The sequence below is a fragment of the Dipodomys spectabilis genome, unplaced genomic scaffold (assembly GCF_019054845.1).
Source record: "Dipodomys spectabilis isolate Male_0828 unplaced genomic scaffold, ASM1905484v1 ptg000263l, whole genome shotgun sequence".
In the NCBI taxonomy this organism is placed as follows: Eukaryota; Metazoa; Chordata; class Mammalia; order Rodentia; family Heteromyidae; genus Dipodomys; species Dipodomys spectabilis.
In genome coordinates this window covers 1955180-2007147 of record NW_024870940.1, presented here as the reverse complement: position 1 = coordinate 2007147, position 51968 = coordinate 1955180, and the positions used below count along the sequence as shown (strand labels likewise).

The 51968-nt window shown below is 46.4% G+C and overlaps 5 protein-coding genes across 5 annotated transcripts; 1 reads left to right on the top strand and 4 right to left on the bottom strand.

Moving 5' to 3' along the window:
• Positions 1 to 639: 639 nt before the first annotated feature.
• Positions 640 to 3451, bottom strand: LOC122125290 (neutrophil defensin 3-like). Its single transcript, XM_042699890.1, has 3 exons — positions 3367 to 3451; positions 1914 to 2098; positions 640 to 865 (listed from the first exon to the last, which is right to left on the bottom strand). The coding sequence occupies exons 2-3, from the start codon at positions 2083 to 2085 to the stop codon at positions 756 to 758; spliced, it is 282 nt and encodes a 93-aa protein (XP_042555824.1). The 5' UTR covers positions 2086 to 2098; positions 3367 to 3451; the 3' UTR covers positions 640 to 755.
• Positions 3452 to 14944: 11493 nt separating this feature from the next.
• Positions 14945 to 16098, top strand: LOC122125283 (alpha-defensin 15-like). The gene is made up of 2 exons (XM_042699881.1): positions 14945 to 15113; positions 15986 to 16098. Exons 1-2 carry the CDS (start codon positions 14945 to 14947, stop codon positions 16096 to 16098), a joined length of 282 nt encoding a protein of 93 aa, XP_042555815.1.
• A 12733-nt stretch (positions 16099 to 28831) lies between these two features.
• Positions 28832 to 31342, bottom strand: LOC122125245 (beta-defensin 33-like). Its single transcript, XM_042699820.1, has 2 exons — positions 31285 to 31342; positions 28832 to 28962 (listed from the first exon to the last, which is right to left on the bottom strand). Exons 1-2 carry the CDS (start codon positions 31340 to 31342, stop codon positions 28832 to 28834), a joined length of 189 nt encoding a protein of 62 aa, XP_042555754.1.
• A 6776-nt stretch (positions 31343 to 38118) lies between these two features.
• LOC122125282 (beta-defensin 3-like) lies at positions 38119 to 40669 on the bottom strand. The gene is made up of 2 exons (XM_042699880.1): positions 40612 to 40669; positions 38119 to 38255 (listed from the first exon to the last, which is right to left on the bottom strand). Exons 1-2 carry the CDS (start codon positions 40667 to 40669, stop codon positions 38119 to 38121), a joined length of 195 nt encoding a protein of 64 aa, XP_042555814.1.
• Positions 40670 to 48623: 7954 nt separating this feature from the next.
• LOC122125281 (beta-defensin 103A-like) lies at positions 48624 to 49599 on the bottom strand. The gene is made up of 2 exons (XM_042699879.1): positions 49539 to 49599; positions 48624 to 48769 (listed from the first exon to the last, which is right to left on the bottom strand). Exons 1-2 carry the CDS (start codon positions 49594 to 49596, stop codon positions 48624 to 48626), a joined length of 204 nt encoding a protein of 67 aa, XP_042555813.1. The 5' UTR covers positions 49597 to 49599.
• Between the last annotated feature and the right edge of the window lie 2369 nt (positions 49600 to 51968).

The window sequence follows — 51968 nt, the reverse complement described above, 5'->3', positions numbered from 1 at the left end:
CTCAGTGTGGCCAGCATGGAGGGGGACGCAGTGCTACTCACACCTCTGACTCTGTTTCTCTGTGTGACCCTGGTGAATAGTTGTGGCTGTGTCTAACAGGCACAGTCAGAATCCCAACAGCTCAGACAGGCGTGGAGGGCAGTGAGGGAATTGTCCATAGTAGATTTTTGTTTCTGGACACCAGCTCTCCCTCTAGCAAACAGGGCTTCAGGAGAGGTTGGAAGATGGGACTCTCAGCTTTCCTCCTTCCTGACACTGTGTTCACTTCCTGACCTGACACGGAGCAGCCTGTGCAGGCTGGCAGGTGATCTGTGCTTTTCCGTTTCTCTCCCAAGCTTTGCCTAAGTAGATGTGATTTCCTAAGAGGAGGGATAGCTTTGTCACTGTTTGAATTAAAGTGCACAATGGCTGGCACTGCCTTTGCAGAGGTGAAGTGCACATGAGGGCAGGGCTCAGAGCAGGGGAGGGGGAGGGATGCGCAGAGCCATTCTGTGTTCTCACATGTGTGGAGACTGTGAGCTCCTCACGGAGGTCAGCGTGGGAGCCAGAGCTGGACTGCAGGAGTGTGATGGAGAGGCTGGGGCTTGGCTGCAGAGCTCAGAGCTCTGAGGACAGAGACACCAGCGAGGAAAGATCAAATGCGCTGCCCTTTCTGTGATGATTTATTTAGGGTGGGGAAAGCAATGGGGTACATGGGCTGGGAGACACCACCTTTCAGAGAAGATTACAATCTCATTTTCTGTTGCACACGAGGCTCAGCAGCAGAATCTGTAGATGCGGTTGCGGTAAATGCAGGTGCCCAAAGTGCGTTCCCCACCCTGGCAGGCTCCTATTCGGCAGTAACAGTTTCGTCCGGCCTGGACCCCTGGGGGCACAGAGAAAGCGTCAGTCAGCTGGGACCTTGGACCGCAGTGAGCACTGACAGTATTGACAAGGCAGCCAACAGGGGTTGCTTGTGTCCATGTGTCACAGAGCGCAGCATTAATAACCACAAGTCAGCACACACGCAAGAGTGAGTGACACACACACTCCAAACCCTTTCTCCTTTATTTTCACTTCTTCTTACTTAATGTGTGTGTTCCTAAGGCTTGAACTCAGGGCTCAGTGTTCTTGCCTGGCTTTGTCACTCAAAGCTAGTACTCTACAATTTGAACCACACTTCTACATATTTTTAGATAATTGGAGATCAGAATCTCGTAGGGTTTTCTTCCCTGCCTGGCTTTCAACCATAATCCTCAGCTCTCAGCTTCCTGAGGATCTAGGATTACAGCAGTGAGCACCAGGGCTCAGCTAACTTCACTCCTAGGTGTCCACTCTGCAGCCCACAAATATCCAAACACACCCACATTTCTCCATCTAGTACCCGACCCTCCTCACCATGCTGTGGATGGTGACCCATGCTGGCCACTCCCGTAGTCAGAAGGCCCAGAAAGCAAGAGTGTGAGGCCATGCTGGATGAAATAGCTAAGAGGTCACCTGCCTCACCAATAAGCTGAAAGGCTGGCTCAATGGAGCCACAGGGATGAGGATCACAGTCCAAAACCAGCCTCAAGCAAAAAGGAGAGGCTGTGAAATAGAACTGCAGGAAAAGGAGCTACAAATGTACTGCAAGGGACAGAGCTCATCATAAATGGAGGAGACGCTTGTCTAAGAGCAACCCTCCTCACTAACATCCAGAGACAGCTCGTCTCTTGCATTGAACATAGTGATGGTGACACATCTAGGTTGGATTCAGGCCTTGCAGAAAGGTCACCTTATCGTCACTAGGGTGTCACCATTCAGTAAGAAGAGGAAGGGACAGTCAAATGACAGTGTCTCCTGTCACTTGCTGTAGGACCTGCTGCAGACTGGATTGCTCAGTGAGTCTCCAGCTTCCTTCCAGCCCTGGTCTCTGTCTTGATGACCTCACTCACCTGAATCTTGAAGCACAGAACTTTCATCCTCAAACAGAGAGATGGACGGGACTTGGCCATCTCCCTCCAGGGGTTCCTGGGCTGCAGCAGCCTCAAATGTGACTCTGAGAGGCTCACCCTGGGCCTGCAGAGCCAGCAAGAAAAGGACGCCAAGGAGAGCCAGTGTCCTCATGGTCACGAGTCTCCTAGGGAAGGAAGGGCAGGAAGTGAGTGCACTGGAGACAGGGGTCCCCTGCAACGAAATATCTGTGGGGAAGGTTCAGAGATCCTCCCAGAAGACAATTGCCACCATCCCAAGGCTGCCATCCTTCCCCAAGTCATTGAAATGCCCGTCTTCCCTCCACGGTGCCATCCTGACACTGCTCTGTGTGTCTGGGGACTGCTCAACTCGATCACTGTGATGAGCTACCTCAGAGCTCTTTCTACGTCTTGCTCACATAACCAACTACTACCACTCTGCTCTTTACATTTCTAGTACTGTACACAAAACAGTAAATTTTTCATTCATGAACTTCAGGAGAATTGTGAGTGACTCTGCACTGTATTTAGGTGCAGTCTGGGCTCAGTCCTGTACCCAAATGAGCAGGCAATAGTACTGCTAATGTCAAGGGAATTATCCCCCTGATGAAGGTGTGGAGTCCATGCAGGATCCTGGTGGAGTTTGTATGGGATCCACTGGCACACAGTCTTCAGCTAGCGTTGATGGCGTGCCCTTTGATGTTAAGGAAAGAGTTGGAATACAATATTCAATTATTCATATTTCAAGGAGGAATGAGTGGCACTAAAATTGCATCTATCTACCTCAAACAACTGGAAATGTTGAGAAAATTTTCCTACTGTATCTTGATTTCAAATCAAGGGGATTAAAGTCTGAAACAAGACTTGAATTCAGAAAATTGTTAGAAGACAACATTGAGAGTAACTTCTTCACAGGCATCTGGGAAGTGATTTCTTAATCCTGAAAAACAAAGCTATGGCCAGAAAGCAAAAGTTAAACATGGATAATACCTGTCCACACAACGTCTGCACAACATACGAAAAGAAGCAATAAGAAAAGGCAGAGAATGTTTGCAAAGCATTCTTCTGATGAGGGATTATTTCTCAGGATACATACACAGGTAACATAATCCAACAGAAAAAATAAAAACAGATTTTTAACATAGATAAAAACCTCAAAACATTGTATTTCCAATGAAGAGAAGGTTTCCTGAGTCAATTAATTGTGAACCACACATGACAATTAGGACCTATTGGTTTCAGGCAAAGCTTTGAGCTTTCCAGTACCTGGGCCTGTAGAGATGCTCTTTGCAGCCCCTAGAGACCTGACAAGCTCCCAAAGAGCTCTGAAAGTGTGAGCTCTTACAAGGTGTTGCTCCTAGAGTGGACGGGGACAGGTTGTCTTCAATGCCCCAACCACAGCGTGGAAGGTCAAAAGGAGGTTCCCATTACTTACAGAGGCTTGAGCTGAGCAGAGAGCAGAGATGGGCAGAGAGAAGTTCTGCGTCAGGGCTCAGGATGAAACTCCAGCTGCACACTCCCTGGCAAAGACTCGCCCTATATATGGGACATCAGCGGTGTCTTCATTTCTGGAGGCTGGCTTCTGTTGCATGCATCAAAGAACTCTGGTGCAAGAGCATTTGAGCAATTTAGTGTTACGTGGGGTCCCACAGCACCCTGCCCCCTAAGGCCCCCACTTAGAGGGATTTCTTTTCTCTCATGCAGTCTTGGCCAGGTCTAGGTAGACACCAGTGGTTATTTCTCCATCAGTCTTCATTCAGTGGGGTCTCTTTTGTTGAAAGAGTCTCACGTGCAACACGAAAATAGGAAAAGACAGCAGCAGTTCCTGCCTTACCACCACATCTTCTGCCATGTTAGGGTGACTGGACTGTAGAACCGTGCACAGCTCAGTGCTGGAGGTAAGCACCAAGTGCTCTCGCTACTGTGTGAACACCACACATCCCAACCTCCTCCTAATACAAAAGTGGAATCATTGTAACTTAGACCAGATTTGTCTAGGGAGTTAAGGAGAGGGATGGAGCAAAGGGTGCAATATCACACTTAGATTGGAGGAATGAGTTCTGGTGAACTGTTTCACAACTGATAGAATGCAGTCAATACAAATATCTATTTCAAAATAGCTACAAGAGACAATGCTAATGTTTCAGCTCAGAGAAATGATAATATTTGAAGTAATTGATATATGGATAACTCCAATTTGACTGCTGAATAATATATACATGCATGCAAACACCACATTGCACAACATAAGTTTACACTGTTTGAATAGGTCAATTTTAAAAAGACACATTTTACATAAAGAATTGCACGGCCATGTTCAAAAGTGGGAAGGAAGAATGGAAGACACTATCGCAATGTGCTGAAGCATTTGCAATCGTGAGAATGGTTGGGAGAAGCTCTGGAAACTTAGGCAGGAGATTTGTTAAGGTCTAGGATTAGATGGTGAGAGGCACTGGGGAGGTTGTAGGGAGGTTGGTCAATGTGATTGTGCCACGCACATTTGGTAACTGGTGCTTGTTGAGGTTAGGCCACTAACCTCCACAAAAGAAGGAGCTATGTCCTTGGATCTCTGCATTTCAAGATAGTTATAGAAAGTCTCCTTCAGGGACAAGGCTCTCTCAGGCAGGTAGATTTATAGTCGGGAGCCCAGACCTGTGCATGATTCAGAACAGACCAGACCTGGAGAAATAAGGAAGGCAATTCTATGGGGGTCTTGGTGTGCCTATCATCATAGCCATCCTCTGTGTGTGATGACATGCTTTACACCATCGTATTCAAGAGAGCAGATGAGCCCATTGGGCACACGGGCTATATCTCTGCACACTGTGGTCTGTCTTTAATCTAAGATTTAAGGGGACATTCTATCATTAGTCTGACATGTAGAAACACCAGAGAGTGACCTGACATAGTTCATTTCCCAGAATGCTGTGGAATCACACAGGGAAGGCCTGTCCCAGGGTAAGCAGGTGTGCGCTGGCTGCTCCTGACCAGGGCATGGCCTGTGGTCATGGCAGAGGAACACCAAAGAGCTTTGGGCTCTAAGGGAGGGAACGCAGACTGCAAGACTCACATACGGAAGGCCTAATCTCTGAGGAGGTAAGAAGAAAACATTCCAGGGAAAGAGACAAGCAGCAGGTGGTGTGTGTCATGTGATGCAGTAGACTCAGCACAAGGAAAATGCCCCTTCTCCACAGACCTCAGTGCAGACCTGAGAATCCTCACCCATCCCCAGCCCTTCACACCTGCAGGGTGTGATGGTAGGATGTTGTCCAAGTCCCCTGGAGACTCCCAGCTGTGTGCAGGCTGTGACTACCTCATTGATCCAGGATTCCCCTCCACCCTAGATTGCATAGTTACTGACACATATACAGTAGGTACAGGGCAACTCAGTTTTGTGTGATTGAAACAGGCACTAGAGTGGTCATTCCTGTCATTTGTGAAGGACAGTTTTCTCTGGAATAGAACTTGTCTTGTGTAAGTGCAGATGGACCAGATACCACAGGCCGACTTGGGTACTTGAGGCTCTTGGCAGGCATTCTAGCTGTGGGAACAACCTTTGCTGTTGTTCATGGATGCAGTCTCCCTGCACCAGGCACAATCCCAGGGCCCGAGACACAGAGGATAGGTCTGGAGCTGCTCACTCACACATTTGGGAAACATGGCGGCTTCCCTGAGAAGCCAAGGGAATTTGGTTGTTTAAGCTCATTTCTTTTGCCCATGGACAAAGCCTTTGGATGTGAATCCAAATGACGTGTAGGCACAAAGAGGAGAGATCCTTAACCCTTTCAATCTGAACTGTTGGCCTTGAATTCCCCTCTAAATGGATCCAAAATTTTGTTTTAAGTCTTTAATCAAATAGTCTGTTACTTTAATCTGCAAAGGACTTGCTGGGGAACATGGAAGGGTAGGGGGAGAAGAGGGGACAATAGTCGGAAAAAACGAAGGAGTGGGTAACAATGTTCAACAAGAACTGTAATTGTTTCCTTACTTATGTAACTGAAACCACTGTGTATGGCAGCTTAACAACAAAATGAAATATAATTTAGAGAAAAGACTTAATGGAGAGACAGCACGACTCAAAGAATCACAAATACAGATCAGTTGCTTCAAAGAATGTATTTGCTATAGATAAAGACAATGGAGGCTAAGTACGGGATGAGGGTGCTCCCTCTGTGTCTCAGAGGAAGTGGGGTATTTGGTCTCTGTGCTAAGTGCTCAGCGGCAGCAGAACACGTATGTCTTCCCGCCTTGGATGCAGTATCCAGACACCTTTTCTCCAGGTCGGCAGCAGCAGTGATGACAACGACACATGCGTGGGCCTGCAGACACAGAGACAGAGGAGGCAGCATGGAAAGACAAACTAGGCTCAGGATGGTGGAGAAGGGCAGCATGGGAAGACACAGGAGGCTCAGGATGGTGGAGAAGTTCAGCATGGAAGACACATGAGGCTCAGGGTGGTGGAGAAGGGCAGCATGGGAAGACACGGGAGGCTCAGGATGGTGGAGAAGGGCAGCATGGGAAGACACGGGAGGCTCAGGATGGTGGAGAATTTCAGCATGGGAAGACACGGGAGGCTCAGGATGGTGGAGAAGGGCAGCATGGGAGACACAGTAGGGTCAGGATGGTGGAGAAGGGCAGCATGGGAAGACACGGGAGGCTCAGGATGGTGGAGAAGTTCAGCATGGGAAGACACGGGAGGCTCAGGATGGTGGAGAAGGGCAGCATGGGAAGACACGGGAGGCTCAGGGTGGTGGAGAAGGGCAGCATGGGAAGACACAGGAGGCTCAGGGCAGGTTGCCATGTGGACAACCTCACAGCCAACATGCTCAGTGCTGCTTAGGCCCATTGCCCCAGACCCCCACTCTCCTCTAACCCCATGTATCTGCCTCCCTATCCCCTCTGACACACTAAGAACTCTCCCGCACAAGCTCCAGCACCCCTCATCTTTTCTCTCAGGACAGGCAGGATGGTCTCCCGATAGATATATCAATCCATTTCGCTCTATAATGAGCTTCTATGCTTGCTATTCCCTAGTGACTTCCAAAGACACATTTTGGAGCCCAAAGTCTGTATTGGAAGGGTCTCAGGCTGGTGACTCTCACTGTCACTTCTACAAATGAGCACAGCAAGGACAGAGAGGAGCAGCAAGGTCACCTGGGTGGGCCTGGTGGTTCTGGACCAGGCTCCTGAGCCTGACTCCAGAGCCAGCTCCCTCCTTCCTCTCCAGGCCCCACCACACTGTCTGCCCTCTCTCACCTGCCTTCTGGAGAGCAGACCTCTCAGGTCCAGTGAAGGACACGGCCATGGTGACCCCTTCCCCAGGCTGCTCCTGCAATGCATCTTCCTCCACATTTTCAGGGAGAGACTGGGCCTGAGCCTGCAGAGTCAGCAGGAAAAGGACAGCAAGAGAGGGAGCGTCCTCATGGCTGGCAGTGACCCGGAGGTGCAGAGCGGGAGCTGAGGGGAGGAGAGCATCGCTGTATTTATGGTCGGCCCAGAGCCGCTCCCTGCACGTGACAGGGAGCGATGGGGCGCAGCGCTCAAGGCCCCCTTGATGCTCCTCCATGTGCAGTGCTGCCTCCCAGGACTGGTCTGTGTGTCCAGTGGCGGTCCTCTGATCAAGCTGGTAACGCTGAGGATAAAGTCATCACAGTCTTTCCCGCTTTTCCATCTGCCTTTATTTACATTTTGTGTTTCTAGAAGGAAAGGAAATAATGCTTCATTCACTGAGCTCAGGAGACACAGGCCCATGTTTGGCTGACCATGGAGTCTGGTGCTGGCTGGAATTGTGTGACATGGAGTGACCTAGTCTTTGGTGCCCAGGGTTCAGAGGCCTCAGTCACTGCCCTGGGCATGGAGGGCTGGGCGAGTCTCTTCTCTGGGTCAGACTTCACCTGACCTGAGCTTAGCAGAACACCAGTCTTGGGTTCGTTGGACTGAAGCCACAGCCACCTGAGCTTTCCACACCTGGGGGCCATGAGCCGACCATGATTACCCTCCACCTGTCTGAGATATTCTTTGTCTGCCTCAAATACATCCTGTGTCACAAGTACTCTGCACACAGTTTTCATGGTTACCCTGTGGTGTATCAAGATTCTTTGGGATGGAAGAACCAGAATCTGAAAGAAAAAAATCCTTTAAACAAAATCTTGGCTCCATTTAAACGGATGCCTCCACCAAGGATGAGCGGAGGCCTCAGACACAATGTGGAAAGAAAACTTAGGATGCTGCTGGTCTGGCTACCAACCTCTTCCCACTGTGTCTGTGACTTCATGTAGATCAGACTCACTCACAAAATTAGCCAGGTCTGCCTTAGTAAAGGGCACGCTCACGCTCTCTCCAAAGATATGAATAGGTACACATGCATGCATGCTTATGTATATATTTATATGAATGACATGCACATACACAGTCCTCACTGATTTCATGCCCAGTGGATTAGTTTTTAGAAAGCACTGGTTTTAGAAGGCAAAGGGTTCATCATCATCTGATTTACCATGCTAGAGGTGATCATTTGGTGAAGATGAAGAGCAGGTGGATGCACAGTCCATTCATGAGGATGAAGAGCAGGTGGACGCACTGTTCCGTGGTGTCAAGGTGAGGTTTTGGTCACTTCACCCACACCTGGATTTGATGCTACCTGAGGAACCTTTCTTCATTTTTGAAGTCACTGTTAGTTGGACTTTATTTATTTATTTTTTGAGTAGCTGAAGGTTGTCTGAAACACGTCCTGGGAAATTCCCTTCATCTTTTCCAATCTGATAGGGATTTCCACTTCATTTCTTATGAATGCTGTTTTCCCCCCAGTGGTGTTTTAAGCCATTCATTCTTCTTTCATTGATTTGCAAGAGCTCTTTATTAATCCAGAGCATTAGTAGCTTGTGACACATCTAAGAAAACCTTTAAGGGTTGTCATTTCTCTATCATTTTAAATGTCCAAACCAGCTTACCTAACATTAAAATTCCTTCCACGACTTCTCCACCTGGGTTCTCTGTCCACAGTGTTTTCATGTGTAAAGCTCAGTCCTGGGAGTGTGGCTCCCGCCACGCTCTGTATTGGAGTCAGAGTTGACTGCCTCACTGTTCTCTGCCAAGAGGCTCCATCTGCCCTACACGGTCCGGGGTCCTGAGCCTTCTGACATGAATGGCACATGCAGATGCCTCGCAGTACATAGGAATCAAGGTTAGGGATGGAAATGTGGGGACGTGGCTTTGGGGAAACAAAGCTGCTCTCTGTGGTTCATTCCTGCCTCCTCTGCCCCTGAACCTCAGTTCTTCTCAAAACTAAAGCAAATCCACAGACATGTGTGTGAAGGCACAGAAGTCCATCTCCAATGGCTGACCACCTCTGATCTCACACCTGACTGATTTGTCTCCTCCTTCCTCACAGATGTTCAGAGCCGCTGCCCTGCAAGGGTGCTGAGTCCCAGGTGAGTCACAGCCCTGACTCTCCACACTTCTTCTCACCACTGCCTGCATCCTGGAGTCTCTGATGTGGACTGTGGTCTGGGTCAGTGTGTGGAAGACCCATTGTTTCTAAGGACAACGATACATCTCCATCCAGTGTGCTACAGTATGTGGGTTATGAGTGGTGATATGTGGTAATGAGTTTTTGCTGAACTATTTGTAGAGCCTGGAAAACAATCAGGTTGTTCACGATGCATCCTATCGACTCCCAAATGAAGGAATTTGCAAAGTCATATGAAAGAGAACCTGTGCATCCCATCTAGAAGCACTAGCAGGTGTCAGGGTCTGAGCTCAGAACCGAAGTCATACTAGCAAGGGAAGGTAGCCAGACCTCGAAGGTGCAGAACAAGTCAGAGACAAGAAAAAGAAGTGGTAAAGGGTACTGGACTTGTCACCTGTGCTGTTGCTTAGTCTACAGTGCCTGAGTTAGACAACTAGCTTCCCTAGCATTCACTGTCTAGCTACACTTGCACAGAAAACTCACTTATGGAAGTAGCGTAATGCAGATGCCTTGAGATGAGGGTGGGAAGAGTCCTGTCCCCAATTTACCAATGCTAAAAGCGCGATAGCAGTGACCAAAATGCAGTGTCAGCACAGTTAGAGGAAGCACAGAGGGCATCCTGCCCTGCCCTGCCCCGGTCCCACCTTAGACCTTCACAGCCTTCATTAAGGGATGAGCTGGTCCTTTTCTGGTCATTGTTATCCCTGGGGTCCGAATTTTGGTTCCCAGCCCAGCATACCTAAGAGCCTGGAACCCTGGATGCAAGTCCTGGATCCTGGGACCCTCAGTGAGGCACCAGCCACCCCTGCGTCCGATGGGAGGCCGCGGACACAGAAGGTCCACTCTTCTCCCGGGGGTCTTGCTGTACTGTTCTTGTCGATGGTCACACTGCTCTCTGGGTTCATTGCTGTGTTTTAGAAAAGGTGATGAATAATCCTGCAGGAAAATGGTCTACTTCGTTGCAAACTATATACATTATTGTGTGTTTGGTTTTCCTTATTCCAGGAGACAGATATAACCAAACTGGAGCATCCAATTTCCTGCAAATGACACCATTTCTTTTTAAAATGTCTAAAATATAGTCTGCTGCACATATACACTACATTTTCCTCACCTAGTCATTGGCTGTGGAGCACACAGGCTGGTCCATAGCTTCACTATTGTGAGTGACGCCTCTCTGGAAGTGAGTGTTGACCTTGGCCAGACATCACAGAACTGCCAGTCCACTTACAAACCGAGGAAGGGAGAACACAGGGGAGCGGCTAAGTGTATTGGATTTGGCACCAGTGCTGTTGAATTACTGAGTTATTGCAGCTTGAGGTAGTCAGGGGATTAAATCACATCGTCCACATCAACCTGGCTTAGGCCTGAGCCAGGTGTCATTACCCATCTTCACTGCGGCTTATCATGAGTGTCTTTGTGAGCACCAGATTGTGACATAAAACACCACACTATGGACAAACAAGAAAAATCTCCACAGACATCCCACAAATCCCATGTAGCGAGGAAACGCTTTCTAACTCCTACCACACAATTTTTTGTTCTAAGGCATCTGTATTGTGGTCTGGATCTGTTTTATGGCAAAGAGGGTGGATGAAAGAGTATAAGCTCAGAGCTTAGATTCCGAAGTTTGAGATCTGCTTCCCAATCCAGTTTTTGTGAACGATGTCTAATGCCTTTGTAAAGTGTCCAGCTTTACAAAGAAGAAGGTTGTGTGAACTGCACTCCAGCCCGAGAGGCAGCCCCCACTCCCCCTCGCCATTCCCTAGTCTAACAACCTTCTCTTACAAGAAGCATTATGCAACCACTACACGGTGGGTTTTTTCCGTCTTCCTTCTTTCTTTCTACCATCATAAATACTTAGAATTTGCTTTGGCGCCCTCCAAACCCTGTTTGTCAAGGAAACTTTCTTCATCCCCTTGTACTGCCGTTTGAATTGCATAGAGTGCTGTGGAAAACTGCACGGACTGTGATCTTCTTTTTTCTGTACTGAACATACTGATGCTCTAAACAGCTTGAGGTTCTTCAATAGAAAGTTCTCTATGCTTTTAACAATAGTGAGCTAAAAATTCTTGGGTAAAATATTTAAATCCTATTGACTTCAAAAACTTGACATGAAATAAGATACTAAAATATTTTCCCACTTATTATGGAATGAAAACAGCTTTGTGTGACTTCGTAGGCACCTTAATTGGAAAAATATTGTAAGCAGGTAGCATTTTCAACACACATAAGAATATTCAGTGTTTTTGTAATTATAGTGTAATTTTCGTAATGGATCATGAATTGAATTTGTTTGACAATAACCTCTGGAAGGAGCTGGTCTCAACCACTTTTTGTGGTTTTCAGAAGGAACTTTAGAGAGGCTAATTGCCTTACTCAAAGTCACTAAAGCTTGAGCAACTGTGCTGTGGTCAAATTGTTTATGCTTAACCACAGCCTTATATTCTTTCTTACTTGTTCTAAAAAGTAGGATCCTAACTTCTACCCTTGTCAGGATTATTTATATACAAGTCCAGAACCTGATACTTGCAGATGGTGAAAAAGAGACATTAGTCCGCTGCTCACAAATGTATTGATTTCCTGGACTCTCTTTGATATTAGGACTTTGCAAACTTCCTCCTTTGGGACTTGATGGGATGCTACTGGTACCTGACTGTTGAGTACGCATTACGTAAATGTGCGGTGAAGAACTTACCAGTCATCATTCATTTGTACAATGATTGCTGAAAAACCAGACTTCATTGTTCCTAGGAAATGGTGGCTGGAGGTTCTCTTGACTTGTCCATACACTGGCCCATGGTGCAAAACAGGAGCGGGAAGGGTTGGCCGGTGCATGGCTCCAGGTTTCAGGGCTTCAGAAGAAACCAGTTCTGAAAGCTATGACCTAAGTCAGCACACCTTATAGCAGAGTCTATGTCTGAGAAGAGAAATCGGCCTCCTGAGCACACAAAGGAGGCCGGTGCAGCCAGAGACGTAGTGGGTGCCTGGAGCTGTACTTCTGCACCCCCATTACAAGGCCTGCCCAGTTACTTCTTCTTGAAGGGAGATTAAGGCACAGAGGTTAGAAGAGAAGAGCCCTCCATTACAAAGAGCTACTTTGTTCTCTAAGTCAAGTTGGTATCTCTCAGCTGAGCAGCTCCTTCCACAGCCCTGTGTCTTATCTATGTGCTGGTGTCTGTATGCACCAAGCCTCTATCAGCATGATAAGGATCCTGAGAAACTTCCCTGGGAGAGGGGAGCCCCATCTGAAGGGCTGGCCTTGGGTGAGGAAACCATTCCCACTTGTCTTCCTGCCTAGAGTCACTAGCACTCCAAGACCGAGCTTCTTCAATTTAAGTGGGGAGGAATCAGAGCAGAATCAGAGCTTGTTAAAGAGATTTAAAAAGTATATCAAGTATTTTTCACAGAAAAGAAAAGCATGGCTTTTGACAGTGTTGAATTTTGTTGTTGTCCTTTTAGGGGGGACCAAAGGGAGCACAGAAATGGAGGGAGAATAAACAATGCAGCCGCAGTATTCAGTAGACACTATGCAAAGAATGAACTTTGCAACCTGTGGGGTGGGGAGAGGAGAGGGAAGGAAGGAGTGACATTATCTGAGAAGAATTGTGCTCATTACCTGACTCATGGAATTATAACCCCTCTGTACAACTCCTTAATAATGACGATAAGATTATGTATTTTTAAAAGACAGAACTGATGAACTTGAAAAAGAATTGTATATTACTAAGTGATAATTTTCTGAATTTGTTTGTGGGTGTTATAAGTCAATGAAGTGGGCCCAAAGACAAGCAATAAAAATAAGCATTGGAAGAAATCCAGGTAAAAGTGCTACTGAGAGATGCAAACATTTGCCTTTAATGCATGAGGGAAATGCAAACCACCATTATATTCAGGTACCGAATGATTACTATTAGATTGGGGAAAATGAAAAACGTTTCATAACACTCACATCAACCTGATCTCAGCCATATAAATCAGGAAAACTGCCACCCAAAGGAATCAGGCAGTCGTGATTCATTATTTTACCCAGACACAACTAATCGAGATGTGAGCAGGTTGGGCTGTGGCCACCGGATGACCAAAGCCTGGCCTCAAGGCCCAAAGAACCACATGCTTACCGTGTATTCACGCACACTAAGCAACCGTTTCTTCCAGGGTAAAGGCAACTCTGGTGGTTCCAAAGACTTTTACAATCCAGAGAAAACCAAGGAGGAAACACATAAAATGTACAATGAACAATACAATTGTAAGGCGCAACTTTTTCCATTGTGACCCTTCTTAGGGTTATGTTTTGTTGGTCAGACCACTGTCATCATCCCTTCTGCCAGAAGCTCTCGGAAGGACAGCATTTTGTGTGTCCAGAGGGCTGCACGGAAGCCAGGAGGAAGAAATGACAGTGGGAATCTGGGAATACTGAGGCCTTGTGGGAGACGTTGGAAAGGCATAGGAGCAGTTAACTGTAGGTGCTTCTGTAAGAACTACTGATATCCAATCTGTTAAGAGAAGGAAAGTAGTCATAATTAAACATAAGACATGTTCATTAGCATAGCAATTATACAGGAATGTATTTAAAAGTGTCAATAATGAGTACAAAGATTTACTACATATATATCTTTATATAGGCTCATAAATGATATCATAGATGCATTACTAGTTAGTACAAATGTTTGGAAAAATATATTCTAACAACTTAGACTATCAGTATGTAAGTAGTTATGAAACAAAAGGTACACACCTTGGACTATCATAGGCTGATTGAAAACATGTGAGAGCTCTGTATATTCTGATCAGCCATGTTGAATATACGGCACTAGATGAAAACAGCCTTGTTCAAGCATGATGCATGAGACACTGAGTGTGTGGGGCTTCCGATGGTAGAGGAGATGGTCTCTACATTTCAAATTTTTCCTTGAGCATGAATAAAAATCCTGAAGGCTTTAAAAAGTCAATAGCTGAATTAATAATATTTTGTCAGTTTTGGGTTAACATACCCTTGCTGTATGAGAGGGTTTGATGGTGATATTTCTGTACATACAAGATTCCATTCCTCTACTCTCTCCTCACTCCTTTTATAAACAACATGTCCTGGTTTTATTATGCTGTAGACACATGCATGCTCTCACACACACACACAGAACATATAATTTATAAATATATATGTATGTGATACCATTTGATCCTCTTCATCCCTCAGTTTCTCCTCTCAGGACCAAACATGCAGGCTCCATGTTCAGCCAAACAGAGGTCTTTGTTCCCTGAGCTTAGTGAATAAAACATTGTTTCTTTTCCTTCTGATAGATGAAAAAGAGAGAAAGTGTGATGACTTTATCCTCAGCGATATCAGCTTGATCAGAGGACCGCCACTGGACACACAGACCAGTCCTGGGAGGCAGCACTGCACATGGAGGAGCATCAAGGGGGCCTTGAGCGCTGCGCCCCATCGCTCCCCGTCACGTGCAGGGAGCGGCTCTGGGCCGACCTAAATACAGCGATGCTGTCCTCCCCTCAGCTCCCGCTCTGCACCTCCAGGTCACTGCCAGCCATGAGGACGCTCGCTCTCCTCGCTGCCCTTCTCCTGCTGACTCTGCAGGCTCAGGCCCAGACTCTCCCTGAAAATGTGGAGGAAGACGCATTGCAGGAGCAGCCTGGGGAAGGGGACACCATTTCCGTGTCCTTCACTGGAACCGAGGGCTCTGCTCTCCAGAAGGCAGGTGAGAGAGGGCAGATAGTGTGGTGGGGCCTGGGGAGGAAGGAGGGAGCCAGCTCTGGAGTCAGGCTCAGGAGCCTGGTCCAGATGGACTAGGCCCACCCAGGTGACCTTGCTGCTCCTCTCTGTCTTTGCTGTGCTCATTTGTAGAAGTGGCAGCAAGAGTCACCAGCCTGAGACCCTTTGGGCTCCAAAATGTGTCTTTGGAAGTCACTAGAGTAGATAGAACATAGTAGCTCATTATAGAGCGAAATGGATTGATATAGCTATAGGGAGACCATCCTGCCTTGCCTGAGAGAAAAGCTTCCCGACCCTGGGCTGGTACAGTGGAGTTCTCCGTGCCTGTGGGGGGGTAGGCCATGGGGTCAGGGGAAAGTGGGGGTCTAGGGAGCTAGCCCTGAGCTTTGCTGAGCATGTTGGCTCACATTGCTGGCTGTGAGGTAGTCCACACTGCAACCCACATTGAGCCTTCTGAGTCTTCTCATGCTGCCCTTCTCCACCATCCTGAGCCTCCTGTGTCTTCCCATGCTGCCCTTCTCCACCATCCTGAGCCTCCTGTGTCTTCCCATGCTGCCCTTCTCCACGTGCCCCAAGCCTCCTGTGTCTTCCCATGCTGCCCTTCTCCACCGATCCTGAGCCTCCTGTGTCTTCCCATGCTGCCCTTCTCCACCCATCCTGACCCTCCTGTGTCTTCCCGTGCTGCCCTTCTCCACCCATCCTGAGCCTCCTGTGTCTTCCCATGCTGCCCTTCTCCACGTGCCCCAAGCCTCCTGTGTCTTCCCATGCTGCCCTTCTCCACCCATCCTGAGCCTCCTGTGTCTTCCCATGCTGCCCTTCTCCACGTGCCCCAAGCCTCCTGTGTCTCTGTATCCACAGGCCTTAAGAAGGTGTTCAACTGCCGGTGCCGACAGCGTGTCTGCGGTGCTCGAGGGCAGGTGTTCGGGATCTGCAGGCAGGGCAATAGGAACTATGTGTTCTGCTGCCGCTGAGCACCCAGCCAGAGACCAAGCACCCCACTTCGTCTGAGACCCCCCAGGAACCGCCCCCATCCTGTCTGTTTATTTATTTATAGCAAATAAATTCCTTGAAGCAATGGATCTGTGTTTGCACATGTTTAAAATTTGCTATGAGGCTCCATCAGGACTCTTTGGGATAGAAATACCATAATCTTAAATGAGAGTCCTTTCTTTTTTTAAAAAAAATTATCTTTAAGTAATTGCACCAAGCAGTTGCCATTGAACAATGCAGTTTATGAATATATCTTGATTGAAGTCACCTCTTTCAGCATTTTCATCCATCCTTTCCCTATCCCTTCCCTCACACTTCTTAGTTTTGTGGGCTACACATGGAATTCTTGACTGCATTCTCCCCCTCTTCTCCTCTTCTTTCAGCCAAATCCTGGCTCCAGTAAAAAGAAAGCTGATCACTCTACCTACCTCTTACTTCTGTCTCCATTTAGCCTGAGCTTCCTCTCAAAGACTATGTCAGTTACAGAACAGAGCACTGAAAAAAAGAGCATGTGCCAGTTGTTTCCCCGATCCGTGGGATGTGTGCCAGAGGCCCCAGCATTGCCATTCCCCCACAGTCCTTCCTGCCATCCTTTGTTCAGCCAGCCTGTGTCCACACACCGTGCTGTGTCCTTGACCCTCCTGCAGCTCAGAGGGTGCAATCGTCCGTTCTGACTCATAGAATGTCCCTCCTGGGAAGGCTTCCTCCACAGAGACAGCCAATTTCCACTGCCCACCCTGTTTCCATTCTCTTCATCACAGAAGACACAACCGCTCAATGGGGCTTTAATTTGCAAATTACCTGTCTGCTAAGTTTTGAGGTCTTCTGGGCCAACACATTTTGGATACATGTGATCAAAAGTCTGTTTTCACACGACCTAATCCAGTACTTAAAAACCGATAGCCCCTGGACTGTGCGGGCTTGAGATGTCCTCATGAATTAGAAACACATTTGCATTATTATGAATTTGTAGTTTTTCTAGTCCTTACCTTCATTTGTTGGAGTGGGTGGTCCATTCATTTCATTGATATGTGGGAGGTCTTTGACAGTTTGTTTTCAGCCTAGAAATACTTGCATTGTTCTAACTTTTTTTTCATGATCCCTGGATTCTCCTTGAACTGGGTTCTCCTTGAAAAACAAAAATCACGGTAGTGACTTCCTACCGTGTCTGAGCTGGGTCCGGGTTGGCTTTCTCACCCACTACCATGCTGTCTGAGGGAACTCTGCTCTCAGCAGGAAAGCCCTGGGATCTGCATCATTCTGACACAGGAATGGGACGCACAGGCTGGCCGGCGAATAGACACGAAGTGAGGCCATGCAGGGAGCTGACCTTGGTGGAAATGAAGGAGCTATCTGTTGTTTATTTCTGCTTCTCTTGTGTCCAACTGTGTTAACCTCTTTCTTAACGGATAAGCAAATGCACAGCTCTTTCTGTGGGAGCCTGGACATGCTCCTCCCCTCCTCTCTCCTCTGAGTTTGTTCCACTTGGGAACATGACAGGCCTCAAGTCTCTTCCCTCTTCACAGACATTTAAGCCCTGATGCCCCACAGGGGTGCTGAACCCCAAGACAGCCACATCCTTGAAGACCTTGAAGACCTGCTACCTCTTAAAACTCCCTGCATCCTGGTACCTTTAGTGAGTACTTTAGATCCTTCCTAGAAATGTGCTGTGCTATAGGCTGGCATGGGGGCAGTCAATATTTCCTACCAATGAGATCTCTCCACTCTGTTTTCATAGGACATTGGGATTAAAGTGGTGACCTGTGGTAATGAATTTTACTTTAACTATTTTTAGAGTGTGTGAAACAGTCAGGTCCCAGGACTCTCTAAGGCATCCACTAAGAGGCTGTGAAATGCATGTGAACTTAACATTCGGCAAATGTCTGTTCACCTGTGCCAGCTGTCAGAGCCTGCACTCCGATCATGAATAATTCCAATAAAAGACAGAAGTTAGTACTCTAAACTACAGAACAAGTAAAAGAGAATGTAAGGCAGTGGTTAAACAAAGGATTTGGCCACCAGTTGTTGCTTAACTTTGAGTAAGACAATTAACCTCTTCAAAGTTCCTTTCCAAAACCCACAACAAAAGTTGGTTAATGAAAACAGTTCCTTTGTAGGGTTGTTGTGAAATTTATTACATTGAATAAAAAGATCTTAGTGATCAACATATGTCAAATAATTTCTAGCTAGTAGACTTTATACATATATATATTCTGAGACTACTCCCTGGATAATGGTAATTTGCTAACAGGACTTGTAGTAATCACCTAAGTCTGCTTTTTATTCCACAATAAATGAAATAAAGCATTAACATTTGTACTTTACCTAAGAAGATGTTGAAGTCAATTTGTTTTCAATGTTGCATCTATAGCTAGTGACTCGATTTTGTCAGAGCTATAGAGACCCCATTGTCTCTAGTTCCCAGAACCTCAAACAATTTTTAGCCTTGGTAAATTCAATATTGAAGAAAGATCACAATAGGCGCAGTTTTCTAATTTAGTGCACAAGAAAGCCCATGGCAGTTCAGAAGTATAAGGGATGATTCTTCTTTGAAGAATGAGTAGGATGTGGAATGTGAAGCTTTAAAGCAAATTCCAAGTGCTGATTATGGTGGAGGAAAGGCAGGTGGGGAAAACCAACCACAGCCCATGTATGACTAACGCTGTCGTGGAAGGACCTCACAGTGGAGAGGGAGAAAGATGCAGATGGCCGGTGCACATGCGAAGGTCGAGAAGTGCCATTTTATGTAAAATGGAGATCTCTGATGTTTGTCCAAGGAGAAATGAAGAAAACCAAACTCAGGGTTTTCATGAGCTAAGAGTATGGCCCTTTTCACACAATGTGGGGCGCCTATGTCTGGGGGTGGATTCGAATCCTGTCCCAGGAGCCACTGGAAGGACAGGGAGGGCAGGCTCAGGAAAGTGTGGCAGACACCCATGCCATGAGGTCAGCACAGGGAAGAGGGTGGACGCCAGACCTGCAAGACTCCGGAAAAGGTCCTTCATATGTGTAGGTAGATGCTAGCCTGGGGCCCACAGTGAGAGACAGTGCGTGAACACAGTCAGTCTCCAGTTCTAAACTTTGCAAGGAGTCGCTGCAGACTGCAAGGGAACTGAGAAAAATTAAGTGAACGAATTCTGTAAGTATAAATTAAGTATAATTATTTCTGACATTTTAAGGAAAGCAAAATAGGAGAAAGCAGTAGTACGTTTCAGCATTTCTAGATTCAAAATGGATTATCTCTGACTTTGATTAATTAAACAGAAATCTTGACCTGAACAAATTACCCTGCATTTGGACCCTGGAAGGGAGAAGACTGAGGTCTGGTCACAGATGCTCTAGGTTTTGGATACTGTCATTAAAATTGTCTCCATTTCCTCACCAGACACAAACTCCTTTCTGATCACTCAGAACATTTGAACAGAAACTACAACCTGTACTTAATGCATCAGTTGAAATTCTTAATCAAGTTCTGGAAGAAAAATCAAAGGCTTTTATGGAAAATATCACTTATGTGGTCAAACTACTGAAACGTCTATTTTAAAATTCTAATTATCTTTCTTGGTTTCTGGGTATGAACAACAAATTGACATGAGAGGAAGAAGAGAAATGGTGAAGAAGAAAATGAAGAAGTAAGGCCATTTTTTTCACTGCGCTGAGAGAGCGTTCTGCAAAAGTAAGGGATATCGACCCAGACTCACATGGTAATGCTACTTTCACTCTTCTCATTTGGTCACAGTATCTCAGCTGTAAAGTGAACTTGGCGATTTCTGGTGATTCAAGTAATTATTAGTCAGTGTTGTTAGGTGAGGGGGAAAGATGTAAATGATTTACAGATTTATGATTGTATGACTGAAATAACCACAAGAAATGAGTTCAGTTTATGGGACAGTGATATAATCTGTATAAAAGGTAGTGGCTTTCTCTGTGTTAAAAGCCACTCATGATATAATGTAATGAAAGAATCAACTTAAAAAGAGAAACTGTAAGATGTCATAACTATAAATGACTAGCAACCAAAATTCTGGATCTATAAAGAAGCTTACTCAAGACTACCCAAATGATAGATTAAAATAAGACAACCACATGAGAGTTAAAATCTGGTTCTTAAGAAGACCCCGTAGTTCACATGCTGCTCCTTTCTTACAAAACTTATGATTACAAGTTAGTCTCTCTCGGTTACCAAAGCCGTCACACTGCTTTCAACTTGATGGATTATTTGGAAGTTATTTTGGAGAATGAATCACTGCGAATGGCCAGGAAGCCTGCTGGGCACTTGGGTTAAGACCACATAGTCCTGGTGCAGGAAGAGATAAGCTGGAGGGCAGGGCCGTGGGACCCGTTCCGCGCCCTGGTCACCCACAGCTCTCAAAACTTGAGGTTGCAGTAAGTGCTCTGAGACATTGTACGCGCTGGGGAGTAGGCTGCCCTCCCTGTTCTCTGTAGAGCGTCCTGGTAAACTCCCGCGCTTTCGGGGAGCCCTCCAGAACCCTCTTTGTTTCTCAAAGTACACAGACTCCATTTTCTAAGACAGCGGGGACATGAGACTATATATCTGCTGTCTATATGCAGTGCCATACAGGGTGACATTTCTTTTTCAAATTTGTCATTATTATTATATAGGGGAGGTACGGAAGGGCTAGAGTCATATGTCAGGTGGTGAGTACATTTCTTTGTGGACAATGTTACTCCGTCCCTCACTCTTTCCCAGTTTTCCCCTCCCATTCCTCCAAAAGATGTATAGTGCATTTTCTACATAATGGCAGTGAGTACCAGTGCTGCATTTGTTCGCCTCGCCTTACCCTCCCAAAAACATCTAAACAAACCAACAGAACAAAAAAGAAAAGAAAAACAGCAAAAAAAAACCAACTCTTTTTCATTTCCTGGAGTTCATTTCAATAAGTAGGTTTGTGTGATCGGATGCACATACACAGGCCTTAGGCCTTTCTATTCCTCTCCTAAAAGCCTCCTTCATTGGTCTCACTGTGTGTGTCTCTAGTCTGGTATAATTTATTATGTCCCAGTATTTTATATCTAGCTTCCACAAATGAGAGAAAATATGTGCTGTTTGTCTCTCTGAGCTTGGATTACCTCACTTAACTGATTTATTCTAGGTCCATCCATTTCCCTGCAAACGACATACTATCATTCTTTGCAGCGGCTGTGTGAAGTTCGTCGTGTATCGGAAGAGTGATGGTATGTCTGTGGTTGGGAAGCTCATGTCTCTGTATGAGGTCAGGAACACTGTTGCTTCCAAGACTAGAGAATCAAGTCTGTCATGGCTTTTCAGGGCAGCCTCCATCCAGGCGGAAAGAACTCAGAGCCAATAATATAGACAGAGCTGGGGAAGCATAGAAATAGCACACATGTATTTAAGGAAAATCCTATGATCCCCTTGAATGAATAAACCTTAAGTATGTGGAGAGTTTGTAAAAATCAGCACGATGCGAGAGTGACGGAGAGGTAACACGCCAAGATGCTTCGTGCTCACAAATTGTCGTTACATTGAAACCCTTTCATTACTGGAAGGTAATTTTCAAAATTGGCAAGAAATGATAAGCAAATCATCAGAAAAATGGAATTCAAGGGACAAAAATAACCAATGAAGAATAAACATTGCTCAATCTCAGGAGTAAATTTCAAAATGTGAATTCAGATATGCAGAAGTAAAAAGATTAAAATAATGAGTACAGGTTAAAGTACTTCCCGATGACCATAAGATTCTTTCCTACGTATAGTGAAAAGTAAGTTGCGTGACAGGTTCTAAAATAGGCAATTAGTAAAGTGTACTAAAATCTAAATTATACTTATATTGACATTCCATTTCCAGAATTTTAGTTGAAGTAATAGTCACCTAAATTTCTAAAGTTGTAGCAAGCAGATTTAAACAAATGTTAAAGGCTTTCAAGATAACATTTAAATATAAAAATACAATGTACCTAGTTTTGAAGGGGGATTACATATTTTAAAATTTAAAACAAATATTTATATGATTTTATCAACAAAGGAAACATACTGAAGTATTCTGAGTTATAAGTCATGGTTCAGATTGAAGAGAAAAAGCTATGAGGCCTTTTTGCCTTTCACTTTAAAATAATTCTTGTTATTTGGAGTTTTGTTATGTGCATTCTTGAATTAGAAAAACACTACATGTAAGTATAAGAAAATGGCAAAATTTGCACAAAAACTTGGTGATTCCCTCCCCCAAACAGTAATGAAATTACTTCTGTTGAGTAAACTTTTTATGTCATCTTATAATAAAAACTGAAAAAATCCTTTGTTTCTATTTATAAAAAACTCTTTTCTATATGTACCCTTGATAACAGATTTTGAAGAAATCATGTAAAATGATAAAGCATCTGAATGGTACAGTAGTATAAAAGAAATTCAGTTTAAAAGAACATTTGTTTTAACGTTAAATGTTTATTTGAAATCAAATGATTTTGTACATAAAGGTCAATAATATAAAAAAATGGCAGAACTGGAATCCTAGCAATAACTGTGTATTTCTCTACCACTATTTCTTATCCAGTGTGAACTCCCTTTCTCTTTAGCTTTATGCTGTTTAGAAGAGTTAGGCCTAACCACCCGCCATTTTGTATCTTCCCTTCAAGGTATCCTGCAACCTCCAACCAACTTGCCCAGAAATCTTTTCTGATCAGAGGGCTACCTTGGTCTCTGTGTGACAGTTGACTCTGCCCTGCGCTTGCCCTCCGATTCTCAGGCCCCTGGCCCACCTTAGCAGCAGCTGCATGCTAAGTGGAGAGAAGGACGGGGCACAGTGGGTGGGACCAGGGACCAGGAGCAGTGGACCCGCCACCCTGGGCAAATCCGGCTGAAGGAGGAGCAGGGCCTCCCCCTGCGGAAGCGGAATTCTGCACCCGCGCTTGCACCCCTGCATTCCTCTGGAGAAGAGCCAGCCTCTAATTTTGTCCACTTGGCTCTCACCTCAGGTCTCAGGTCCCGGCTGCCGTGATGAGACTCCACATGGTCCTCATCGTGCTCCTCTTTGCCGTCTTCCAGGTACTGGCGGTAGACGCCCAGCACCGTGACCTTCCTCCTCTGTTCTCTCCTGAAGTCAGCAGTCAGGGGAAAGGAGGGTGTGAAGGGATTGCCCCGGAATGCCACTGCACCTCCAAGTCACCTTTGGCTGAAAAGTTCAGTGGGAGGCCTGGGATTCCATTCCCAGCACGGCAAAAGAAAACGTCATGAAAAGCATAGCAAATTCTGTTCCCGTCTGGTGGGCATGTCTTTGCGATATTCCCAGGCTCGTGAGGAGAGCCTTCAAATCCTCAGAGTGGATGACGTGGGTAATCAAGTCTAGTGATGGCTTGGCTGGGACAGACGGCGATGGGCGTGAGTGGGCGCCTCGCGCCAGGCTGTCTGTAACACACTCTGGTTTCCTCAGGTGCCGTTCAGTTTTAAAAGGCCCTGCTACCTTCGAGGTGGGATCTGCCTGAAACAAGGGACCCCAAGCTGTGAGCCCTTCCAAGGCCCCTGCCGGGCGTTCACGGTGTGCTGTAGGATCAGAAGCTGACCCGGGCCTCCGGTCAGGCATGTGGCCAGAGGAGGGAAGCTTCGAGCCCCCATGACTGTCACGGCAGCTTTCAGAATGATTAAAGTCCTAACGTGTCCACCCGGAGCTAATGCTTTAGTGTAATACTTGTCCACATTTCGCCTCAGAGCCAATTGCTTACAATAATTTACTGCAGGCCCAGGAGGAGGAGTTTACAAAAAGCCCTAGATTCTGGAACCTTCTGTGACATAGTGACATGCTGAGCATGCAAAAAGCTGTGCAAGTACCCCCTCTACCCAGCAAAGATGACACAGAGGTTCTCCCACTGGGAGGGAGATAGAAACATGTAAATCCCAAGAAGCCCAACGGACCATGCTCTAGCCTCCAGGGTAACAAAAAGAAAGTAGCGGGCAGCGGCCTGTCCTGGAGCTTGCGTTTGCTCATCACTGCAGTGCTGCTGAGCCACCTGTATCTTTAATATACCACACTGGAACCCTGAACTGGATGCCAGACTTCTTGTACTAGGAGAGGAGCAAAGGCAGGCCCGGAGCAGTGTGGGAGCCTGCCTCTCAGTACAGGATCGCTGATCGCTCCAGTTCCATCCCAAGAAACAGGCACTCCCCTTCCTACCGTGGGTAGAGGCCCAGGTTAGCTCCGTAGGAAGCTGTGTCCCCAGCAGGGATTGCAAACGCAGCGCAGAACCCCGTATCCTGTGCACTTTAACCTCAGAGCCCCGCCTCCCTGCTCTTGTCTGTCCTGTTGTCCCAGCTGTTGGCTCCTTCATTCCTGTTCTCCAGATGGAACAGGAACGGATCTCATGGACGTTCTGGGAGACACAGGGCTAGAAGGGGAAGCCGTCAGAGGAACGCCATCTCCTCCAGCGGAGTGCAGAGCTTGGGCAGCTGCTTTCGGCTCAGGGCTGTTCTTTGTGCTCAGGGCTGAGGGTCTCCTCAGACACGCTCTGCATCCCTGTCACTACGTGGAGACGTGGCACATAAAGAGGCGCAGGGAAGGGAATCCTTCTTCGGAATTAGATTCAGATAGTAACAAAGAAAAGTGCATTTAAAATAGGTCCACAGGGATTACTCGTCCACTCACCCCCTAATCTCCAGCTGAGAAGGGCTGCTGGGATGGGGATGAAAGAATGAAAGGTAGGATGGCGTCCAGAGGTAAACGGCACTTAGCTCCAAGAGTCCGGATGGAAGCGAGTGTGAGGGACGGGATGGGCAGCACGGAGGTTTGGGGTCTACCTCATTGTGGCCACTCCGCCTTCCTTTCACAGGGAATCTCCCAACCATACCATGAAGTTAAATACGCCAGAGTCTTGTAAGTGCAGCCTTCGTTGCTCTTTAGGAGGCACAGAGAGCTCTCCTGAGTCCCCAGCCCCTCTGCCCCCACCTCTGCCCCCCCCACCCCCCATAGCACAGGATGCAGCCTTGTGTTGGGGTGGGGGGGATGGAGTAACACTAGGATGGCGCCACCTACTGGTTGTTGTGTGACTCACGTTTATGTGATGATAAGGAAAAAGAAAATCTCCAAGATCTATAGATAGACTCCTGGTCTATGTGTGTGAGGGCTGGGACAAAGTTATAAGCTAAAAATTCATTGTTCATCTGAAAGGTGGTTTGACTGGGCATTTGCATTTTATTTGACGACCTGACCTAAGTCCCTATGTCATGGACAAAGATGAAATCCAAAGAGGTGAAGGAATTGCTAAAGAAGGGGGAACTATTGAAGGGAGGGGAACAAAACAGAAATGTGCTTGCTACTATGAAATTGCAACGCAAAAGAACAAACAACCCCTAAGAAATTACCACGCTTTTAAATCTTGTGTTGAGGCCTGACGGAAAGAATAGAAAGGAGAGACTGAGGCATTAGAAGCTAGAAAGGAGAGACTGAGGCATTAGAAGCTAGAAAGGAGAGACTGAGGCATTAGAAGCTTCAGCACGAGAGACATGGGATGGTTGTCCCCTGCCTGTATGCAGAGGTCGAGTCCTAGACTTGGAGGATGTTTTGAGTCATGATGCTGAGGATGTTTGGAGAAGAAAAGCAGTCACTGAGGCTTGAAGATCTCAAGTTCAACCTGCCCCACTCCACTCTGCTATTCCTTAGAGATAGGTTTAGTCCTTGACATAAACACGTTCTAGACCAGTGCTGTCTTTCTGGGATCCATGGTGATCTCTAGTGCAGCAGACAGAGTGGATTAGGACAAAGACAAAATCAAGATGGCAGGCTCTTCTGCTTTGCGAACTCATGGCAACAAGAAGAGTTTATAGATACACTTTGAAAAGACTGAACCTGGGCTCTCTCCAGGGTGAGAACATCAGCTTAGCCTTTGGGATTAGTGAACTTCTATGTGAAGTTCCTGTCCCCTGCACAGAGCTGCAGTTTGCTGTGGGTAGGACATTAATGACAGTGTAGATTGCCTTTGCAGTCTCTCATTTCTCATGGCTAAGTGCTACCCACCAGTACTATGGGTAGTTTTCTTCTGAGGAATATTTGCATTATTTCTATCACATGGTGCCGCCATTAAAACACAAGGGTCTCAGTTCATTCACGTCCTCACCAACTTTGTTAATTTTTCTGTTTAAAAAAATTAGTTGGGCGGGAAGGTGGCTCAGTGGTAGAGCACTTGCCTTGCATTCATGAGGCCCTGGGTTCAATTCTTCAACACCACATAAACAGAAAAAGCTGGAAGTGGCGCTGTGGCTCAAGTGGTAGAATGCTACCTTTGAGCTGAAGAGCTGAGGGACAGCGCCCAGGACCAGAGTTCAAGCCCCATGACTGACAAAAATAAATTATCTGAGTGAGGTTGAAGTGGTAGCTCATTATGGTACCTAAGTTCACATACACACACACACACACACACACACACACACACACACACACTCAAATACATAAACCTACGTGACACATTCCCTGTCCTGTAGGCGGAGTTGTAGTTCAGTGGAGGTGACTTAGCCGTGGGGCTGTCATCTTTATGGAACCCCTGTGTCTTGTGGTCTTGTGGTTTTATGTCCCTGGACAAACTTCCTCACCTCAGCTCCACTGTTACTTTCATAAGTCAAGGGTGGAATAACGGTTTTTGCTGGTTGCAGAAGAGCCTGATCTTTGTTACAAAATTATATCAGATAGAGCTTAATAAATCCCAAAGCTCTGGGTCAATATTAAGAATTATTTCATATCTGTGTTGTTTTGAAACAGTGTCTCACTTGGTTGCTCGGCCTCTTGTGCTGGGATCATAGGCATATACTTTCATGTTGGTATTCTGCTCTTGTCTGTGAAAAGGTGTTTGGGCCTTTTGTTTTGTTTTTCTCTCCAGTACATGAGTTCCTTTTCTGAACATCAGATTCTATGTTTCTGCCCTTGTTATTCCAGTGACCTGAAAACAGGTGCTGCTTCCGCAGGTCATCAGGGGGGACTGTGTGGCCCAGTGTTAGTCCCCACAAGCAAGGACTGAACTCTAAATGTGGTGCTTTAGGAAAACTTCCCTTTCTCCAGGAATTTTGAGTTTCTCAACTATGAAATGGCCAAAGCTTTAGAATTCTGAGTTCTCTATCCACTATCCAAAATTTTCTTATTGCACCAAAGCATATTTTTCTGGTAGACATGAGTAGGAAGAAGACTAAATGGCTTGAGGCTAGTCTGAGCAAGTGGTGGAAGACCTGAGTAAAATGATAAATAGAGCAGACAGGGCTGAGACCGCTCTCAGGTGGAAGATCTCTGGCTCTAAGAGTGTGGTCCTGAGTACAAACCCAGTGCCAAAAATGGTGGATAAAAATAAGCACAGGTCTGGAGATGTAGTTTCATGGGGTAGAGTGCTTGACTGTTGCATGTGATACCCTGGGTTCAGTTCTCCATCCTAGAAGTTAAGGGGTAGATGTATAAATTAAATATTCTCTCAGGGGAAAAAGAAGAAAACTACATGCTTAACAAGTTTGTATGACTTGAATAGTGTTTATAAGCTTGATCATTGCTGAGGGCCTGTTGTCAGCATTAAATACCAGGCAGACACCAATGTCTTCATAAGCCGCTCAAGGGTTGGCTCCACTGGCAAAGTGCTAGTCAGTGAGCAAAAGAAGCAGTTACCACTTTCGAGTCCCAGTCTCAGACCCAAAGAAGCAGTTACCAAGTTCAAGTCCTAAAAGAAGCAGTTAGTGAGTTTGAGTCCCAGTGTCAGACCTAAAAACAAAAAAGGTGGGGGAGAAAGAAAGAAAGGAAAGAAAGAAGCCTGCTTAAAACCAACTTCTAAAATACTTTTAATTACCAAATCCTATTAAGTTCAGTTAGATAATAGAGCATTTACTACACCATCTTACTACGCCCTCTGCTGATAAGGTGCTAGCCTTAAACTCTCCTCACCCAGCCACTTGTAGTTGACCATTTGATTCTGCTCCTGTTTTCTTTCACAGAGTCACTGCTCATGCAAAGGAACAAGAAGCAAGACCTGCCCAAATTCAGGATGGGCCCAAGTTGCTTGACATACAGATCCAGTACAAGTCTCCCAAAGAACAGATCCAGCCAATCTCCATCTGTACTTTATTCTACACCTTGCTATGCAGCTCTCTGGGGCAGGGGCCATCCATGGCTTGTGGAAGCTGCCAGAGACATCATGGATGGTGTCTTTGTAGTTGGCCAAAATGGTCTGTGTGTGTGTGTGTGTGGGTGTGTGTGTGTGTGTTACTGAAGGCGGGACCTCATGCATGCTAGGCACATGGTTCCACTTGAGACACGCTCCCAGCCTTTACCTTTCTAGTTTGTTTATCTTACTATCATTGCCTGGATTGGCCCCAAACCCCAGTTCCTCCTGCCTCTGCCTCCCAACTAGTTGTTACTACAGGTATGTGCCACCATGCTCAAGTGGAAAGAGATTTTTGGAAAGAACAAAATAGTCTCCCCCCAAACCTTGGCCTAACCTAAGTTGGTTTTAGTCCTCTCTGAGCTGGGCTGTGCTTCCCACATCAGGATGGACAGGGACACAGAAAAGTGAGAATTTTTCCACTCAATATCGTTCACACACACACACACACACACACACACACACAGAGCTGTTATCCCAAACCGACAGGTTTGTAGTCACAGAGACTCGGAAAACCTCTCTGGCTCAGTGCTCTGTGATCAAGCTCTCCCCGGAAGACCAGATGTGATCCACACGGGGACTGGTGGTTTTATTAAGCTCAGGTGGGCGCTGCCCACCTCTACACTCTGCAGCAGTGCTTGTAGCGGTTCTTGCACTCGGCAGGCAGGATGGAGCAGCCGTGGGTTCGTTGGTATTTGCAGGCTCCGCCCATTTTCACACATTCCATGAATCTCTTCCTCTTTCTATGCCCTGTCAGGAAATGGTGCATGTGTGAGGAGACAAAGAACTAGCATCTCAATAAAGCAATGCTCCTTGAACTTTGTGTGAGTGGCATGGAAGGTCAAGGTCTGTAGGTTAGGGATTGATCGCCGATTGAACCTCTGTAGTCGCGTAAGGCATAGGTGAACTGTGATGGCAGACACCAAATGGCGCTTGGGATCTTTCCTTTTCTGATGAAGACACATGGGGTCAGAGAAAGCACCAGGCTTGACTATGACTAGGGGGATGCTTCACCTCCCCAAACACTTTCCCTCTTCTCGACAGGGCAACTCTCAGGCACTTAGCACCAAGTGAACAAATACCGAAGTGGCAGAGGCAGGCTGACTATGGAGTAGGGAGTCGCGTTAGTTCTGCGCAGTGTACTGCTTCAGAAACTGTGGTGCTGTCGGTTAGTGCCAACGCCACGGCACTAAGCTCGCCCCACAGCGCACGGGAAGAAAGTGACCGGAGACCACGAAGGCTGACTGTAGCCATCTACAGAGCGGTGGGCAGGGGAGAGAACAGGGCTCAGCCCCGGGGAGCGAGTCCGTCTAGCAGACCCTGTGAAACGGCACTGTGCTGCAAGGGTCGGAAAGCTGACATGATTAGGGATTAGGGGACTTGGGCTGTGACCTCTGCTCCACCAAAGTATAGTCGTGGGCAAGCAGGTCTATCCACCAGAAGTGATGGATGGGTACATGAGCACATCGACATCAGTCCCACATCTGCAGAGAGCTGCGAGTATTCACCAGCTAGCTATCGTCTATCGAGTGGTCAATCATCTGTCTGTATAGCTATTGCTATTTCTCTGTTCAACAAATAGCTGTGACTTTGTTTTCTTGACACAAAGTAGGATTGTCTTCATTAGTTTCCTTCACTAGGTACAGCCATTAGATTCTGAATTCACGTAGTCCGGACAGAAGAGGGGCATCATGCACAGCTGGTGCCCGCGTTGCTGATGGGAGAGTCCCTAGCACTCTTGCCTGGCAGCGATCAGCAGTGCCCGGGCTGGTGGCAGACACAATTGGGTCTGATCAGTGACAAGGAGCAGTGTCCCGATGCTAGGGATTTACACCGTGGGCAAGAGCTAAGACCTGGTGTCTTCTAACATGCTAAGTTGGGAATGGTCCTTTCCCTTTCTCATAATTACCAGGGAAAATTTGAGAACAAAGTCCAAATTTCAAACAAATGAAGAATGATCTTTCAGAAGATTTTATGGAGATATAGATATATATAGTAAATTTCTTTTATGGAATTGTCAAGTCTATAATAAGAAGCATTTTCTTTGGAATTAAATCACACTGTGCTGTGTCTGAGCTTCACCACAATAGTCTGTACCGCTTCAAACTCCTTGCATAACATCTAAGACCCTCCTGTAGATTAGAGGGATGCTGGTGGCTGTGTCATTGTTGCTGGCATTTTTATTCACAAATGGTTTGTCAGCTGAGAAACCCACTGTAATGTTATCTATTGAGGAACCTAAGCAACTCCATTTTACTGAAGACCCTCAGTTCTGCAACTTAACTCATGACCCACTTTAACCCCAATGCCAGGAATTCATGACAGAAAGCCACGCACAAACAATTCTTAGAGCCATAGATGGCGTTTGCTTAAGGCAGGATGTCGAGATATCTGAAATTCCAGAACAGTCCCTCCTAGGGTCTGGTATCATCATCTAAACCAGAAACACTGCAGTTTAGCACGTATCCTCTTGAGACTCCCCTGGGGGACAAGCCAACCAGTTTAAAGTACGTCGGCCCCCTTGATTTAACCAACAACCTGTGTCTGGTCCTTTCCTGCTTTGTAATGTGCCAATCATACTATAGAGTTGTTTTATGATTTTCCCGTGGTGTGTAGTGATTCGTTGCAAGATGCTATAATGTATGCACAGCCCCTAAAAAGTGTATAAAACGTGCTGTAACCCGGGGCTCGGGGCCTCTCAGCGTCGTGGGCTGCTGCCGTGTACTCGTGGAGACCAAGCTCGCGCTTGCAATAAAGCCTCCTTTGCTTTCACATTGGTGGCGTCTCTGGTGGTCTTTTGGGCAAGGATTTCCGAATTCGGCTTTACGCTACCACAGTCATATATGTGTCTTATCACAGCAACTAGTTCAAGGCAGTCCTGGGGAAATACTTTTAATCTCTTTAACCTCTACGTATTTGTAAAGTGGAGCGTGTTTGCCTGCTGGGGTCCTTCAGCTGGGGCGTATTCTGTTATTACGTGCTATAGTGCACGCCCAGACCCCAAGCCTGGCCTCCTGCAGGCGCCACGATCAATCAGCACACCTCCCATCCCACCGTGGGTTCAAAGCTTACCTGATGCTGTCTGGCTTAGACAAACGAGGAAGAGGAGCAGGAGGAACAGCAGCCTCATGGTGGAGGTGTCTTCCAGCCGTAGAAGGGTGGTCACTGTCTGAGGGCAGCTCTTTCTCTAGGGCTCATCTGTGGCAGCAGGAACTCTGGCAAAGTATGGAAAATTCAGCTAGAGAAGAAAAGCTATATGGTCAGCACAGGCATTCAAATTAAGGCCTGGGTATAATTTGAGAACGTGTCATGTGTAGACACATTAGAGGTCCAGGTTTATGACTGACCTCCGCCACCCTCCCTCCCCAAAGGAGGGAGAGTTTTAGAGCAATTGGAAATTTCTAATAGATTTGCATATTTACTTATGACTGAGAGTATTTTTTTAAAGAAGCCATTGCATAACGATGACTGGGAAGGAAATCTTTCATGTAGTTGTCCACCCTTACTGCATGCCCTACACCTGGGAGCAATGTGCACAGGAATACAAAAACCCCTTTTCACAAGCCAGAAAAGGATGAAGGACTTCTTATCCAATCCCGCTATTTTTTGTTCCTGTGCATTAGCATGGAACACACATGCTAGGCAAGCTCAAACCACATAGGTCCCTGAGTGGACCTTAACTGCAGAGACACAAGAGATCAGAAACTGGCTTAATGCAGTGTTGTATCAGTGCATTGGTGGGCTGGGAGGTGGGAGGAAGGAGTTACATAGCACAGAAAACAAGTAAAACACAGACATTCCTCTCTATCCTTTTGATCCTTGTCTTCCATTTTACTACTCTATTTTAAAGAAATTTTAATTCAGAAAGGAAAGGGAAAGAGGAAAGAAGGGAGGTAAGGAAGGAGAGAGGCAGGGAAGGAAGGAGAGAGGCAGGGAGGGAAGGAAGGATGAAGATAGCTCAGGAACCCAGGCCTCACTGTTCTCTATCAATGTCACCCTACCTTCATTATCTACACTACAGTTGAGGAGTGAAAGGTAGATGTTGTTTGAGATGCAGAAATCAATACAACTATCCAAAGTTTGTAGGGGGCTATGGTTTAGGTGGAAGACACAAATGGAACGTAGCCCAGTAATTCAAAGACCTTCATGTGAAGTCAGATACACCTGGTTGCAAGTCTTGGTTTTGCCTCTCCTTAGTTGGGTGACCTTGTGCAAATAACTTGAACTTCAAAAGCTCAGGCTCTGCTCTGGTGATGACGATTACACAGCCACTTTCCTACTTCTGCTCTCAGAAAAAGGTGCTTTTCCATATCAGTGGCTGACTAAAGAAAGCCTCTTCAAGGAAAGAAGGATGGCCAATAGACACATGAAGAAATGCTCAGCCTCCCTAGCCATAAAAGAAATGCAAATCAAAACAACATTGAGATACCACCTCACCCCAGTTAGAATGGTTATAATCAAGAACTCTAATAACAACAGATGCTGGAGGGGATGCGGACAGAAGGCAACCTTACTGCATTGGTGGTGGGAGTGTAAACTTGTTCAACCACTTTGGAAAGCAGTATGGAGGTTCTTCAAAAACTCCACATAAAGCTCCCCTATGACCCAGCAATCCCACTTTTGGGCATTTACCCAAATGTTTACAAGCAAGACCACACTAAAGCTACCAGCATGACTATGTTTATTGCAGCATTATTTACTATAGCTAAGATATGGAACCAACCCAGATGCCCCTCAGTAGATGAATGGATCAAGAAAATGTAGTATATATACACAATGGAATTCTATACCTCCATCAGAAAGAATGGCATTGCCCCATTTGTTAGGAAATGGAAAGGCTTGGAAAAAATTATATTAAGTGAAGTAAGCCAGGCCCAAAGAAACATAGGTCCCATGTTTTCCCTTATTTGCAATATCTAGTATATGTCTGAGTCAAGCAGAAAAGGTCAGATAAGGTGATGTTAGGGAAATGAACCCTAAGATATGTATTCAAATGTTTTTTTTTCTTTCATGCGATTGTTTCTAACACATTTATAAGATTATTTCTTGTTGCTTTGTATGTCCCTCCCCCACAGTATAACTCCTGCTTTCACTGTATTTGATATTGGTATAATTTGTGGAGGGGAAGGGGGAAAACAGATCATTTAAATAGGGATACAGGTGGACCCATTGTAACAATGAGATGTACAAGCCGTTATGTCGAAAACGAACTTTACAGCTTTGGTGCGGGGGAAACAAAGGAGGAGGCTGCAATGCTTGATAAGAAATGTACTCATTATCTTGCCGATGTAATTGTAACCCCTCTGTACAGTATGTTCTCACTAAAAAAGAGAATAAATAAATAAATAATCTATGTTTGAGGTACATGGAAGGATGTATAAAAGTTAGTTACAAATACTATCCCATTTTCTATAAGTAGCTTGAATATCTAGGTATCTGATGAGACCCACGACCAATTCACTACAGATGCTGATAGATGGCCATATGTAGAATGAGTCGTATTCAAGCACATCTTATCATAAAATTTATCTACGATAATAGATATCAGAACAGCAGTTGATTCAGAAGTCAGTGAAGAAAGGTTGACTGGAAGGGGCCAAAAGAAACATTCTGAGATAATAGTGTAGCATTTTAAATTCTATTGAGGTATTGATGAACTGTTCATGCTTGTAAAAAAAAATCAACCTTTTTGCCCTTAAGACCGATATGTAATTATATATCAATTTAATATATTTTAAGCTAAAATTTAAAAACAATATATTTTAAATTATATTTTTGATAAGCTTAAAAAAAAAAGAAAGCCTCTTCAGGGCAAGGCCTTATCTAAATCATCACTGAATGGTTTCACTAAGTGGTGAGAAGGGCTTTTTAGGCAATCAGTTCTGGAACTCAAGTAAGATGGAAACATCCTTCTTCACTGCCTGGAACAGCTGTAATTGAGAGGTAGGCAAAGGCGAAGTGAGCCTTTGTAAGCCCATCACATTGAAAGTTAGTGGTGAAACTTCTGAAAAATTTTGTCATCAAGAAAAAATGGTCTTAGAAAAGAACCAGATTTGTAGACACATATCTCATTCTCCTCTAACTATTACGATAGCTTAATAGGTTTTATCATGTAACAAAATAATGTTGGTTCTTTTTTTTAATCATTCAGTAGAGATAATTTCTGTGTCTTTTTCTTTGTCAGTTATGGGACTTGAACTCAGGGCCTAAGCACTATCCCTGAGCTCTTTTGCTCAAGGCTAGTTGTTCGATCACTTTGAGCCACAGTACCACTTTAGGTTTTCTGGTAGTTAGTTGGAGATAATCTCAGCCTTTCCTGCCCATGCTGGCTTTGAACAAAGATTCTTAGATCTCAGCTTCCTGAGTAGCTAAGCTTACAGGCACAAGTCACAACACTTCCCTTGATATTATTTCTTAAATACCTAGAAGGTACTGGAATTTTCAAAGTGCATATTAATTTATGCAATTTACATGGAAATGGGTACTTTCTAAAGAAAGCCTAGAAAGGCAAGTCATACAGCTAATGCTTGAGCATGAATGTAAATATTATCTATTGTCAAAGTGTCTTTTTTTGTTACTGTTTCTCTTGTTGAAAAACAATCGTATTTGAAGAATGAAAGAACATAGCTATAGGGCAAAAGACTAGAATGTGCATGAGTGCACACACAAATCTGAGAAACAGAATGAAACATTTAGAGAATGAGTAGGGATGTGTACTAAAGTTTGTCTACTTTTCCCTTTTCTACCAAAAAGGGAAAGAATGAGCAGAGGAACTATGAGCCGGGCTCCTTAAGCAAGTCACTGAGTGATTTATCATCCAAAGACAAATTCATTCTACAACACAAGGGCGTGTGTTGGTCCTTACAACAAAGCAAGAGACACACACGCACTGAGACTCTTCTAGGAAACAAGAGTACATTGCTATGTTTCCCCTGAGGACTTCCCTCCAAGATTAGTAAGCATGTTTCTGCACTGCGGGTTATGCCAAAATTTGGAATAGAACATTCTCTCACAACTTTCAGCTATTCCACCCTCAGTCAGTAACTTCCATCAAATGGCCAAGAACACATTGGAAGCACCTGTGAGCCATGGGGATGGGGATGTCTTACCTTCCAACCTCATCCTCTGCCCATTCTTTTTCCTGGCCCAGCAATAATGGGAGGAGGAGATTGGAGAGTGTCAGCAGTACCTTGTTCCAGTTGCAGCCATAGCTTCAATTTAGAATGCATCTCTGATGTTATATGAAGGTTAAACATGCTTTCATTTTAATTACAGGACCTTCAAAGTATCATCCTAATTCACCACTGATCCAGACTTCCCAGGCCACACCTCCCCCTTCCTTCCTGAGACCAAGTCCTGTACTCTCAGTGCATAAATCCAGCATGTTCCTGAAACTTCGTCCTTGTTTCATAGCAGCTTAGGGAGAAAATGTCTTCACTTTTGAACCTTTCAATGAGCCCTTAAATATCTTACATCAGCAGAGATCTATTCTGGCTTTGGATATTGACATAAAGGGAAAGTTTTGGTGTGTGAAATGTGTAAGTAAGTCACATGTATTCAACATAGGAGCTTGAAGGGTTCGCTTCCCCGGCCTCAGCATCAGACCATAATAAACATGATGATGATGACCTTACTAATACCTTGGGTCCATTCAGGTAGCCATAACAAAAATCCCTTAGACTGAGTAATTTATAAATCATGAAAATTGATTTCAGACAGTTCTGAAAATTGGAAATATCAAAGCAGCAGCAACGCTGTTTTCACAGTCACAGTCAATGGCTTCTGGCTTTGTCCAAGGGACACACAACCTGTTTTACAAGGAGGTGAAGCCCATTCCTGAGGGCTGCCTCACTGAGGAAATATCCCAAGCCCACCTCTTAAAACTGTTGCATTGGGAATTAACGTCAACCTATAAATGTGGGGTGGAGTCACACATTCAGACAATAAATAGCAAGTGGTGATTGATGATAATGACTAGAAAAGAAATGCTGAACACTTTTGCCTAAAGCCTATCTCCTGTGTCTGTGTGTGAGAGCGAGAAGGGGAGTCTTTTTGATAGCCGAGGGCAGGGTCAGGGAAGCATTTTGCTGTCTCTGGCCCATTCTGAATCAGATACAGTTCCCAAGTCTTACCTTGCAGCGGGGCCTCTGCTCTCCACGGGCTGTCTGCTGCCTGTCCTTTTGGGCAGAGGTAACTGAAAGCCAGTGCCATTATGACATGCCTGGGAGTCAGCAACAGCAGGCACAGGTGGGGGAGGAGGCTTTTCAGAAGCCGCTATTGGCAGGAGTCGGACGTGGGTGGCATCAAGCGAGGAAGGGAGAGGAGGAGGGGCCGGTGGAACCCTGTGCCCACGGGTCTCACTGAACACTGGGCAAAGATGGTAAACGCAATGCACTGTCGAGGAAGTCCTTGTCTTTAATTCGGGTAGATCTAGCAGGGCGGGGGTGGGGGACCACTAGAGGAAGAAGACCTGAGAGAAAGGATTTCTGGACTCCTGCGTAATCCTGGGTGAGCTAGGGAACAGGCTCCAGACCCAGTGGGAGGGTGTCCTAAGACGGGAGTGTGGGCAGTTCTTCCTGGTGACTCATGAGCTTCCTGAAACATATAGAAAAGCAACTCTGTGCTCTGAAACCCGAAAAAGATCCACCCAGGCAGGAGTTATTAAAAAGAAAAAACACGTGGGAATGCTATGGGAATTAAATAGGAATAGATTTCATAAAGTACAGTTTACGAGTTAAGAAAAATAAAAGTTTAATGTTCAGGTAAGAATATTATTATAGATATAAACAGAAAACAAAGGTATACTTAATGTGAAATAAAGGCTAAAAATAATGAAATAAGTAAAATAAGAAGAGGGTGTCCAGCATACTAGATTAGATTAATATGACACAATACAATGAGATGAAAAAGAAGACGTATACAAAGAAGACTACTGTTATTAATTAACAAGAATTTAGAACAGGAAGGAAAAGTGAAAACTGAAAGTATAAAAAGTAGAATAAAGTTTTCAGAAGTCACAGAAAAGCTGAAATATTAGGAAACTGATTTTAAAAAGTAGAGACAGCCAAGGAGTGAGGACTCCAACCCGTGAGGGACTCAAGGCCACAGATTCCTGCTGCTGTCTTTGTGGCTCGCCTGAACCTCAACAGGAGCCCCCACCACCAGCCAAATGGCCCCCGTTTGAACTCAGGGCCTAAGCACTGACCCTGAGTTTTGTGCTGGGTTTGTTTGTTTGTTTGTTCAAGGCTAGTACTCTATCACTTGAGCCAAGCTCTACTTCTCGCTATTTGGTAGTTAATTGGAGATAACCAGGCTGGCTTTGAACCATGATCCTTGGATCTCAGCCTCCTGAACTCAGCCACCTGAACTGATTACAGGTGTGAGCCACCAGCGCCAGGAATGTATGAAGACATTGACTACAGCAGCGAGCACGAGTGTCTGACATGGCATCTTTATAAACCTTTGTCCTCCTCTTCTCCTATCTTGGAAAATGCTTTGACCACACCCTGTGAGCCCGGTCCCAAATATCCACAATAAGGTATTATGGGCCAATACATGAAATGTAGTGAGCAGAGTCAGGAAGAACAGCACACACTAATAACAGCAGGAGGAATGATAGTAGCAGAAGCCTGGTGGGTAGGGGACAGACGCCCAGGGCACAGGAAGCCCGCGCAGCCCCGCTCTGGGGCCCCCAAGTGCTGTGCAAGGAACATCGGGACGTGCTCCATGATTTCACACCTCAGCCTGTGTGAGCCACACTGCAAGATCACCACCAACACCAGGGGAAGGAAGGAAGGCAGCAGGCAAGGTTGTGTCTTGGAGCACAGGTTTAATTCGGTCCAGGCTGCATGGCCTTGCTCTGGGAGTCGTTCCTGGCTCTGCATTCCCCCAGCAGCTTCCCGCTGCTCAGCTCCTCCTCCTGCAGCACCGGACTCCAGGAATTCCACAGGAGCCAATCTGTTGCATTCTTCCACTGCATGTTTTCCAGCATATTCCCTTGTTCCAAAAGCAGCTGAAAGGGTTGCGTATACTTTGACTGAAAGCTAAAAGAGAGAGAGAGAAAAAAGGCAATGAGTGTTGGGATTGAAAGCAGCCTGTCAGGAGACACGGCTGTGTGCACAGCTGTGTGCAGCCCAGCGGCCATCTTTCCCCAGGCTGGGTTGGTCCACCTGGGGATCCAACAAGAGCCCCGCTCTGGACAATCCCTGGCCCTGCCACTGTTTGAGGGACTTCCCTGTCCACTGCACCCCAGGACCCTCAGGTGCCAGCTCTGATCTGTGGCTGTGCCCAGGACCTCGCAGGAGCTCCACAAAGGAGCCACCCCACCCACGGTGGACGCAGAGCACCCCTGCTTCTCCCTGCACACAGCCCCATCCACGCGCGCCCCCGCCAGCGGGAACTATGGCTGCTTTTGTATTCTCAGGCATGTGGTCCATGAAGAATCTGAACTGAGGTGGGGGAGAGGGTCAGCTCAAAGGAATTGTTTGGTAATTTACTTGATGGCTTAGTAATTTGTCACTAAAAACAAAAATAACTGTAAGGTAAATTTTTTAAATATTGCTTTTGTATCTAAATATGTTTTTTAAAAATCTGTCCTTTTGTCAGAGAAGTTGATGTTAGGGAAATGAACCCCAAGATAAGTATTCAAATGTTTTTTTTCTTTCATGAGATTGTTTCTAACATATTTATAAGATGATTTCTTTGTTGCTTTGTATGTCCCTCCTCCATGGTATAACCCCTGCTTTCCCTGTGTTTGATGTTGGTATAATTTGTGGAGGGGAAGGAAAAAAGCCAAATCGTTTAAATAGGGATACAGGTGGACCCATTGCAACAATGAGATGTACAAGTCGTTATGTTAAAAAACAAACTTTACAACCTTGGTGTGGTGTGGGGGGGGATCGGGTGGGGGCAGGGGGGGAGGATGGGAAGGGATGGGAAAGGGAAACAAAGAGGAGGCAACAATGCTTGATAAGAAATGTACTCGTTATCTTGCCCATGTAATTGTAACCCCTCTGTACAGTATTTTCACAATAAAAAAAAAACGGAGGAAAGATATGTATTTTAAAAATCTGCCCTTTTTCCCGTCCCTCCCCCTCTCCCTTCTCTTCTGCTCTTCCTCCCTCTTCCTTTCTTCCTTCCTTCCACCCATCCTTTTTTACATCCTGGTTCTTCTCTAAGAGTCAGACGATAAGGAAGTCTCTGGCATCTCTCAGAATGCTATTCTTTCTCTGTAATGTAACACAAACAGAATTGATAAACTGATTCTTCCTCAGCGTGATTTTTCTGACGCATTGTCTCAGTTCTTAGACTAACTTTGTGTTGCTAACCCATCATCTCGCTCTAACTCTTCCTCCCTTCATTTTCCATTCCTGTCACGTTTTTCATGAAGCGTAAAACAAAGCCTAGGCGCATGTCCACGCCTGTGCCGGGGCTGAGGCCCGCAGGCGCCCTGTGGAGGAGCGCACTTGGAGACCTTCCATCCGAACGGCTAAGGAACAGACGGTCAGAAGTATGGGCTGTGCTAGGTGCTCTCTGGTTCTCTGGAGCACCCCAGACTTCCGTCGTTTAAGCACAGTGATTTGTTAAGTGACTTTTTGCTTTTTGGTCTGTGGGTAAAGTCACCGAGCAGAGGTTTTCCCCGAAGCCTCTGCAGGCTTAGCAGGGGTCAGGAGGCCGTGGAGGGCGCGGCTGTAGACTGGTTTAGAAACACTTTGCGTTACACATTGGGGTTCTTAGACTTTTTTTAGTTGGTTCTGTTAAGTAAGTCATATAATCTACTTGGGCTAAAAAAATGTACTTCTACAAAAAGGAGAGGAGAGGGAAGGTGACAGGAGAGAAAGAAGAGGAGAGGGGAAGGGAGGGAAGGAAAGGAAATGAAGGGAGGGGAAAGGAGAGCAGAAGTGGGGGAGAGGAGAGGAGGGGAAGGGAGGGGTGAAGGAGAGGGACGTACGGAGAAAGGAGAATGGCAGAAGGAGGAAAAAGGAGAGAGGAAAACTACAGAAAGAATAAAATAGAACTACTAAAGAAAAGAAGGTCTAGAGCCCGTTGCGGGTGGCTCGTGCCTATAATCCTAAACTACTCAGGAGGCTGAGATCTGAGCATCATAGTTTGAAGCCAGCGTGGGCAGGAAACTCCATGAGACTCCTACCTCCAATTAACTACCAAAAAAGCTGGTAGTGGTGCTGTAGCTCAAGTGTTAGATCACTAGCCTTGAGCAAAACAGCTCAGGGACAGTGCTCAGGCCCTGAGTTCAAGCCCCAGGACTGGCACAAAACAAAACAGGTAAAAGGACTAGAGAAACAATACTGTTGAGAGAGAGACAGAGAGACAGAGACAGAGACAGACAGACAGACAGACAGACAGACAGACAGAGCCCTGTCCTTCCCCTGCTTGTCTTACCTGCAGGAGGCAATAGGAGCACCAGGAGGAAGGCGAAGAGGAGATAATGGATCCTCATGGCTGGTTGCAGATGAACTTCTCAAGCAGACTACAGAAGCAGTTGACTTCTCCACCTTTTATATGTCCAGGTGACCTGGCTCTTGGGATACAGTTGGCACTGGTTGCATTTCTCATAATTACAGAGATTAGAAATGGAGCGTTTTGGCTGGTGTGTCAGAGGAATGGCTCTTAGAGAGCGACGCACACCCAGTAGGCACATGCAAATTAAAATGTGGTAACACCAGAGCATTCCTCCTTGCCCTTGCCACCCGTAACTCCTTCCTGCCCTGCTCCTTTAGGTCTGGGAACTGAGGGACTGACCAGGCTGCTACAGAGAGTCACAGACTTGGGCCACGTCCCCCAGAACCCATTTCCCTGCGCTGTAGCCACCGGTCCGCGTTCCCTGAGGGTCTGGGGGCTATCTCAGGCCCAAGTGGGACTTTGTCCATACCACCTCATCCATACCACCGTGTCCACACCACCGTGTCCATACCTGGCTTGTTTGGCTGCTCCCATCAGCACAGCTGGATCAAACCCAGAATTGCTAAGGGAGTCGCAGTTTTTTCCAGCTGTGGATGGAGGCCTCAGCAACTAAAGGAAAATTTGGTTGTGAGCCACTGCTCTTTATTTTACCATCATGTTTTAAAGACCTCTGTTTTCTCCTGGGCAATTTGTATATTTTTCATAAGTTGACACATAGTGTGCATATTTATAAGGTATGTGTGATATTTTAATACAGGCATATAATATATAATGACCAGATCAGGGTAATTGGAATATCTAAGCATCTCAAACTTACCTAAGTTCTTTGTACTGTTAAGACCCACCATCTTCTCTTACAGCTAATTTGAAATCCACAGAAAATCACTGTTTCCCACAGGGATCCTGCATGGCCCTGGAGCTTGGGACCTAATCCCATCTCTGCGTCTTTCTTCCTGCTAGCTGACCTCGCTGCCGCCTCCTGCTGCTCCTCCCCCATCACCACGAACATTATCAGTATCTATGATACCTCCTCAGAGTTGGAGAGTTTCCATCCAAAGAGGAAGCTTCTGATGAACCCAGCAGCTAGAGGGCAGGGTTAGGGCACTGCAGCACCCACAAAGGAACAAATCCTCCAGCTAAACCTCAGGATACCCCAGCCTGGACACAACTTTGTTTCCCAATGTAGTGAGCAGGCCCATATGAAAAAGCATGCTCACTCACCCCAGACATTCAAAGTCACCGAACACTATACATCCTCTGCTGACAGCGGTTCGTTGTTCTTTGATAGTTTGCTGTGTTCATCTCAGCTTTGACCACTAAGAGATGACCATCGTTAGGCAACTCTCTGTCACTGTGACAAAATGTGTCTGAGCTCATTGAGGAGGAAGAGGAAAGGATTATTTTGGCTCTTGGTCTCAGAGGCTTTAGCCCATGGTCCACTGGCTCCATTGTTTTGGGCAGGGAGGATGTGGGAGAGGAGAGGTGATCACCTAGAGCAACCAGGAAGCAAAAAGGGTCGGGACCAGAGTTTCAGTATTTCCTTGAGGGCTGTGTGCCCAATCTTCCTCCCACTAGGCCCCAGCCATAAAAGATTCACCACTTCCCAACCGTGTGTGATTGAGGGACCAAGCCAGTAGCATCCGGCCTCTGGGAAACACCTACAACCCAAGCCATAACACATACGACTCTTCGCAGCACTTCCATCTTGGTATACATGCCTACATAAATTATAATCATACACCTTGAAACTAATAACCCCTTAACACCATGTAGTCTCTAGTCAATATCTTCAGACCGTGGAATTGATTTTTCTCACCCACCTATTTTTAAAGTAGATTCATACATGCCCAGGTCCTTGTGGACACATCTGCTTTGCTAATAAGGAAGATAATCTACAAATTCTTTCTTTATTTAGAATTAAAGATGTAACAGTCAAATGCACCAGAAAAGTTCTGAATTAACCACAAATCTTGAAGCCATTTTCTCTCTCCTGGGCCTGCACAACTTTCAGGAAAAAGGCAGTAAAAATAGCACGCACTCATTGTATACATTCACATTGAGCATTAAATTCACACTTAGAGTTAAATTCAAACTTACATGAAGCTGATATGTTTAAGGAATACAATCCTTTAATAATTTTCTTCATAAGGATTACAACTCTAGACATATCGATTCATTTTTCAGAATAATACATTTCTATGTTTTTCCAGCAATTACCTCAACTGATTCTTCCCCCACCAAAAAAAAAAGCTGCTCAGTGTATAAATTTTGATGACCAAGTAAACAAATTTGCAGAAAGAAAGTTGACCAGAAAAATTGTTTTACCCATTAGGTTACTCCATTACTAGTTATGATTGTTCTTTATGATTCTGACACCAAAAAACATATTCTTTTATAATTTTTAAGATTATGTGGCTATTCTTCTCTATTATCTTTATCATATTTGATAAAGTACAAACATTTTTTTTTATTAATTTATTTTTTTTATTTTTTTTTGGGGGGTCCAATTGTGGGGCCTGAACTCTGGGCCTGGGCGCTGTCCCTCAGCTCTTCAGCTCAAGGCTAGCGCTCTACCACTTGAGCCACAGCGCCACTTCCGGCTTTTTTCTTTTTGCTTATGTGGTGCTGAGGAATCGAACCCAGGGCCTCAGGCATGCAAGGCAAGCGCTCTACCACTGAGCCAACTTCCCAGCCCCAAAGTACAAACATTTTAAATGTAAAAAACCTTTCTGTCTTTCTATCCTACTGTCTCTAACATCATTACAATGGCCTCTTCATTTCCTTTTACACCCAGCAGGCCCTCTAGTGGCCACTAATGAGGATTATACATTGAATTCTCCGTCACCAACCTGCCAGGCAGCGCTGACTAAACTCTGCAGACATTCCCTCACGCAATCGCTGCTGCTGCTCTTCCCTCAGACAACCTCTTTATTCTAGCTTCTTACAGAAGTATCTTAGAGTGTCAACTTATGGATTCTTCTCCTCTCTATTAATGCTATAGACTTCTTCTATGCACAACTTTAGCTGTATCTCCACACATTTGGATGTTTCGATTTTTCTTTTTGGTCTGTTTGAAATATTTTGTAATTTCCCTTGGACTTCTACTTGAAGCACTGGAAGAGCACTGATTTCTAAATACTCAGGATTTTCTTTTCAGACAGCTTACTGTTATCAATTCCACTGTAAATTCCACTGTGTCTAGACATCCTATTTTGTAAGATTTAATTTTTTTCATTTTCTGGTGATCTTAGTGTAGTGTGGGTTCTAGTGGCATTTTAGTTTTTAATTAATTTATTTTTGAAGTGCTGGAGACTGAGCCTTGTGCAAGGTAGGCACACGATGTACCACTGAGCCCTGGTAGTTAATTGGAGATAAGAGCTTCGTGTGCTTTCCTGCTGGGGCTGGCTTCACCCTGCAGTCCTCGGAGCTCAGCCTCCTCGGTAGCTAGGATTGCAGGTCTGAGCCACAGGTGCCCAGCTGTAAGCCATGTTTTTTTTGTTTGTTTTGTTTTTTACTGAACTGATGAGTCTGACCTTTCCTACAGTGTAGACAGCCCTCATTCTATCTGACACTTATCTCCAACACTGCTTGCTTTCTCCTGCATTTTATAGTCTAGGCTTGCTGGAAAGGAATCCCTTTAGCCTTCCCATTCGAACGTGACTTCCTCTGTGTTGAAATGCACTTTTGTTGGTGTGGAATCCTGGATCCACACATAAGGTAGAGAGCTGGCCTTCCTTTCCTTTCTCCTCTTCTGTTTCTAACGTGTCTTCTCTCAGGTTGAATGTTCTTTACCACTCCTGGAGTTTGGACTCGAGCCTCATCCTGGGCTGGCACCTTACCACTTGAGCCAGGCCTCCAGCCTTGACTGGCATGGGCTATTCTGGGGTTGGCTCTAGCACACTTTTCTGCTTGGACTGTCCTTGTACCGTGACCCTTCTGGTCTCAGCCTTCCGAGTAGCTAAGATCACAGGCGTGAGCCACTGGTACCTGGCTTTCAGGATGATTTCAAGATATTTTTAATCACAGCTTTAAAATAATTTGACTATGATGTGCTTAGTGGTTTTTTTTTTTTGGTATTTTATTCTGCTTGGATTGGGGGGGGGGTGCTTATGATGGGTTTGTAGTCCCACCAAATTCAAAAAGCCATAGACCATAATTTCTCCCCCTTCCTCCACACCCCTAAACTCACTCATATATTAGCTAAGCTTCAGACTTTCAAACAGTCACCCTCCATTTTATTCAGCCTTTTTCTCTCTCCTTGCTTTGTCTTTATTTATGTTAATATAGATACATACTTACTGGTCTTATCTATAGCATTCAAGATGTCTTAAATGCCCTGTTACTATAGTTCAGTGGGTTTTTTATTCAAATATTGTTCTTATCGGAAGTTTCATTTGGTACTTTATATCTTTCTCCTGTCTCCACATCATGACTAGTTCTTTCCATCCTTGGCCATGTTTATAAAGTTTGCTAATTGTATTGTCTATTTTACTGAAAAACTTTTCTCCTAGTTGTGAGCTGTATCCTTGTGCATCTCTGTGTACTGGGAAATTTTCTTAGGATTCTGTATACTAGAAAGCCTTGACTGTTGAGGAATGGATTTACTGTTTCCCTCTGAAGACAGATGGGCTTGTATTCTGGCTCTCGTGTCCGTATCTTACAGGACATGAATAGTTTCAAGAATGGTTTTTAAAACTGATTAGAAGCTAGATGCTGGTGGCTCATATAATCCTAGCTACTCATGAGGTTGAGATCTCAGGATCTGGGTTTAAAGTTAGCCTAGGCAGGAAAGCCCATGAGACTTTTATCTCCACAAACTACTCAGAAAAGGCCAGAAGTGGCACTGTAGCTCACATGGTAGAGTGCTAGCCTTGAGCAAAAGAAGCTCAGAGATAGTGCCCAGGCCCTGAGTTCAAGAGCCAGGACTGGGGCGTGCGCATGCGCGCACACACACACACACACACACACACACACACGCACACATACACACACACACACACACGCACGCACACACACACGCACGCACGCACACACACACGCACACACACGCACACATACACACACACGCACACACACACGCACGCAAACACACACACTGAATACTTGTTAGAGGATGGGAGGGATGGGTTAGATAGCAGAGCACCTGACAAAGGATGAAAGCAAGCATCAGATATGGAGTTCAAGCCCCAGTCTCTGACAACAACAACAACAACTGAACAGAATAGCTGCAGATAGTTTTGTCGGGATCTGAAGAGCAGCGCCACAGCTACAGTGACTCCACTGTGAAGACACCGAAGCCAGTGGGCTTCGCTGGTGGAAGTGCACCGTGCTCAGCCCCAGGTCCAGACAGCCTCAGCCAACCTCCAGCACCTCCTGGGGTGGCTGTGCTCTCCCTGAACCTTTCTCCATATACCTTTCTCAGTACCCTGAGCCTTTCCTCCATGCTTGGTCAGTACCCTGAGCCTGTCCTCCATGCTTGGTCAGTACCCTGAGCCTGTCCTCCGTGCTTGGTCAGTACCCTGAGCCTTTCCTCTGTGCTTGGTCAGTACACTGAGCCTTTATCCATGCTTGGTCAGTACCCTGAGCCTTTCCTCTGTGCTTGGTCAGTACCCTGAGCCTTTCCTCTGTGCTTGGTCAGTACCCTGCAGCACTCAGGAGCTGTCTCCCAAGGAATTCTTTTTTCTTCTTTTTTTTAATTTAAATTTTATTGTAAAGGTGTGCACGGGGGGGGGGCGGTTATTGTGACATTAGTGAGGTAGTGAGGTAGTGAGTGCATTTCCTTTGGAACAGTGCCCTCCTCCCTCCCTTTCTCCCTCCAGGAAGTCTGTCTCCTCAGGGCTCAGCCGGGCTGCTCTGGGTGGTGTCTTCCTCCTGGTAGCCTGGTCTTTGCTGATCTCGGTTCTAGTCAGCTCTGCGCTCCCCCAAACCACAGCCCTGTGTTGGTGATTTTCCAGTATCTGAAAATGGCCATTTCATATCTTTTGTCTGGTTCTCTGCTGTGTATGTGAGAAAAATTCAGGGAAACATTTTTGATGGGAGATGAGCTCCTTCAACTTTGGGGCATGGGGGGGTCTCTTCCTCTTCCTCACAGCTCAGTGGCCTCGCCTCCTCTTCCTCACTCTCAGTGGCCTCGCCTCCTCTTCCTCACTCTCGATGGCCTCTCCTCCTCTTCCTCACTCTCAGTGGCCTCTCCTCCTCTTCCTCACTCTCAGTGGCCTCGCCTCCTCTTCCTCACTCTCAGTGGCCTCGCCTCCTCTTCCTCACTCTCAGTGGCCTCTCCTCCTCTTCCTCACTCTCAGTGGCCTCTCCTCCTCTTCCTCACTCTCAGTGGCCTCTCCTCCTCTTCCTCACTCTCAGTGGCCTCTCCTCCTCTTCCTCACTCTCAGTGGCCTCTCCTCCTCTTCCTCACAGCTCAGTGGCCTCTCCTCCTCTTCCTCACTCTCAGTGGCCTCGCCTCCTCTTCCTCACTCTCGATGGCCTCTCCTCCTCTTCCTCACTCTCGATGGCCTCTCCTCCTCTTCTTCACAGCCTGGTGGACTTCTCTTCTTCCTCACTCTCGATGGCCTCTCCTCCTCTTCCTCCAGCCTGGTTCTTCTTCCTCACTCTCAGTGGCCTCTCCTCCTCTTCCTCACTCTCAGTGGCCTCTCCTCCTCTCCCTCCAGCCTGGTGGACTTCTCTTCTTCCTCACTCTCGATGGCCTCTCCTCCTCTTCCTCACTCTTGATGGCCTCTCCTCCTCTTCTTCACAGCCTGGTGGACTTCTCTTCTTCCTCACTCTCAGTGGCCTCTCCTCCTCTTCCTCACAGATCAGTGACCTCTCCTTCTCTTCCTCACGGCTCAATGGCTTCTCCTCCCCTTCCCCACAGGTCAGTGGATCTGGCTTGGCCGTTCTTTGACTGGGTGCTGCTATATAGGAGGATAGGCCCTCTGTCTACTTGCTGGAATCACCCCATATCAACACCAAGAGAACACTCCAGAAAAGTATAGAAGAGCCAAAGTGTATGCATACCTTTCATTTCAGCAGACACCCAGTAGCAGCTGGCCGGCTTGGGCACAGCACTCAGCAGTCTACCAGTGACTAAGTCCTTGCTCTTAAGCACTGTGCAGCCCAACCTGGAGACGCTCAGTGTGCAACTCTGTACAGGCCCAACCCAGGGCGGATGGGGAGCAGGACCAGAGTCCGGCGGCATGTCAGAGGGAAGATGACTCTGTTTGGGAGCTCGGCTATGTGTCCTAGAAAGAGGTGGACTTAGACTGCCTCTCAGGGCTACAAGGAAGTTGAGATATGAAGCAGGTGGGAGGAAGGAGAATGGAGTCAGATGTGAGGTCACCAGGGCAGGGGCTGGAGCCCAGGGAAAAGCGAGGGAGAGATCCAAGGAGGAACCACTTCACCCTGCGTGTGAGGAGTGAAGATTCCAGAAGGACGTGGGCTGGCTCCCAGGGATGCCTTAAGATTTCAGAGATAAATCTGGGGAGCTATAGATCTGGTAGGAAAACTGGAAAGCTCAAAGGCATGAATGACAAGAAAGCAAAATAATAATAATAATTCCAGAAAATATTTTAGATATTGAGACAGACAGAGACAGAGGCATAAATAGATATCTGTGTAGACAAATATGTAATATGATATATAGATATTTATACATACCTACATATATATAATATATACATATTTGCAGATATCTATATAGTTATGTTTTATACATATATACGTACATTCATGCACATATTCTTGGAAAAAAAGTTTAGGCACCTGGTAGCAATTCTGCTTTGTTTAATGAAGAGGAATCATCAGACATCCTTAGCTGTCTATTTGGTAACAACTGCCCTGATACTAAGCAGAATATTTGAAAAGATCAAGCTTCTCATTTTTTAAAAAAATCAGTTTTAATCTGCTTGCCCTTTTCCAGGCATGGTGGCTCCCCTCCTGCAATGCGGCCCTTTTCCAGGCATGGCGGCCCCCCTCCTGCGCCGCGGCGCGAGCCTGCGCCCTCAGTTCTTTTTTCTGCAGCATTTCCGGCCTTTCAGGGAGCAGCGGCCTATCTGCTCCTCCTTTGCCAGGCAGCCCACGAAAGCACACCGGCCGTTTCTTATCTTGCAATAATATCTTCTCATAGTGTTAATGATCCACCCATTACCTGAGAGGAGGAAGGAGAACATGCACGAGGTTTGGAGGAGCCCTCTCATAATCCATCTCTTTACCTTTCTTTTCCTTTAAAATCCCCCCCCCCCACACACACACCTTTCCTATACAATCAAGACTAAAGTCAAGACAGGCCTATGAAGGCACCAGGGAATATCTCTATGGGCGGCGCATGGGTCACGAGCCCTAGTGACGTTGGAAAGCCATCTTGGGGAAGCGGTCTGACCTCTGGGCCCTGCCATTGAAAGGGTGGAGGGAGCCGCAGTGGCCGCCTGGGCCCTCAGCAGCCCGGGGCCCTCAGCAGCCTGGGCCCTCAGCAGCCCGGGGCCCTCAGCAGCCCGGGGCCCTCAGCAGCCCGGGCCCTCAGCAGCCCGGGGCCCTCAGCAGCCCTGGGCTCTGCCGGGAACCGGCAACCTGCAGCCACAAAGCTTTGCAAAACTGGAGTCTGTGCCGCTGCTGTCGGACGGAACCAATCTTTCCTGCCCAAATTACAATATTACCTCACTTCTTCATGTCCTATGTATTGCCTTCCACGGCGAGATGGAGACAAGACACTGAGGGGTGTTATTTGGTCTCAGAGTGAAACACAAAAGGCTGGCAAGCCTGAATAGTTATTGCCAGAAAAACTAAATAAATAATGGCCATCCTGGCTTCCCACTCAACCACAAATCCACCAGGTGGACAGCTCCCCGAGGAAGGGAAAGGGACCGGCTGAGTCATCTCTTCGCTGTCCCTTCAACCCGTGATTTCCCACCCTGCCTTACCTGGAACGGGCACCAAGAACAAGAAGAGCAACACAATTAGGAGATAATGGATCTTCATGGCTGACAGCGCGGCCGCGGCTCAGACTGGGCTGGGAGGTGTGTGAGCTCACCTTTATACCGGGGGAGCGTGGCTGCCGCTCTCATCCTGTCACCAGCATGACCATATCACCTCATTCCTCCTGTGTCATTCTAGGGTTCTCACCCCGAGCCACGCCCATTCCTGGGAGCTCCCTGGGGATGCGTGGGTGTGGGTGCTCCCCAGCTTGGGCTGGTGTCTGGCTGGGGCTGGGGCGGGGGTAGGGGCAGGGTGGGTGTGGGTGCTCCCTGGCTTGGGCTGGTGTCTGGCTGGGGCTGGGGCAGGGGTAGGGGCAGGGTGGGTGTGGGTGCTCCCCAGCTTGGGCTGGTGTCTGGCTGGGACTGGGGCAGGGGTAGGGACAGGTGGGTGTGGGCGAGGCTGCTTTCTCTTGGGGTGGTCGGCCTTGTCTCCTCGGTGTACATTTGCTCTATCAATCTGGGACAGGCTCTGAAATGGAGACAGGACTGGTTTTAAGATCGTGAAGAAAGGAAGGAACACAGGTTTTATTGACAAGCCCCTTGGAGATGACATTGTCTACACAGAGCGGCTTCTGGAGGGAACACCACAGACCTGGCTTGAGTTCCTCTCTGCCTCTGGGTGAAAGTTCAGTTTTTCAAAGGCAAACTCATCTTTTTGAGTGTGTACTATTCAACGTAAATGTAATGGAGCCCCCTTGGGGGGTTATGTGTACGATTGGCTGGCTGGGAATGGAAACTAGTGTGAAACTGGCTGGTGTTACACTGGGTCCAGGCCATCCTAATGGCTCAGCCATGCTTCTGGGCGTGTCAGTGCGAGGAGAGTATGTCCCGATGCCTGTGCACCTGACGGCAGAGGAGCCAGACCCTGGACCCTTGGTTGGACGGAGATGACCACGGGTGCTCAGTGGGGGTGGGGTCTGAAGGAGTAATGCAGAGAGGAGGATAAATCTCAGCTCCTTCACTGTAGCAACCCCGGGTAGGGTCAGCCAGGTGGGTAACAGGTGCACGGGCTAATAACAAATGTAGGGTCAATGCAGAAAGCTGACACCATTACGGGTTCAGGCACAGGACCGCAGAAAAACCTGTCTCATGCTGACAGCAGGTTTACCTCAGCAGGTTTGAAATGACTCAGGAGTAGTAGCCACTTTATTTTTAAAAATTAGTTAATTTATTTTTGTACCAGTACTGGGGCATTAACTCAGGACCTTAAGCCACAGCTCTACTTCCTGCTTTTTAGTGGTTAAGTAAAGATCAGAGTCTCCCAGACTTTTCTGCCGGAGCCAGCTTTGAATCAAAATCCTCGGATCTCAGCCCCTGAGTCACTAGGATAACAGGTGTGAGCCACCAGCACCTCTCCAGTTTATTGCTTTTAAATCTCACTTTCCACCTACGTTCAGGATTGGAGACAAATGGGAGTTCACTGGGGAGAAAGGAAGGGAGAGAGCATGAGGTGGGCTGGGTGTTGGCTTTGTTGTCTTTCCAGGTCTTTCCAGGGTGTGGGAGAGGTGAGGGCAGGGCTGGGTGAGGGCAGTTGTGAGCAGCTTTCCCCCAGGGAGCTGGACAGGAGTCTCCACAGATGACACAGTGCACCCCTCAAAGCACAGACCTCCGCGGGGGAGATCTGGACTGATGCAGCCAGGCTGCATCGTTTGTTTCATTAGAAGTGGTTTTTGGAGAATAGAAGTCGCGTTTCCTCGTTAGTGGCTTTGGAAGCTGCGGATGGCACGGTTAGCTCCATTTGTGCCTTCCTCAGGCTGCGCATCTCCCTGGGGAACCTGAACCAAGAGCTCCCATCAGAAGGGCCAAGACAAGGCCCCGTACAACCCGGGCAGTGAACCAGGGAACACAGGGAGCTCAGCCGCCTGCAGTGCAAACCATGGGGTGGGCTGGTAATCCACACCATCTTCACACAGCAAGTTGTCTTCCCTTTTTTGCATGTAACGGGAAGGAGCACCATGAGGGTGCCCTGGCTTCCTGCGGATCTTGCATATTCTGTTTGTTATTAAGTCTCATCTGCTGAGGGGGTGGGAGCCTTGAAGGGCAGTGTGCAGAGAAGGGACAAGATTCCAGCTCGAGGAATCCTTGGATGGTGTCTCCAAGGCCTGAGCCGTGGTAGAGAGGTGGGGTGGGCAGCGAGATGCAGGTTGTCCTCAGGAGAAAGAGCACAGGGAGTCTAGTCCAAGCCTGAGGGCAAGGCTGCAGATCAAGCTTCCATTTCACTTGGTAGACACATGGGTCAACAATTTATGAAAATCCTGACCAAAGATCTAGAAATCTAAGCTCTTAAATGGCTTCAATTATTTTTAATTGACCCCATCAATAATTTCTTGAACACTGAAAAGAGCTAGGAAATTATTGACTCTGTATATCACCTTT

Excerpts from the sequence above, each read along its gene's own strand:
- LOC122125290 (XM_042699890.1), bottom strand. The coding sequence starts at position 2,085 with ATGAGGACACTGGCTCTCCTTGGCGTCCTTTTCTTGCTGGCTCTGCAG. Across the intron at positions 866-1,913 it reads TTCTGTGCTTCAAGATTCAG|GGGTCCAGGCCGGACGAAAC; the intron begins GTGAGTGAGGTC and ends CTGTGCCCCCAG.
- LOC122125282 (XM_042699880.1), bottom strand. The coding sequence starts at position 40,669 with ATGAGGATCCATTATCTCCTCTTCGCCTTCCTCCTGGTGCTCCTATTG. Across the intron at positions 38,256-40,611 it reads GCTCCTATTGCCTCCTGCAG|CTTTCAGTCAAAGTATACGC; the intron begins GTAAGACAAGCA and ends TCTCTCTTTTAG.
- LOC122125281 (XM_042699879.1), bottom strand. The coding sequence starts at position 49,596 with ATGAAGATCCATTATCTCCTAATTGTGTTGCTCTTCTTGTTCTTGGTG. Across the intron at positions 48,770-49,538 it reads GTTCTTGGTGCCCGTTCCAG|GTAATGGGTGGATCATTAAC; the intron begins GTAAGGCAGGGT and ends TCCTCCTCTCAG.
- LOC122125283 (XM_042699881.1), top strand. The coding sequence starts at position 14,945 with ATGAGGACGCTCGCTCTCCTCGCTGCCCTTCTCCTGCTGACTCTGCAG. Across the intron at positions 15,114-15,985 it reads CTCTGCTCTCCAGAAGGCAG|GCCTTAAGAAGGTGTTCAAC; the intron begins GTGAGAGAGGGC and ends CTGTATCCACAG.
- LOC122125245 (XM_042699820.1), bottom strand. The coding sequence starts at position 31,342 with ATGAGGCTGCTGTTCCTCCTGCTCCTCTTCCTCGTTTGTCTAAGCCAG. Across the intron at positions 28,963-31,284 it reads TCTAAGCCAGACAGCATCAG|GGCATAGAAAGAGGAAGAGA; the intron begins GTAAGCTTTGAA and ends ATTTCCTGACAG.